Source organism: Zea mays, chromosome 8 (genome assembly GCF_902167145.1).
Source record: "Zea mays cultivar B73 chromosome 8, Zm-B73-REFERENCE-NAM-5.0, whole genome shotgun sequence".
NCBI classification, from domain to species: domain Eukaryota; kingdom Viridiplantae; phylum Streptophyta; class Magnoliopsida; order Poales; family Poaceae; genus Zea; species Zea mays.
The window spans coordinates 66,570,726-66,642,814 of record NC_050103.1 but is presented as its reverse complement, the minus strand read 5'-3'; positions in this window follow the sequence as shown (position 1 = coordinate 66,642,814).

Here is a 72,089-nt window from a genome sequence, read left to right as displayed (position 1 = left end):
AATGTTGATCAACTGAAAATGGTTATGATTCTATTAGTGCATGTGACTAATCCTTATTATTGGAACTAAGTGGAACTAGAGCACGTAATGACTAGTTATGCGTCTACCCGTAATACGCCTCGAGTATAGCTTTAACCCCTGCGAGACCTTCTTTCTTCTCTTTCTAGCCATGGCAAGTGCAATATCGTATGTCATACTCTATGCATATTTAATCTATTTGTTCTCTTGTATGATATACTGTTTGTTACCTAATTCAAATGGATGGATGTATGTATGCTTGCGCTCGCATAGTGAATGATCCGGTTGAGGAGCCTGAAGAACTCGCAGGAGAAGCCCCTGAGCAGTAGTCGGTTGGTGGAGGCAAGTGTCCCTTGACCTATCTTTGTCCTATACATTCTTTAATTCACCTCCCGCATTTCACAGTTATACCTAAGGATTGACTAGCTTTTGTTATCCATGTCATTGTTTACCTATTTGGGTTGGATTATTATTGTTTAGCTTTTTGCTATTGCTCAACTCTAATCAATGAACATGATGAGATTTATTAATGATACGATGTTTTCCCTTCTTTATTATGATGTTATACTTGTGGCATTCAAGGGGGCTCGAGCGGTTTCTCGAGTGCCTCTACGTAAGGACCGATTTGTTGGATGACCGCCCGGGAAAACAGTGCAACCATGAGGGTGGAATGGGATGCCCTTAGCTGAATAATTAGAGGAACTGGGGTATAGTTCGCTTAGCCGTCGTGCCATTAATGGGGCTTGGTGTATGCGGCTCGCTCTGCCAAGCTTGGGTTCGCCCCCTTGGGGAGGAGTGCGGTGCATTTAGGAAACCTAACGGGCGGCTACAGCCCCGGGGAATCTTTGTAAAGGCTACGTAGTGAAGCCCTGCTGGGTCACCTTGGTAGTGATCAATGGAGAGTAATGATCTCCGGGCAGAAAGGGAATCAAGGCTTGTGGATAAAGTGCACAACCTCTGCAGAGTGTTAGAAAACTGATATATCAGCCGTGCTCGCGGTTATGAGCGGCCAAGGGAGCTCCAGTGATTAGTGGTACTTGATCAGAGATGTTCGGTTTACAAGTGGCAATGAGATTGATGGTTCTTGGTTTTGACTCTGGTAATGGTAAGTGGTACTCTTTCCGTTTGGAAAGGAGTATGTTTGGGTTAATAACGTGGGTTAATTCTAAAACTTGGCTTCCTCTACTAGTAATAATAATCTGACCAACTAAAAGCAATTGCTTGACTTACCCCCACATAAAGCTAGTCCACTACATCCAACCAGGATACTTGCTGAGTATGTTGATGTGTACTCACCCTTGCTCTACACACCAACCCCCCCATCCCCAGGTTGTCAGCATTGCAACCACTGCTCAGGAGAAGATGAAGCCGTGGAAGGAGACTTCCAGGAGTTCCAAGACTACGACGAGTTCTAGGCGTGGGTTAGCGGCAACCCCAGTCGGCTGCCTGTGAAGGCCGCGTTTATCTACGTTTCTTTTCCGCACTTTGATTTATTGTAAAGACTATGTGGATGTCTCAGACATATGATGTAATTGACTATTATTTCCCTTTTTAATACTATTTGAGCACTGTGTGATGATGTCCATGTTATGTAACTGTTGTGTACGTGAATTGCTGATCCTGGCACGTACATGGTTCGCATTCGGTTTGCCTTCTAAAACCGGGTGTGACAGCTACAAACCCTGTCTTTCTCAAAATGAACATTTGTTAGTCACACAATGTGTTCTCCCTTTAGAAGCTTGTGAAGATTCTTCATCCCAATGTGGGCTAGTCGGCGATGCCAGAGCCAACCCGTGTTAGTCTTAGCAATTAAGCAAGTGTCGAGTTCAGCTCTATTAAAATCAACTAAGTATAGCTGACCCTCTAACACTCCCTTAAATGCTACTGAATCATCACTTCTTCTAAAGACAATAACACCTAAATCCGTAAAAAGACAGTTGTAACCCATTTTGCATAATTGAGAAATAGAAAGCAAGTTGTAATTTAAAGAATCTACAAGAAAAACATTGGAAATAGAATGGTCAGGAGATATAGCAATTTTACCAAGTCATTTGACCAAACCTTGATTTCCATCCCCGAATGTGATAGCTCTTTGGGGATCATGATTTTTCTCATAGGAGGAGAACATCCTTTTCTCCCCAGTCATGTGGTTTGTGCACCCGCTATCAATTATCCAACTTGAGCCCCCGGATGCATAAACCTACAAAACAAATTTAGGCCTTGTTCTTAGGTACCCAAACGGTCTTGGGTCCTTTCACATTAGAAACAAGCACCTTGGGTACCCAAACACAAGTCTTTGAGCCTTTGTGTTTGGCCCCAACATATTTGGCAACTACTTTGCCTGATTTGTTAGTTAAAACATATGATGCATCAAAAGTCTTAAATGAAATATTAGGTTCATTTGATGCAATAGGAGTTTTCTTCTTAAGCAATTTAACATGAGTGGATTTCCTAGAACTAGATGCCTCACTCTTATACATAAAAGCATGATGAGAGCCAGAGTGAGACTTCCTAGAAAGAATTCTCCTAATTTTGTGTTCGGGGTAACCGGCAGGGTATAAAATGTAACCCTTGTTATCCTGAACCATGGGAGCCTTTCCCTTAACAAAGTTAGATAATTTCTTAGGGGCATTAAGCTTGACATTGTCTCCCTGTTGGAAGCCAATGCCATCCTTAATGTCTAGGTGTCTCCCACTATAGAGCATTGTTGGGGACTTGTTCTCAAATGCTATGAGTTAAGAACAAGGCAACACAGAAAATGTTAAACATTAGAGTCCTTTGTCCTTCGAAGCATTATTTCCCTTGAGAGATAATGATTTTTGGATGAAGGTTATGAAGGACGTACCTTCGTCAATACAACATGTAAATAACGAAGGAGACATATGAAATATAAAAGATAGCGTAAACAGTTATGTATTACCATCAATTTGTTGGGGCGAAGGCAAATACGCCACCCTTCGCTCGAGGCCTTCGCTGCAGTCGTTGGTCCAACGGAGATAAAACGGGCGGGGACACCCTTCGCCCCTTACGACATCAGACGAAGGCCTGCGACGAGGTCATCCCACCGTGCGGCCTCGTCCAGCTCGGAGGCCCACGTGTGATCCGGCCCATTGTAACGGGCCCTGCGTGGCCGCTGCGTGTTACAGGCCTAAGTTGTAAAGGTGTCCCTGTAATTACAGTCTGTAACCCTTCTTTATGGGAATATTCTGGGGATAACCTAGGTGTCTGAGGGCACATGCGTCCTTAACGCGAGACGCTGGACGCTCAGATACCTATAAATACCCCTGCACAGTGCCCGTGAGAGGCTAGATTAACAGAGCTTTTGCCATCTCGTGCGAGAACCCTGTTTACGTCAACTCTCATCCCCGTTGGATCCTCTTGCGCCTGGTAGCAAGTTCCAACATTTGGCGCCCACCGTTCGTGCTACGAGAAAACCACCCGCGATGGCACCCAAGAAAGCTAACCCGAAGGCTGACGAGGCTGCGAAGGCAGCACTACTTGGTGCAAGAAAGGGCAAGGCCCTCACCCTCACCCAATCCACCCACCAAGAGGCCACTGAAGACGACGTTCTCCGCACCTGCGAAGACGACCCCCTCCGTACCTGCGGCCCTGAAGGACAATCGCAGCCACCCCCAGGCTTCGCCCCACTAGAGGGCGCGGACCTCACTGAGGACAGTGAAGTCCTCGGCGTCTCAGCGGAAGAACAGCTATAGCTGCGTGCCCTGCGCCTCAAGAACCGCAATCTCCAGAGGCAGAAAGAGATACTGGAGGCCAAGCGCCAGCGTGTGTCCGCACTAGCCAAAGTGCGACAAATGATACTCGATGAAGAGCAGAAGGCCCAGGACCTTGAGCGGGAGATCGCGCTGATGCAGCACGAAGGCCACCTTGGCCTGCAGCACGGGCCACCCCCGCAGCAGCAACTGGAAGACACGCGCGAAGGCCACCTCGGCCTGCAGCCTGGGCCACCCCTGCAACAGCGCGCACAACCGCAAGACCCGCGTTTCCCCCAGCGCGACCACACTTTCCCGCAAGCCGCGCCATTCCAAGGGGTCAACTACCTAGACGAGCGAAGTCCCCTGGCGCCACACCTGCAAGTGATGCCTTGGCCCGCTAACTTCCGGGCAGGGACCTATCCCAAGTACAACGGCAGCACCGACCCAACACAATACATAATGAGTTATCAGGTCGCCGTTGCATCTTCCGGAGGGGACGACGCCACAATGGCCAAGTCTTTCATCATCGCCCTCGAAGGCCCAGCTCTCACCTGGTTCACCAGGTTGCCTCCGCTGTCCATTGATTCCTGGAGAAGCCTCCGGGACAAGTTCCTGCTCAACTTCCAAGGGTACCGCCCAGACACCGACGCCTTGGCCGAACTCTCGCTCTGCAAGCAGCTTGAAAAGGAGACTCTGCGGGAGTATTACCGCAAATTCTTAACACTCAAGTCACAGCTGCCCTCAGTCGATGACCAGATCGCTATCCACTACGTTATCAGTGGCCTTCGCGCCGGTGTCCTCTATAGCCACTGCATCAGAGATCCGCCCAAGAACCTCCAGGAATTATATCAGCTGTTTGAAAAATACGCCAAATCCGAAGAGCTCCACCAGCGCAAGGTTGAGTCCCAAAGGAAGCCTAAGGATGCTCCATAGTCCAGCCGCACGTGGACGAGGACTCCGCAGCCAGACTCCGGTCGAGACGACCGCAATCAACAGCAAGTGCACAACATCGCCAACCAGCACCCCGCTGCTGAGGCCCCTCGTCGCCAGGAATATCCCCCCCAGGGCCGCGGAAATGGAACTCACGGCAGGGGTCGGGGGCGTGCGCAGCCGCCACGCCGATTCTACTGTCTCTTCCATGACGAAGACTGCGCCCACCAAACCAAAGACTGCCCAGAAACGAAGGCCACCAAAGACAGGATGGCACGGGCGCAGCCAGCCGACAACCCCAGAGTTGTCGCACACACTTACCAGCAACCCCCTCCACCTTATATCCACGCCCCCGCCCAGCATCCACCGCACCACGCTTACCAACACCATCCGGAAGTACAAATCGTACCTCCCCCACCCCCACCACCACACTAGCAACATCAAAACATCCCCCACGCCCCAAAGCAGGAAGACTTCACCGATCAGCCGTATCGCGGAGTCATTCACATGATAACTTGGGGGTCCAGCACTGACTTCGACACAAAGCAGCAGAAGTGGGACCACTACCGCAGCATCAACCATGTCGCCGTCACCGGCCCAGTCGTGCAGACAAAGTGGTCCCACATACCGCTAACCTTCGACGCACGAGACGTCGACCTGCGTAGCGCCCCCCACAGCGACGCCATGGTTATCAATTGCAGCGTGGCAGGCTGGGACCTGCACAAAGTCCTAGTCGACAATGGCAGTCAGGCGGACATCATCTTCCTCCACGCCTTCGATCGCATGGGCATAAGCCACAGCCTGCTCAAGCCTTCGGACAACCCGTTGTATGCCTTTGGCGGCAAGGGCACCTTTCCTGTCGGCAAAATAGAGCTGCCTCTCTCCTTCGGTGTAGCACCCAATGCCCGAAGCGAGCAAGTAACATTTGATATTGTGGATATGGTATATCCATACAATGCCATCATGGGTCAGGGCTCTATCAATAAGTTTGAAGCAGCCATTCACGGACTGTACCTATGTATGAAGATACCAGGTCCGTTAGGCGTTATTACGGTCTACGGCAATCAACAGACTGAGCGCAACATAGAGCGAGACTTCGTGCCCGGTCAGAGAAACGTGCACTGCCTCACGGCCCAGCGCGAGGTCCCCACACCCGCCAGCCCAACCGATAAACAGCACGACAAGGCACAGCTGCAGAGCAACAACGGGACCAAGACTGTCCCCCTCGACCAGGCCACGCCCAAGCAGACAGTCACTATAAGCGAAGACCTCACTTCGCATGAAGAGGAGAAGCTCCTCTGCTGCCTGTCCAAGAACAAAGATGTCTTCGCCTGGTCAGCCCTCGACCTGGTCGGGGTCAGCCGATCCCTAATTGAGCACGGCTTGGGAATCGACCCTTCGGTGAGGCCGAAAAAACAGCGGCTTCGCAAGATGTCCGACGAGAAGACAGACGCCGCCAAGGCAGAAGTGCACCGCCTCCTGGAAGCCAAATTCATCGAGCCGGTGGCTTACCCCACGTGGCTCTCCAATGTTGTGATGGTGCAGAAAAAGAGCGGGAAGTGGCGAATGTGCATCGACTTCACCAGTCTCAATAAGGCCTGCCCAAAGGACAACTTCCCGTTGCCGCGGATCGACCAAATATTCGATAGCGTGGCCGGATGCGAAGTCATGTCACTCCTCGACTGCTTCTCCGGTTACCACCAGATATACATGAAGGAGGAAGACAAGGCTAGCACCAGCTTTATAATGCCCTTCGGCACATATTGCTTCATCAGAATGCTGGAGGGACTCAAGAACGCCGGGTCCACCTTTTCCAGGCTTACCAAGACAGTGCTCGACGGGCAGGTTGGCAGAAATATATTCACATATGTGGACGACATCGTCGTCGCCAGCAAGAGCAAGGCGGACCATCTCATTGACCTCGCCGAGACATTCGCGAACATGCGAGACACACGACTTCGTCTAAACCCGGAAAAGTGCGTCTTCGGCGTTCGCCAAGGCAAAATATTGGGCAACCTGGTATCACACCGCGGCATCGAGGCCAACCTAACCAAGATTCAAGCCATCATAAACATGAGGCCTCCGCAGTCCGCCAGAGACGTCCAACGCTTGACGGGGAGATTGGCCGCCCTCAACAGATTCATCTCCAGATCTGCTGAGCGAAGTCTCCCTTTCCTCAAAACTCTCCGTGGCGCAAAAGACTTCGCTTGGGGACCAGAGCAGGCAGCGGCCTTCGCCTCATTAAAACAGTACATGTCGGAGTTGGTAGTCCTTAGAAGCCCCGACTCTTCACTACCTCTGTTGCTCTATGTTGCGGCTTCGCCGCATGCGGTCAGCGCGGCACTGGTGCAGGAGCAGACAGTTGAGGGCGTGATCAAGCAGTGCCCAATTTATTATGTCTCCGAAGTGCTGATGCCGTCCAAATGTAACATGACAGAGCTAGAGAAGATTGCCTACGCAGTCGTTATGTCTTCGCGCAAATTGCGCCATTACTTTGAAGCATTCAAGGTCCGGGTCACCTCAGACAGGGGACTCGGCGAATTGTTCAGAAACCCGGAAGCATTGGTGAGGATTGCCAAGTGGGCGGCCGAACTCTCCGGATACCACATTAATTTCGAGCCCAGGACAGCCATCAAGTCACAAGTCCTGGCAGACTTCGTCGTCGACTGGACTGGGCCAATGACACAGCCGGACCCATCCGCAGAAAAGGTTTGGACGATCCACTGCGACGGCGCATGGTGCCATGCGGGGGCAGGCGCCGCGGCAGTCATCACCTCGCCAACCGGAGTCAAGCACAGATATGCGGCTCGCCTCAGCTTCGCTCTGGAATCCGACAGATGCACAAATAACATAGCAGAATACAAAGCAGTCATCCTCGGTCTCCGCAAGCTGAGGGCCCTTGGGGTCACCACCTGCATCATCAGAACAGACTCCAAGGTAGTTGCTGGCCAGGTCGAGAAAGACTATGCAGCAAAAGACCCCGCACTCATGCAATATCTCGCGGCCATCTGAAGCCTCGAGAGACAATTCAAGGGATTCACTTTGCAGCATGTGGACCGGGCCAAGAATGAAGAGGCCGACGCATTGGCCAAGGCTGCCGCTAGAGGCGAGCCCCTGCCCTCCGACGTGTTCTACCACGTCATCGGCACACCAGCCGTCCGGAGCCCCGAAGGGCTCCAAATAACCAATGACAGCGAGGGCCACCGAATAGTCAACCTTATCATGACCGAAGACTGGCGGGCACCAATAACTCTGTTCCTACATGGGTATTATCACCCAACCGACATCAACGAGGCCAAGCGCCTCAAACATCGAAGCCGGGACTTCGCACTGATTGAGGGGCAACTCTACAAGAAGGGGGTCAGTCAGCAAATGGTCAAATGCGTCACCGAAACCGAAGGTGTCTAGATCCTACGCGAAGTCCACAGCGGTACCTGCGGCTCTCACGCAGGGCCAAGGGCCCTAGCTGCTAAGGTGATCCGCCAAGGTTTCTACTGGCCCGCAATGATCTGCGCCGCAAATCGGGTCACAAGGTTCTGTGAAGCCTGCCAGAAGTTTTCCCCTCGATCAGGCAGCCCTTCGCAATTTACAAAGCTGATCGCCCACACATGGCCTCTCCAGCGCTGGGCCTAGACATCGTCGGGCCCCTACCCATGGCTCAGGGGAACCTTAAGTTCGCCTTCGTCGCTGTCGAATACTTCACCAAATGGATCGAGGCAAGGACTGTCTCCACAATAACATCAAAGACTGCCCAAAAATTCTTTTGGCAAAACATTGTTTGCCGCTTCGGAGTACCGTCCGAACTAACAGTCGACAACGGCAAGTAGTTTGACAGCCAAGACTTCAAGGATTTTTGCTTCTCCATCGGCACCAGGCTTGCCTTCGCTTCAGTCTATCACCCGCAGTCCAACGGAGTTGTGGAACGCGCCAATGGAAAAATTTTCACAGCCGTCAAAAAGATGCTCCTCGACGAAAAAAGGGCAAGTGGGCCGATTTGTTACCCGAGGCGGTCTGGGCACTAAACACGACTGAGTGCAGGGCGACCGGGTTCACTCCTTTCCTCCTTCTATACGGATCGGAGGCTATGACCCCACAAGAAATAAAACATGGGTCCCCGCGAACAGTTCCTTCAGCCGTCCCCGACGTGGACGAGGCCACTTCAAAGGATCTCATCGATGGAGACCGAGTCTTCGCCCTACAAGCACTAAACAAATACCAAGCCCAGACAAAAGCATGGCGCGACCATGCAGTCATCCCAAGGGAATTCGACGAAGGGGACCTCGTACTCGTCCGAACAGCTCGGACAGAGTCCAGGGGCAAGCTGGAGCCCAGGTGGGAGGGCCCCTTCATAGTCAAGACGAAAGCTTCCCCCAGCGCTTACAGGCTCACAACGCCAAGCGGCAAAGACCTGGAGCACTCCTGGAACATCGACAACCTCCGCAAATTTTTTGTTTGACTCATCAGGGCTGATTCGCCCTTGTAATTCGCAAAAACAATTTTATTCTGGCCCGCACTCTTTTCCTCCCGGGGGGGTGAGGTTTTTAACGAGGCGGAGCCATGTAATATACAAGTGAAAAATCCCCCGCAAAAACATGCGTCGAAAAAAGACCGCGACGACAGTCTTCGACATTCGACCAATACGAAGTCACCGCGAGGCTCAGCGCTAGCCACCCTCGCGTGCGACAACTCCGTGCAGAAGTCGCCTAAGGGTGCAGCCGGATCAGCACAACAAGTACGAAAAATCGAAGTCTACCGCGAAGACTTACCGTGCAGAAGTCGCCTAAGGGTGCAGCCGGATTAGCACAACAAGTGCGAAAAATCGAAGTCTACCACGAAGACTTACCGTGCAGAAGTCGCCTAAGGGTGCAGCCGGATTAGCACAACAAGTGCGAAAAATCGAAGTCTACCGCGAAGACTTACCGTGCAGAAGTCGCCTAAGGGTGCAGCCGGATTAGCACAACAAGTGCGAAAAATTGAAGTCTACCGCGAAGACTTACCATGCAGAAGTCGCCTAAGGGTGCAGCCGGATTAGCACAACAAGTGCGAAAAATCGAAGTCTACCGCGAAGACTTACCGTGCAGAAGTCGCCTAAGGGCGCAGCCGGATTAGCACAACAAGTGCGAAAAATCGAAGTCTACCGCGAAGATTAGCCGCGCAGAAGTCGCCTAAGGGTGCAGCCGGACTAGCACAGCAAGTGCGAAAAACCGAAGTCCACTGCAAAGACCATCCGCGCAGAAGTTGCCCGAGGGCACAGCCGGACGAACGCCTTCGCGAGCATAGCCAAATGTGTGAGGGCACACAACTTCACCATACAAGCCTTTACACATGTACAAGCGAGGGCACCACACTCTACATCGGCTCAACCATCGGAATAATTCCCATCTCCCTATAGTTAAATAACATAATCCTAAGCTCCTCACCCGCAAAAAGACTTCGCAATTCCCCTTCACCTGTACTCGCGGCGGCCGGCAAGGACAACAGTTCCTGCCGGCTAGCCCTACTCACACGAAGCCGACCGCCCTCCGCCCCGCTCACTCTACGCTTCGCAACAGCCCTTAGCCGCCTGCGCCCAGTACTCGGACCAGGCACATCTTCTGTGTCCGCAGTGTGCAGTGAAGCCTCCGCCGCTGCCACATCCAAGGCCGCAAAATAGTCCAAGTCCTCATCCGACGACTCCTCAGTCCACTCAACCGAGCTCCCGGAGTCACCAAAATCAGAAAACTTAGATGTAGACCCATCCGATTTATTAACACCATCCACGGTCGAAGCCGCCAAAAAATTAGTAGTGGCGGTTGCGTGCGCAGGCCCAAAATCTTGAACCTGCGCAGCAACCAAGATTCAGCAACATATCCAAAATTCCCTAACTACCCACACCCATTACGCCACCTGCGAGGACCCAGCCGTTGCGGGAGCCTCCGCCGTCGCCTCCACCGCCACCGTCGCAGGATCTTCAACCCTCGGCACAGCAGTTGGCGACGGGCCTTCGCCGGCTGCAGCGGCTGCGGGGGCATCAGGAACGCTTTCGGCGGTCTCCAGGGGTGGGCCTTCGCCGGCCGCAGCGGCTGCGGGGGCATCAGGAACGCCTTCGGCAGTCTCCGGGGGCGGCTCCAGGGCGGCCTCGGACACGGCCTCCGCCGGGTTCGACTCCGGGTCAGGCAACGCGCTGTTCAACGCCCCGAAATCGTCCACCCTCTCGCCACGCGCCGCCTAAGACACAGCACACAAATTCAGCAAACTCAAACATAGCCCACATCCAGCAAACGTCAAACAAAAGCCAAACGTTACCTGAGCCCTCGCCGTCTCGGCCCGCTCCCTGACCACCTCTCGACCGTGCGGGCCCCACATCCGGTCGTAGATGGCTCCGGCGGACTCCTTCACTATAGGGTCCTGTCACACCCGGATTTTAGGGGTCCAAAACCCGGGCGCGAACATAATCACCAGGTGTGCTGGGACCAAGTCTCACACATATGATGATTCATGGCACAGGATCAAATGTCACATCTTTACTACATAACAAGAGTTCTGTAGAAAATAAATAAATAGTTACATTATAAGGAGACAACGATCCAGCAACCCAAAGTTGACTGGGAGACGACGGCCTAGATCTCTCACGAACTCGTCACAGCATCCTCCATGCGCCTCATCCTGTGGTACCTGTTCTTGACCTGTGGGGGGGGGGTGTGAGACAGCAAGAGTGAGCTCACATACGTTCATCGCTCAACAAGTTGTGGGGAATAATGTGCATGAACTCGCCAAAGGTGGGAGCTCACGTGAAGTGTAAGGCTTACCAAAGAGGATGGTTAGAGCTGAGCATTGCTTTTAAAGTTGGTCAAAATTTTATTAGCAGTTACTAAGTATAAGTAAATACCAACCCAATTAAGTAGAACAAAAGTAACAACCTCACCTGCGATGCAATGCATATGACAAATTGAATTTAGTTCCATAATTTAATCATGTGAGGGTCCGAGCTGCTCATGACCGTGAGCACGGCTAGTATACCATTTTTACACTCTGCAGAGGTTGCGCATCTTTACCCACAAGTCATGTTACCCATCTGCCAAGGGATCGCGACTTCCCATACACCTCTACCGAGGAGGCGAGGCAGAGTAACACTACGAGGCCTTTACAAAGTTCCACTAGCTTCAGAAAACCCGCTATAGTTTATAGGAAGCTCCAATGCAGGGTTCTTGCCTGACCGCCATCGTAGCAAAATCAACCAAGGACCTCCCTACACTAACCACTCCCCTACTGCCCTTGCCCCTTTCAGGTAAGGTAGTCTTCCACTAGCTTTCCTAATTAATCAGCCAAGGGCGTCCCATTAAACCCTTGTGGTAGCACTGTTTTCCCGGGTGGTCGCTCCGTGTTCCAATTAACATAATGATCTTATCATGAACAGTGATAATAAACAGATAATAAAAGTGTGATCATGAATAATTTATCTTCATACCCAAAACCACATAAAGCACTAGCAAGTACTACCCAAAAAGTTCAGTGGTAAACAAGGTATAAAGATAGACAAACTAGGGTAACCTATTGGGTCCCATCAAAATTAACCTATGCAGATCATTATGATTAATTAGAACATGAGTGGGTGGAAAGAAGTGATCAAGGGCACAACTTGCCTGTAACTCGAGATTCCAGGTACCAGGATGATCATCAGGTGACTCGTGACCTCACGCTAGTCGTAGCAATACAAACAAACATGATATAGGCAAAATTAACATTACACCAAACCTAAGAACAAACTACATAATAATAATCTTCGCGTCGCTACAAGATCGTGGGATCGAGAACTACTAAGATCGGAGCCAGGGTTACGAAGTTATGATTTATGTAAGATCTACATGGTTAAATATGGAATAGACTAAGTGCCACATTTTAACCTATATTTCATGACAAAACAAAGTTACCATATGATAATAAATATTATTGTGAGACTAATGCAACTAGAATGGATCAAAACGGAGTTACGGTTATTGAGTTATGAATTTTTGGAGTTATTTAGCACCTAGAATAGATTAATTCAAATGAACAATTTTAATTTAAGTTTCATGGCTAAACAAAGGTACTAGGTGATAGATAATATTAAAACAAAATTATTGCAACTGGAATGAATCAATTTGGAGCTAAAATGAATTAAATATGAATTTTGCAATTTTCTAGATTTATTTTTGTACAAAAATCAATTCATGTGATCCTTTTTCCTATTTTCTATATTTCCTGGATTGCGCGCAATATAACCAGAGACCTCGGGGGCTAACTCGTTAAATTCCCCCGACTCAGCAACCCCTGCACAGGATGGCGGGTTCATATAACAAAAGGGCAGGGGCTCTTTTGCATATTCGCTTGGCTGAAGGGGTAAGCAGAGATCCTGGCCGTTAGATCGAGGATCACCGGCCATGATTACAAGCCCAAGGGGTATGCCACGCCAGTCCTTGGATCGGAGACCAACGGTGGTGATTTTAAAATACGGGAGATCAGTTCCTGATCGTGGATAAACGGATCAACGGCTGCGATCCCCTAGACCGAACCGGTACGCCATACAAACCGTGCGATCACAAATCGACGGTCCCGATTTTATTTTGGCCTGACCTATTATTACCCTTACGATTTGATATTGACGCATAGGATCAACAACCCACACATCTTCAATCCACAGCATTACTCGCATCTAATCTCAGCCGCACATCCACCACCCTACGGCTCCGGTCTCATCCCTATCCTCCAGCTATCGAGCATGGAGGGGCGCCCGCGAGACACGGTGGCGAACAACCGGAGTCGGTCGATCCGACGCCCGATGGGACAACCCGAGCGCAGAGGGGTCAAATTCGCGTATAACGATGAGCCAAATTGGTTGGAATGCTTAACAAGGGTTCCTATGGCGAAGGGTTAGGCGGCCATGGCGCACGGCGGATTCTGCGGTGGCGATGAACTCTGATGTGAGATTCCATGTTGTCCCACCCCTTGTACCGCCCGGAGAGGACCCGGACGCCAACCCAGTGCGGCCACGAATGTCCCCGGTCGATCATCCCGGGCTTCAAAACGGTGGTGAAGGCCAAGGATGGCGGTGGCGACACCATTGTACCCTGATTCTTGCTCTGTAGGGGCTAAGATCTCTTGCCATGTTTCGATGAGATGGGAAAACGACCAGCTTCGGTCGGTACTTATGCACTCGGAGCTAGGGGATTTGCACAGGGAAGCAAAGCTATCGGATCCTGGTTATTCGGTAAAGCTTCGCCGGTTGTTACGGCCGAGTCCGGTGCGAGGGAGACGCTTCTGGCAAGCGGGCCCACGCAACAGCGACACAGCGAGGCGACAAGGACACAGGCCCACATGGCAGCGAGTGCCCGTGGCGCGGCGTGAGTGTGAAGCCGGTGTGGGACCTGTTGGGGACTTGTTCTCAAATGCTATGAATTAAGAACAAGGCAACATAAAATGTTAAATGTTAACGTCCTTCGTCCATGAAACATTATTCCCTTGAGGATAATGAGCCTTGGACGAAGGTTGATGAGAATATAATTACGAAGCTCAAGTCTTCGTAATAAAATTTCAATAGATTGTATAAAATAACATAAAATAAAGGGTATAAAAGGGTAAATAAATCATAGACGAATTATATTATATTTACTTAATGTATTGAATCATTGAACACAATAATACCTCTGCCTTGGCAAAGGTTGGTTCCCGAAAGATGCGATTGTAATTACCAGAATGCGTGAACAGTAAAGGAATACTGTTCACTATTTATAGGCACAGGACACAGCCTGTGAGGAATTACAATTATGCCCCTCATAAAAGTTTACAACATTGACTCAGACCTTTATGGACTAAAAGGTCATTCTATCTTTAAGTCGGTTTGTAATACCGAAGCTTCATGAAGAGGAACCTTCGGCCATCTCATACAAACAGCTTCAGCCGAAAGCCACTTCTTCCTAGAAGACCTTCGGCGACGAAGCATAGATCCAACAGTAGCCCCTTTCGCGGTGCTAGATCGTTTTTCGTAACGAGCTTGATCCGTGAAAAAAGTCTCTTAAGCTTCGGAGCGCCGAAGGTCTAAAAAACACCTTCCCTGAGCTCGTTGTCGAGAAACGATTCAATTTCCCAGCGCGTAGCGGCCCCACCTTGCAGAGTTACTGTTTGGTCTCTACGGTCCACCACGCAGCGAGTGCGAGCGGGTGTCCGCCTGGTGTAAAAATCCTGGTGCTTCGCCTTCTTACCTGCAGTACTATATAAACAGACGAGTAGGTGTGAAGTTACCACAGCATTCATTGCTATTTGCACTGTTTTGCTGCCAAAATTTTTAACCATCGCCGAAGCTTGTCTGTCGGAATCGAACGAAGCTCCAGTTTGAAGCCTGCTTCGTCAGAAGAAAAAACTTCGGAAGAAAAAAGTATTAAATTTCCACAAATTCATAATTAAATGGCCAGAGTGCGTTCTACCGCCAGGGTTGAGCGTGAGGGGGGCGAAACTGAAGCTTCGGAGACTGTTCCCATCTCCGAAGCCATGCAACGATCCGGGTTGGTGACTTCGGAAAAGATCCCTAATGATGATGCAGAACAAGCAGAACAAGCAATCGCTGAAGCAGAAGAAGAAGATATTGAGGAAACTGATCCCGAAGATGATTATCGCATTGCCATGCCAAGCAAGCCCAGCCACTTGGACTTCGGGAAATCTACTGTTTCGAAGGCTGATCTCTCCAAGATGGTAAAGTCGGGCTTTTTTAATGAAAATCAGAAGAAGCTATTACGCTTCGGGGGAGAAGAGACTACCCCAAAGCCGGAGAAGGATGAAATTGTTATTTTCAAAAGCTTTCTAAAGGCTGGATTAAGATTCCCCCTACATGGGATTATTGCAGAGGTACTGAAGAGGTTCGGTATCTATTTTCACCAGCTGACCCCTAACGCTATCGTTAGGCTTAGTGTTTATATCTGGGCACTCCGAAGCCAAGCAGTGGAGCCATTTGCGGACAGCTTTTGCCGGGTTCACGAGCTGCATTATCAGACGAAGGCTAGAAAGGATGGATTGCACGACAATTTTGGTTGCTATAACTTCGCCTATCGGAAAACCACAAAGTTTCCTGTAATCAGCTACCGAAGCAAATGGGCAGCAGGCTGGAAGTCGGAGTGGTTCTATGTCAAGGTTGATGACGACAAGGAGAAGCTTGTGCAAAGTCCACTCGAACTAATCTTCGGAGAAACCCGACCTCGCTGCAACATGACACCCGAAGGTCCAACACAACAAGCAATGAATGAATTCAGAATTATTGCAGAGCATATCAGTACAAGGGACCTGGTTCAGGAGTTTTTGGCTTTCAAAGTTTTTCCCAGTTTGAAAGAATGGGAAATGCCGAAGCTAAAGGGGGAGAAGAAAGAAGGTGAACTTGTACGTTTACCTTACTATTTCAAGTTTAAAAAGTACTTTAAAACACCTTGCCAAGAGTGGCTAGATACAATTGAAGTAATGTGCAATGAAATACTTGGCAATTATTCCAAAAAAGAAGATCAGTTGATGACCGCAGCCTTCGGCACCCGTCCGAAGCGAAGGCTAAATCGAGTGCTGGACGCCTTGGGTTTTGAATACCCTGACTATGAAAATCTGAACAAAGGTGTCGGAGGCCAGAAAAGGAAAAGGATAACTGAAACCTTAAATGAAGACGAAAAAGAACCACCAAAGAAGAAAATTCCGAAGAAGAGGAAAGCATCTTCTCCGAAGCGAAAAATATCCGACGAAGAAGAAACCCCCGCATCACCCTCTGCCACTGATGTGGAAGAAATTTTGAAGGTAATGACTGAATCCCTGCCTGCGAAGCTAAGTCCATTGAGGCCTCAACTGACAAAGTTTTTTCAGAAGGAAAAGGAGCCCGAAAAAATGAAGAAAACAACTAAAGTAAAGAGACAGAGAATCATCGGTGTGACAGAGGTCATTGACAAGACACCGCCAAGAGCTTCAGCTCAGAAGACACCAGCAGCTGAAGAAAGGACAGATATTGAAATCACACCTTCGGAGGTTGCAGCTGCCGAAGCTGCCTCAGTTGAAGATTTGAACCTGGAGAGCACAATTGAACATATTGACAAAATACTGCTAGACATGGCCACAGAAGAAGCCACCACTGCCGCCGAAGAGGCCACGGCCGCAGCGTCGGGGAAAGGAAAGGAAATTGCCAACGAAGCTTCAGAACACGAAGCTTTCATGTTCCAGAATTTAGTTGGAGAAAAACTGTCAAAAGCTGAAATAGAAGAGCTTAGAGAGTATGCCAAATCCTGCGGATACAAACCTGGAGCACTCCTCTTCGGAGGCATTGATGATGAAAAATTAGATTGTATTCGAGATCAAACTGGAGCCAAAGTTATCGGTACTCTGTCAAAGAGTATCGGTTTTCCGAAGCTAGAAACAGACATCAGCCGCTACCGACGACAGCATATCGTTGGTAGTTTATTTTATTCCAATTTTAAGGTGAACTTCTTTTCCCTTAACTTTTATTGTTTTTGATAATGAAAACATGTCTAACGAAGGTTGTTTTCGTACAGAGCGTGCTGTTGAGCAAAGCCTTGAAAATGCAGCAAGATTTTGAAGACAAGAAACACGAAGTTATAATTGAAAATTTAGAAAGCAAAATAAAGGAGCAAACAACTGCTGTTGAGAAGAAGAACTTTGAGCTCCAAGCAACTGAAGGTTTATTGGCGGAGGCCGAAGCTAAAATAACAGAACTGAACACGAAGCTTCTCCGCCAATCTGAGCAGTTTGAGCAAGAAAAGCAAGATCTTAATGTAAAACTTGAAGCCGAAGCTCAACAAAATTCAGACTTGAAAAAACTATTGACGGGCCTTCAAGAAAAATGTTTGGAATTCAGCAACAAATGTATTCAACGATTAAGAAAAATTTTCCACTCAGTTGGAGCCAGCAGTGAAAAATTCACCCCCTCAGCTGAAGATTTACCGAAGACCTTCGAACATATTAGGGGTGAAATTGACGAGCTCGATGAAGTTATAGCTGGGCACGGTGACTTCTGTGCCTGGGTAGCTTCTCGGGGCACTGCTGCAGCTTTCCTAAAAGCTGGCTGCGATCACGGAAAGATTGTCAATAGGCCAAATTTCACTTTATCACCATCAATCTTAGATGACATTCCTGATCTCGCCCGAAGTATCTCCAATAGATTTATAAAAATGATATGGACAAAAGGTGGACGAGAAAAGGCTGGAGACGAAGCTCGGAGTCATCTTGAACCAGTAAGAAATCATACCTTGTGCTTACCTCTTCCTTCAAGCTCGATTTTGACTTACAACAACTTAATTCATGTAGGATGACGAAGCCGAAGTCGATGATTGAAAGAATGACGCCGAAGCTAAAATCCCCCGAAGATTAAGTAGAAGTAGACTGTAGACAGACTTAGGAAACTTTTGAGATAACTTTTTGTGAATGTAATTAAACTTGCCTTTAATGAGTTCTGTTCATACCTTGTATTATGCTCTTACCCTTCCATTAATGCATGTGAAGTGCTTTGTTGTGGACGAAATTATCTTTTTTGAGCCGAAGGCGAAAAAACACCTTCCCTTCTTTTCGTACACAGCGAAGCATAGAAAACAACATTTCCCTTTTTTTCCGAAGCTCTCCTGTTTGTACGCGAAGAAGCTTTTCTATTATGTCGAAGCAACCACTTATGCCATGATGATTATCCTACATATGCCTGGATGAATGTTTATGAATGCAAATGCTATGATGTAATGTAATGTGCGAATGAATGTCCAAACACATATCCGAAACCATACTCTCAGCCATTATTTTCTTAGAGACAATCACACATCAGCTCTGCATTCCCTTAGGAACGTCTTTGGAGCTTTCGCTGTAAGCTCTGCATTCCCTTAGGAACGACTTTGGAGCTTCTTCGCCTTTTACTTTTGGCGGAATCAGCGTTGACTTTTCGCTGTAAGCTCTGCATTCCCTTAGGAACGACTTTGGAGCTTCTTCGCTTTTTACTTTTCGGCACTCGATGGTGCGCTCTCAGCTTTTACATTTACATTCCTTGGGGGATTTTGCTCTTATAGAACTAAAAAAGGAAATTACATGTGATGGCCCCATTAAAAACCTTTCTCCCCCTTTAGAAAGGAAATAGGTGCCATGAAAAAGGAAAAACAAAAATTACATCAAGTTACACATAATACCGCCGAAGCTCATCCGCATTCCAAGATATAGGAATGTCGTTGCCGTCCATATCCTTCAATCTGTATGAACCGGGTCTTGACGAAGATGCTACTAAGAAAGGTCCATCCCATTTCAACTGCAACTTGCCCACTGTTTCTGGGTTGGCCACTCTCCGAAGCACCAAGTGTCCTGGCTCAATATTCTTTAGCCGAACCTTTCTATCTCGCCATTTGATTGTCTCGGCTTGATATTTATTGATATTCTCCACAGCTTGAAGCCTGATCCCTTCTAAAGCATCTTTTTCCACAGAATAAGCATCGTCAGAACCTGATTCTGCCGAAGCTACTACTCTTATTGATCCAGTTTTAGCTTCCTCCGGAGTTATTGCTTCATCACCGAATAATAACTTGAATGGAGTAAAGCCTGTAGACCTTGATGTTGTTGTGTTGTGGCTCCACACCACGTTGGTTAACTGATCTGGCCACTTTCCCCTAGGTTGGTTGAAGATTAACTTCATTATTCCTGTCATTATAATGCCATTGGCTCTTTCAACGAGCCCATTTGACTCCGGATGCCTGACTGATGCAAAATGGATCTTCGTACCAATTTGATCACAGAAATCTCTGAAAGCTTCGGAGTCGAACTGTGTTCCATTATCCACAGTGATGGCCTTTGGTACCCCGAAACGACAAACAATATTCTGCCAGAAAAACTTTTGAATGGTGGCCGAAGTTATTGTGGCTAAAGGCTTTGCCTCAATCCATTTGGAAAAATATTCCACAGCCACTACAACATATCTTAAGTTCCCTTGGGCCGGTGGTAATGGACCCAACAAGTCAAGGCCCCACCTTTGCAATGGCCAGATGGGTTGTATGAGCTGTGTCAAGGACGAAGGTTGTTTTTGATCTCTTGCACATTTCTGACAACCTTCGCACTTTTGAACTAATTCCGCCGCATCCGAAGCTGCCTTCGGCCAATAAAACCCCTGACGGAAAACTTTTCCAAGTAACGGCCTAGATCCAATGTGAGATCCACACAGGCCTGCATGTATTTCTTTCATCAACTCTATGCCTTCGGTTCTAGATAAACACTTGAGTAGCGGAGCACAAACTCCATGCTTGTACAACTCCCCTTCTATCATGACATATGGACGAGCTCTTGCCTCTATCCTCCTGTTATAAGTTTCGTCATCTGAAAGGAATTTACCCTGAAGGTAAGAGATGATCTCAGTTCTCCAATCTTCGCTATAAACAGGAGATATATTGAGGACTGCTCTTTCAGGAAGTTCCACCGAAGGTGCTTTTATTGTCTCGAAGAACACATCCGAAGGTAAGGGCAGCCCCTGTGCTGCTGACTTAGCTAGCAAATCAGCATGCTCATTTTGCCCTCGAGGGATATTTTTGACAGAAAATCCTTTGAAGGAAGCTTCAACTCTTAGAACCATATCCAGATATTTTTCAAGCTTCGGATCTTTAGCCTTGCAACTCTTGTCAATATGACCCGAAACAACCTGGGAATCAGTTTTAAGTATGGCCCTTCTGATTCCCATTGCTTTTAGCTTCCGAAGACCCAGAAGCAGGGCTTCGTACTCGGCAATGTTATTTGTGCAACTAAAATCAAGTTTTGCCGCATAGCAAGTTTTAACTTTGGAAGGTGAAACCAACACAGCAGCCGCTCCCGCTCCGAAGGTTCCCCAAGACCCATCACAAAACACTGTCCATGCTTCGGCGTCTTTATTTGTTTCTTCCTCCTGAGCCCCTGGCGTCCAGTCAGCAATGAAGTCTGCTAACGCCTGGGACTGAATCGAAGATCTACGAACATATTCAATACAAAATTCGTTGAGCTCTGCAGCCCATTTTCCAATCCTTCCAGTTGCTTCTCGGTTCCTCATAATATTCTTCAGAGGTTGTGAAGAAGGAACAATTATGTTGTAAGCTTGAAAATAGTGCCGAAGCTTCCTGGATGCCATCAAAACAGCATATAACACCTTCTCTAATTCTGTGTAGTTTTTCTTTGATATACTAAGAACTTCAGATACAAAATACACTGGGACCTGCTTCCTGACTTGGCCATCAAGCTTCTCCTGGACAAGTGCTGCACTTACCACTGAGTGCGAAGCTGCCACATATAATAACAAAGGAGCCCCTGGCGTAGGTGGAGTTAGTGTTGTTAGATCTATCAAATACTGTTTCAGCTCTTCAAAGGCCTTCTGCTGGATTGGTCCCCATTGAAAGACTTCGGCTGACTTCAGCACTTCGAAGAATGGTAAGTTTCTCTCTGCTGATCTGGATATGAATCTATTGAGAGATGCCAACCTTCCTGTCAATCTTTGAGCCCCCTTTTTGTAGTTGGTGGCTCCATCCGAAGTATAGCTTCAATTTTACTTGGATTAGCTTCAATTCCCTTTGTTGAAACCAAGCATCCAAGAAATTTCCCCTTCTTTACTTCGAAGACGCATTTTTCTGGATTCAACTTTAAGCCAGCTTGCCTGAAACTGGCGAAGGTCTCCTGCAAATCAGCAATATGATTCTCCTGTTTCGTGCTTTTTACAATGATGTCATCAACATAAGTTAGCACATTTCTGCCTATCTGAGACTGGAGAACCTTCGCAGTCATTCTGCTGAAACTTCCTCCAGCGTTTTTGAGCCCCTCAGGCATCCGAAGATAGCAATATGTGCCACTTGGAGTTATGAAGCTGGTCTTCGGCTCATCTTCCTTCTTCATCCAGATTTGGTGGTAGCCTGAATAACAGTCTAACAGACTCATGAGCTCTGAAGAAGCTGCTGCATCAACTAAAGAGTCTATCCTTGGCAATGGGAATTCATCCTTCGGACAAGCCTTGTTAAGATCTGTAAAATCGATACACATTCGCCACTTGCCATTGGCCTTTTTTACCATAACAGTGTTAGCTAGCCATTCTGGGTACTTTACTTCTCTGATAACTCCTGCACTGAGGAGTCTTTTGACTTCGTTACGAGCACCTTCGGCCTTATCATCTGACATTTTCCGAAGCCTCTGCTTTCTGGGTCTGAAGGATGGATCAACATTGAGCGAGTGCTCAATAACATCCCTATTAACTCCGCAGAGATCATTGGCTGACCATGCAAAAACATCTTTGTTGTTGAACAAAAACCTTATCAAGGTTTTCTCTTGCTCTTCGGATAATTGAGAGCCCAACAGCACCTTCTGCTCTGCTATGTCCTCACATAAGAGCATGGGCTTCGGCTGATCTGCTGAAGCTGCTTTCTCCCTTCTGAATTTGTATTGTTCACAAGCTTCAGCTCCATCGATGTTATGGATTGCTTTTGAGTCAGTCCAGTTTCCTTCGGCCCTTCTGGCAGCTTCCTGACTTCCATGAATAGCGATGGGTCCTTGATCCGAAGGTATCTTCATGCAGAGATAAGCAGGATGAAGAATTGCTTCGAAAGCATTGAGGGTGCCACGACCAATAATTGCATTGTAAGGGTATTCCATGTCAACAATGTCAAACACAACTTGCTCAGTTCTAGTGTTGTTGATGAACCCGAAGGTCACTGACATGGTGATCTTGCCCAGTGCTACAATCTGTCTTCCTCCGAAGCCACAGAGAGGATGTGTGGCATCATGAATCTTATCTTCTGGCTCTTGCATTTGTCTGAAGGCCTTAGCAAATATGATATCAGCTGCACTACCTGTGTCAACCAAGACATTGTGGACCAGAAATCCTTTGATAACACAAGAGATAACCATGGCATCGTTGTGTGGGTAATCCTTGAGTTTAAGGTCCTCTTGGGAGAAGGTAATAGGAATGTGAGACCATCTTGACTTGATGAAGGGTCCTTGCACCCCAACATGCTGTACCCTTCTCTGTGCTTCTTTCTTCTGTTTCTTGTTGGCTGGCTCTGAGGACGAACCACCTGTAATCGGGAGCACCAGCTTCGGGTCCGAAGCAGCTCCAGCTTGATCATTGAACGAAGCCATCAGCTCAAAAAGTGGAAGTGAGTTCACCGGAGGTGGGCGCCAATGTTGGGGACTTGTTCTCAAATGCTATGAATTAAGAACAAGGCAACATAAAATGTTAAATGTTAACATCCTTCGTCCATGAAACATTATTCCCTTGAGGATAATGAGCCTTGGACGAAGGTTGATGAGAATATAATTACGAAGCTCAATTCTTCGTAATAAAATTTCAATAGATTGTATAAAATAACATAAAATAAAGGGTATAAAAGGGTAAATAAATCATAGACGAATTATATTATATTTACTTAATGTATTGAATCATTGAACACAATAATACCTCTGCCTTGGCAAAGGTTGGTTCCCGAAAGATGCGATTGTAATTACCAGAATGCGTGAACAGTAAAGGAATACTGTTCACTATTTATAGGCACAGGACACAGCCTGTGAGGAATTACAATTATGCCCCTCATAAAAGTTTACAACATTGACTCAGACCTTTATGGACTAAAAGGTCATTCTATCTTTAAGTCGGTTTGTAATACTGAAGCTTCATGAAGAGGAACCTTCGGCCATCTCATACAAACAGCTTCAGCCGAAAGCCGCTTCTTCCTAGAAGACCTTCGGCGACGAAGCATAGATCCAACAGGACCCACACGCCAGGGAGCCACCCATGGGTGGTGTACGCGCGATGAAGCCGTTCAGGTGGAGATGGGCCACGGTAGATTCGGCCCAAATAGGTCTTGTTCCCCTTTTTTTATTTGTTTTTCTGTTTTCTTTCCTATTCTTTATTCTTTTGAATTTGAACTTCAAATAAATTCAATTCTGAGTAAAAAAACAAAATAATCCCAGCATGATGTGATGATATTTTATTATTTATTTTATTATTTGAATAATATCGATGCCTAATTCATGAGAGAGACAAAAGAATAATTCACTTATCCGAGATTAGGATTCTTTACGTTTATTAAAAGATTTTTCAACTTTGACTTTTGGTTTTGAGAGTCAAATCTATCTTTGATAAAATAAAAATATATAATATTGCCACTTATTTCTTTCCAAGAAATATTTACTAAGCTAATAAAATTCTTATTCATTTGTTTTCTTGTTTTAAGTTGAATCCCAGATCCAAACTTTAACTCAAATATTTTGGACAAACTTTTATGAAATTCCCAAGTTAGGATTTTGGGATGTTACAGGTCCTCAACCTTGTAGATATCTCGTTCAAAATCCTCATCGGCTTGGTTGAAGACCTCAAAGTGCCGGCACCCTTCGCGAGAGAGTGCGTTCATCACCCCCTCGCACGTGACCAGGGAGGCATACGACATAAACCCCTCCACGATAGTGGGGAGTGCCTGCAACTCCTCCTGTATCCACTCCAGGCAGCGAAGTCCGGGCTCTCGGTCTGGCACTTCGAAGTCACCGGTCCGCGCGCCCAGCTCATGGTATGAATCCATAAGCTGTTTGCGCGTCCGCTCAGCCTCCGCGCGCGTCGCGGCCTCGGTCCTCTCCACGCGGCTCTGCAGGGCGTTGAGCCGCTCCTCCAACTGCGCGGCGCGCTCCCTGGCAAGACTGCCCTCCGCCCGCGCCAAATTGGCCTCCGCCAGCGTAGCCTGCGCCTTGGCGAGGGCCTCAGGCCTCCCTCCTCTCCACCACCAATTGGCGCCGGAGGTCAGTCTTCTCCCCCTCCAGCGCGGCCAGCTTGTCCGCCAGCTTGCGGCACTTACTGTCGGCGGCCGATTTTTCCCGGACGGCGTCAGCATGATGCGTCCGAAGTCTCTGGACTTCGGCAGACACAACTACCGTGAGGGCCCTCGACGCCGCGCGGTTTGCGAAGTCAGCCGCCTGCAAAACACACGTAAGACCGTGGCCCCAACAAAGCCGAAAAAAACCGAAGTCTAGCTCAACGTACCTGACTTAGTGCCTTCTCCATCTCCTTCAGCCGGCGGGACACAGCGCCCGCCTCGTCCCTGACTGCAGCGAGTGCCGACAGCTCGCCTCCGGCACTAAGGGCACCGCCCTTCGCCTTCGGCACTACGGCAGCCGCCGTGGTCGCCGCGGCAGGCGCAACAATAACAAGTTGGCCTTCGTCCGACCCTGCGACGCATCAACGAATTTAAAAAAAAACAAAACAAAAAATCGAGCCAACGGCTTACCACCAAGATAGTCGTCCACACTAATATCGGTGGCGAAGTCGGCGACGCGTTTGCCTGGCGGCGGCAACCCTCGGGCCGCCTTCGCAGCCTCCAGCACCCTGCTGGACGGCGGCACAGTCTTCGCAGACTTGGAACCACCGGCGCCAGCCGCAGCCTCCGCCGCCTTGCTAGATGCAGGGACGGCCAACTTCGCCGCCGGCGGCGGCTTGCCTCCGCCGGGGGCAGCAGCTTTCGCAGCCCCTCGCTGCCTCTTTGGCCTGGCTTCATGAAGCCTGACAACCGCCTGGCGCTTCTGTGCAGCTCCCTGGCGGTCCTTGTCCATCACTGCCGACACAACACCAGCAATATTCCGCCCGTAAGGAAACACTTTCCATTCACGAACCATGCGAGATGTAAAAAAGTCTTCGCCGGCCGCGCGGGGGATAGGAACATTCCTAGGCCACCAACCCCCGGTAACCCTCAGCATCCGCGCCGAAGACTCTCGGAGCTCGGGCGAAGACATCCTTCCCCCTGGGGCCGCGCATGTCTTCATCAATTCTCTAGCAAAACCATCGGAAACCCCAAGTCCTCCCATAGCAGTACCTAGTTTCCTCTTCTTAGAGGATGGGGCGACCGCCGGCGCAGGGTCGTCTCCAGACTCTACCACCGGCTTCTTCCCGCGGCGGTCCACATCGTCTTGGCCGGGATAGCCGTTATACGGCAGTCGATTCAATTCAAAAACCCTGTTCAAACGGTCATTCGACCCGCGGATATCCCAGCTACGCTGGCCCTCTGTCCTCGGCATGTACCGACCAACGATCCGCACCGCCCCATCCTCCGCCTCACGCACAAAGGCGGCCGGATCGCGGCTTTGCAGATCCAGCGCGAAGGCAGGACTTCGCACCAGCTTCCCACCATGGGAAGGCATCTGGCGAGGGCACACTTCGCCCAGCGCCCAGCCATGCGCCAAGGGCCATACCCCGTACGCCACAAATTCTTCAACCAAATCGCGCCCACTGCTCACGCCGGCGGCGCACCGAAGGGCCCCTTCATCCGCATCCTCCTCCGCCACCTCAAAGGGCGGGTATGCTGAGTAAAAATGCGAACACATCTCAGACACGGGGAGCCCCTCATGGTCTTCGACGGTACCCTCCACGACGTAAAACCAAAACTCATTCCAATTGCCCCACTTGTTGCGGGCGCAATGGACTAACTCGACTACCTCCATCGTGGTCTTGCCGGTCTTTGGCGTAAACGTACAGGACCCAAACTGAGCAACTTCATCTCCAATCATCCTCTTCTGCCAGTGCAGGCAATAGTACTTCGCAAAGACTTCGACTGATGGCTGCCCGGCGTACGAAGTCGTCGCCCAGACATACTTCGACAGAGCCACCACGGCATTCGGAGTCAGCTGATGTATCTGAACATTAAATCTGCGCAGGACTTCTCCAACAAATCGGTGCGCAGGCAGACGGAGACCGACGGCGAAGAACGCCTCGAACACAACCAACTCGCCCTCCGGCTCGGGGACTTCCTCCGTCCCCGGGACACGAGCAACTCCGCCGCCAAAGTAACCCAACCGCTGCATATCTTGCACGCGGACCGACGACATCCTCGACACACCAAAATCCACCGTATCGCCGGCGCGCAACTCCTCCGCCACCAAAGTACTCAGCGTCTCCTCAGACGAGGCGTCGGCCGGCGGCGAGGCGTCGGCTGGCGGCGTAGCGGCAGCAGAAGAAGAGGAGGTCGGCATCGCTACGTACCGTCGGCGGCGGCGGGCGGTCTGCTTCACTCGAGCCAGATCTCCGACGAATAAGAGCAAGGAGGGCAGACGAGCAGCAAGACGGTGGAAAAGGCGGCTAGGGTTTTCACGGAGTGCGGAAAGTGAAGTTCGAAAAGCGCCGACCCCCGCCCCCTTTTATACACAGGGCGCGACGCTTCGGGAAACCCGCAGTCCAACAGTACGGTGTCAATCAACGGTCATGTCAAAAGCCCCCGCGGAACCACTTCGAGCGAGGGCAGCGTCTCCGCCATCTAGCGACGTCTTCGGCACCTGATGACTTTGTCGAACTGGTCCCTCGGAGGGCAAATGTTGGGGCGAAGGCAAATACGCCACCCTTCGCTCGAGGCCTTCGCTGCAGTCGTAGGTCCAACGGAGATAAAACGGGCGGGGACACCCTTCGCCCCTTACGACATCAGACGAAGGCCTGCGACGAGGTTATCCCACCGTGCGGCCTCGTCCAGCTCGGAGGCCCACGTGTGATCCGGCCCATTGTAACGGGCCCTGCGTGGCCGCTGCGTGTTACGGGCCTAAGTTGTAAAGGTGTCCCTATAATTACAGTCTGTAACCCTGCTTTATGGGAATATTCTGGGGATAACCTAGGTGTCTGAGGGCACATGCGTCCTTAACGCGAGACGCTGGGCGCTCAGATACCTATAAATACCCCCGCACAGTGCCCGTGAGAGGCTAGATTAACAGAGCTTTTGCCATCTCGTGCGAGAACCCTGTTTACGTCAACTCTCATCCCCGTTGGATCCTCTTGCGCCTGGTAGCAAGTTCCAACACAATTCATTTCTATTTTTTTGTTATGGAAAAATAGAAATGATAATAAGTCACAAATGTACCTTCGGCTTGAAAGAAGGTAAAAGTACAAGCGTGACGCAAAAGCAAAAATGCCCAGTCAGCGTGAACAGTATGGGAGCAATGTTCATCTATTTATAGGCACGGGACGCAGCCCATAAAAAATTACACCCATGCCCTTTACATTTGCTAATAACTATATAGTAATCCATCGGGGTCTAAATAGCATTTTCCTCTTTAGGTCTGTTTCCTTTTCTGCTATCATGTCGAAGCTCCCCTACGCATAGCTTCGACTATGCACCATCCTTCGTATTCTTTATGCTTCTTCCCACTGTGGTTTTGACCTAAGTCCGAAGGTACCAGTTCATGTATCATACTCCAGAAACATTGTTAAATCATGTTTTTTGAGGACCTTCGGATGCCGAAGGCCCCCAACAGTAGCCCCTCGCAATATTAATTTGTTAGAATGGTAAATTCAGATTGCGACATGGACGAAGGCCTTAAGCCAAAGGTCCAAAAAAACACCTTCCCTTTGCTAGAATAGCAACAGTCAATGACAAGCGGGGCCCTCCCACTTGCAACGCACTAGGCGTATAAATAAGAGCACACCGCGAGCACATTTGGCACGCTTTCTTGCCATCTGCTCTTGCTTTCCCAATTTTTAGCTCTTGCATACCAACGCTTGCCTGGCTTTTTAGATTTTTTAGCTCCGGCCTTAAGAGCACATTTTCAACATTTCCGAAGATGACTCAAGATAAAAAAGTTGTTGCCGAAACGAAGCTGAGCCTTTCTGAGGAGAAGAATCTTGGGTTTCTTGAATCGATAGCAAATACGAATACAGAGAAGATCACTAGGGAGATTTTAGAAGGTTTATCTGAAGACACCGGTGAAAGTGACAGTTATGATGTGGAAAGTGGAGGCAAAGACTCCGAAGATCGACCGTGGCGACCAAGTCACACAGTCTTCGGAAAATCAACTATTAAGCAGAGTCGTCTTGACAATATGAGGGGAAGATAATTTCGAGATATGTCTACTGTGAGGGCAGATGATGGAGAGAAGACTATGCCTACTCCCGAAGAGAATGAAGTCGTGATCTTTCGAAGCTTTTTCAAAGCTGGGCTTCGGTTCCCCTTAAACAGATTCGTGTTTGAGGTTTTAAAGATCTATCAGGTCTACCTTCATCAGATTACTCCCGAAGCGATCATAAGAATGGGAATCTTCGTCTGGGCCGTTAGGAGCCAGGGCTTGGAGCCAAATGCAAAAAGTTTCTGCAGTATGCATGAACTGCTATATGAGATGAAGCCCTAGGGTAAAGAACAGTATCATAACAATTTTGGCTGCTATAGCTTCGTTGCCCGCTCTAGCTCAAGCTCCCAGTGCCGACTTTTCGGAAGAGATGGCCTGGAGACTGGATGAAAGAATGGTTTTATGTGAAAAATGATTTAAAGGCATGAGAAGACATTAAAGAGATAATCATGTGCCCTATCTGGCAGCGCTTCGGCCTTCGGAAGCCGAAGGTAGAGATTGATGAGGCAGCTGAAGGATGCCGAAGAGCCTTCGGCACAGTTTGTTCTTTCATCGGGACAAGGGATCTAATCCAGGAGCATATAGCTTTTAGAGTATGGCCACTTGTGGAAAAGTGGGAAATGCCGAAGGAGACTGTCACTAAGACTGGCGAAGGAGAGCTAGTTCGATTAAAGTACACTTTCAGATATGAAGGTAAGTTTGTTGAGCCGAATGATTACTGGTTGAAATATATCGAAGCTACAAGTGATGAATTGCTTGGGCCGTACTCCAGAGCGGAAGATAACGCATTATCTACGGCCTTCGGGAACCGGAAAAAGAAGAGACTAAACAGAGTTTTTGATGCTATTGGGTTCATGTACCCTTACTACCGTTACCAGTCACGAGGGTAAAAGAGAAAAGGTAGAACATTCGGGAAGGATGATGCTTCAGCTGCTCCAAGCGAGCCCACGCCGAAGAGAAAAAAGGTGAAGGTCCTTACTCACCGACCGCGCTGCATTGAACCGGCCACAGTGCCTGAATATGGCGGTGAGACCTCTTCGGCTGCTGAAGCCAAAGAAACTGCACCTATGTAGAAGACTGAAGAGCCGGTTGCAACGCCGAAGACACCATTGGCCAAATTGGGCGAGCTGAAGGTTGATAATGTTAAAGAAACAAAGGTCGAGAGAACAAAAATATTAGAAGTTACAAGTCCTTCGGCAGAAGTGACAGTGTCGAAGGCACAAAAAGATCTTACAGTTACCCCCAAGAGGAAAAGGATGATCCATGTACTAGATGTACTAGAGGAAATAAAGACTTCAAGCTCTACTCCAGGGAAAACAGCTGAAGCTTCAAAAACATGAATTGAAACAAAACAAACTGGAGCCGAAGCTGCAAAGAGTCATGCCAAGACCGAAGCTAGGCCTTCAGAGCCCGTCAAAGAGAAATCCCCGGAAGTTGGAGGAGAAGAAGTGGAAAAAGAAGCTGTGAAACAAATTCTGCTTGAAAGAACTGTCTCTTCAACTCCCGAAGCATCTTCCGAAGTACCTGACTATATTGTACGACATGCTTCGAGAAAAAGGTTATCTGAAGAGGAAAAGCGTGAAGCTCAATATTATGCCCAGAAATTGAAATATCCAAAGGGGGCACTAATATTCAACGGCAGCGGAGAAGAAGATTTCTTGTATTGTCTCCCAGACAGCAAGGAAATTTCTGTCTGCCGGGAAATGGGAAAAAGCTTTGGATTCCCAACGCTAGAAGATGGGCTTTCGGTGCTGTCGAAAGATGAACTGGCGGACAACTTAGCATATAATAGCTTAAAGGTATGAAAGTGAATTTTTTGTATTAAAAATCTAGGATTTGTTTTATTTGCTTATACTTAATACCACACTTCTTTTTGCAGGGCCTGATTCTTAGTAATGCCCTCAGGGCTCAGAAAAATGCCGAAGACGAAGGATGTACTATAGCTTTGAACAACCTTCGTTCCGAAGTAATTGAACTAAGGAACGAAGGTCTTGAAAAAGATAAGATTTTAAACTCATTGTTGAACAAAATAAAAGAAGACGAAGCTACTTCCAAAGCCCAGGTTGAAGCCCAGAGAAGCGAAATTGAGGATCTTCGGAAACAGCTCGCAGAGGCAAAATTAAAATGCGTTATTGCCGAAGCTGACCGAGACGCCAGTGACTACTGGAAAAATTACTGGGAAAAACAGTTGTAGAGCTTCGCTCTTCAAAAGAAAGATGCTATGGAAAATCTGTAGCATGTGTACAAAAGATAAAAACTAGCTTCGTCAATATTGGCGCATATTCAAATGAAGACAACTTCGTACTGGGCGATCCCGAAGGTCCAATTGAATGGATCGGCGGCGAAGCCGAAGCTTTTGAAGAAGTTTTGAGTGGCCGTGGGGACGTCTGCGCCTTTTCTGGTGCAAGAGGAGTCGCATCCATTTTGGAGAAAGCAGGATGCGAACATGTGAAGATTCTGGCCCAAGCCGAAGCTGCTTTCTCTATTGATGACACGAAGGATCCCTCGGCCGAAGCAAGCTTAGTTGGCGGAAAATTCTTTACTGACGTTTGGGAAAATGGCGGCCGAGGGATGGCCCATGATATAATAAAAAAGAGCGAAAAAGATACTCACGATACAAGACAAGCAGCGAAGGTAGCTGAGAAACCTACGGAACTCGAGAGACGGATAGGTATTGCCTAATTGTTTTTAACTTTATGTTTTATTTTTGTGACTTCGAACTTATTTATGTTTTGTATTGCAGCTGAACTATCTCCTCCTCCGGAGCCCTTCGAGTCATTGGCCGACCCTGAAGCAAAAAAGGAAGATGAAATTACTAAGATGGCTGAAGCTATTATGGACGAAGCTGTGACTCAACTACTAAACGAAGCTGCTGAAGCAACTTTAAAAGAAGAATAGCTATTGTTGTAAAAACATTCGGAATATTGATGTAATATTTGCTGAACAAAGTGTGTAATATTTTATAGTTTTGAATGTAATATATAAGATGTTTGTAATTCAGTTCTTTACGATGCATGAAACTTTACGTACATACCGTTTTTGAGCCTTCGGCGAAAAAACACATTCCCTTCTTTTCATGCTTCGTGAAGAATATCCATATTCTGTGAAAGTATTATGCTTCGTAAGCAATAGATCTCCTTTGATCTTAAATTTGATAAAGCTATACTTCTTCAAAACTTATTTTGTGCCTTGGCACAACTTCTTCGAAATAATTTCCGAAGATCAACATTGTATCCCCTTCTTGTGCCATTGATGCAATATGATGTATGATGCCATGTTATGCGAATGATGTAATGATGTTATGGTATGCGAATGATGTTTGTGCCGAAGATACACACACATTCCCACAGTAGAACACACAATCTCTTTGCCGTTTATTTTTCGGCTTCACCGCTTATTTTTCGGTGTATCAGCGCTGACTTTTCGCTGTAAGCCTCCCTTAGGAGCTTCTTTGCCTTCTATTTCAACGGTATTCGCGTTGACTTTTCACGCTTCGCCTTATACTTCGGCGGAATCAGCGTTTATTTTTCGCTGTAAGCTCTGCATTCCCTTTGGAACGACTTTTGAGCAGAAAACTTACGCTGCGCTCCCTTAGGAACGACTTTTTGTTTGTTTCGACAAACTTACACCGCGTTCCTTAGAACGACTTTTTGTTGCTTCGGCAAAACTTACACTGCGTTCCTTAGAATGACTTTTTGTTGCTTCGGCAAAACTTGCACTGCGTTCCTTAGAACCACTTTTTGTTGCTTCGGCAAAACTTGTAATATAATTGTGAACCCCGCATTCTCTTGAGAACAACTTTCATGTTTTACTGACTTTTGGAACTTCATGAGTCTGTGAAGAAGGTATATTATATCATGACAATGACGAAGCTAATACAAGAAATTGAAAACAACAAAAGAACTAGGCTTTCACTGATTGCTCTTTATTGGAAAGGAAAATGATGACGAATGTAAAAACTGTTTTAGAGGTAGGATATCTCTTAGTAGATGTGCTTCGATTCTGGCACAGTACTATTGACTGTGCGAGCTTCGGACTGCTCCCTGAAGTCTCGCTGCTGGTGAGTGTGCTGGCTCCCTTCTAGCTGCTGGCCTTGGGGATATGCGGGTTGCATTGGTGGTGGGGATGGAGGCTGTTGCCAAGATGCCTGAGGTTGGCTTGCCGAAGCAACAGAAACTGCAGGATGGTTACTGTTGGGGACTTGTTCTCAAATGCTTCGAATTAAGAACAAGGCAACATAAAATGTTAAATATTAATGCCCTTCGTCTGCGGAAGCATTATCTCCCCAAGGATTTAATGAGCTTCGGACGAAGGCCATAAACAAAATATCACGAAGGTCATACCTTCGTGATCAGATTTGAAAAACAATATGAAGTAAAATGTAAAATATAAGGCATTATAGAAAGACATGCCGAAAATGAATAACAATATTGACATATATTTTATTACGTGAACCTAAATATTGAAACATAATATTTAGGCATATTTATACCTTCGTTTTAGCAGAAAGCAATAATTCCAGCGTAATGTGCCAGTGATTACAAGATTGCGTGAACAGTACAGGGGTACTGTTCACCTATTTATAGGCACAGAGCGCAGCCTGTGAGGAATTACAATTATGCCCCTCATAGGGGATTACAACGGTGACTCAAACATTTATGGACTAAAAGGTCATTCTACTTTTATGTCGGTTTGTAAATTCTGAAGCTTCATGAAGAGGAACCTTCGGTCATCTCATACGAACAGCTTCAGCCGAAAACTGCTTCTTCCTACAAAACCTTCGGCGACGAAGCATAGTCCCAACAGTAGCCCCTTTCACGGCGCTAGATCGTTTTTCATAACGAGCTTGATCCGTGAAAAAAGTCTTCTAAGCTTCAGGAAGCCGAAGGTCCAAAAAACACCTTCCCTGAGCTCGTTGTCGAGAAACGATTCAGTTTCCCAGCGCATAGCGGTCCCACCTTACAGAGTTACTGTTTGGTCTCTGCGGTCCACCGTACAGCGAGTGCAAGCGGCTGTCCGCCTGGTGTAAAAATCCTGGCGCTTCGCCTTCTTACCTGCAGTACTATATAAACAGACGAGTAGGTGTGAAGTTACCACAGCATTCATTGCTATTTGCACTGTTTTGCTGCCAAAATTTTTAACCATAGCCATAGCTTGACTCTCGGAATCGAACGAAGCTCCAGCTTGAAGCCTGCTTCGTCAGAAGAAAAAACTTCGGAGGAAAAAATATTTAATTCCCACAAATTTAGAATTAAATGGCCAGAGTGCGTTCTACCGCTAGGGTTGAGCGTGAGGGAGGCGAAGCTGAAGGTTCGGAGACTATTCCCATCTCCGAAGCGATGCAACGATCCGGGCTGGTAACTTCGGAAAAAATCCCCAGTGCTGATGCAGAACAAGCAGAACAAACAACTGCCGAAGCAGAAGAAGAAAACATTGAGGAAACTGATCCCGAAGATGATTATCGTATTGCCATGCCAAGTAAACCCAGCCACTTGGACTTCGGAAAGTCTACTGTTTCAAAGGCTGATCTCTCCAAGATGGTAAAGTCGGGTTATTTCAGTGAAAGTCAGAAGAAGCTACTACGCTTCGGGGGGGGAAGAAACTACCCCAAAGCCGAAGAAGGATGAAATAGTCATTTTCAAGAGCTTTCTAAAGGCTGGATTAAGATTCCCCCTACATGGGATTATTGCAGAGGTACTGAAGAGGTTTGGTATCTACTTTCATCAGTTGACTCCTAACGCTATCGTTAGGCTTAGTGTTTATATCTGGGCCCTCCGAAGCCAAGCGGTGGAGCCGTTTGCGGACAGATTTTGTCGAGTTCACGAGCTGCACTATCAGACGAAGGCTAGAAAAGATGGATTGCATGACAATTTTGGTTGCTATAATTTTGCTTATCGGAAAACCACAAAGTTTCCTGTAATCCGCTACCGAAGCAAATGGGCAGCAGGCTGGAAGTCGGAGTGGTTCTATGTCAAGGTTGATGACGACAAGGAGAAGCTTGTGCAAAGTCCACTTGAACTAATCTTCGGAGAAACCCGACCTCGTTGCAACATGACACCAGAAGGTCCAACCCAACAAGCGTTGGATGAATTCAGAATTATTGCATAACATATCAGTACAAGAGACCTGGTTCAGGAGTTTTTGGCTTTCAGAGTTTTTCCTAGTTTAAAAGAATGGGAAATGCCGAAGCTAGAGGGGGAGAAGAAAGAAGGAGAACTTGTGCGGTTACCTTACTATTACAAGTTTAAAAAATACTTCAAAACACCTTGCCAAGAGTGGTTGGAAACAATTGAAATAATGTGCAATGAAATACTTGGCAATTACTCCAAAAAAGAAGATCAGTTGATGACTGCGGCCTTCGGCACCCGTCCGAAGCGAAGACTGAATCGAGTGCTGGACGCCTTGGGTTTTGAATACCCTGACTATGAAAATCTGAATAAAGGTGTCGGAGGCCGGAAAAGGAAAAGGATAACCGAAGCCTTGAATGAAGATGAGAAAGAACCATCAAAGAAGAAAATTCCGAAGAAGAGGAAAGTGTCTTCTCCGAAGCAAAAAGTATCCGACGAAGAAGAAACTCCCGCATCACACTCTGCCACTGACGTGGAGGAAATTTTGAAGGTAATGACTGAATCCCTGCCTGCGAAGCTAAGTCCATTGGGGCCTCAACTGACAAAGTTTTTTTAGAAGGAAAAGGAGCCCGAAAAAACGAAGAAAACGACTAAAGCAAAGAGACAAAGAATCATCGCAGTGACAGAGGTCATTGACAAGACACCACCGAGAGCTTCAGCTCAGAAGATACCAGCGACTGAGGAAATGACAAATATTGAAATCACACCTTCGGAGGTCGCGGCTGCCGAAGCCACCTCAATTGAAGATTTGAACTTGGAAAGCACAATCGAACACATCGACAAAATGCTGCTAGACTTGGCCACAGAAGAAGCTACTACTGCCGCCGAAGAGGCCATGGCCGCAGTGTCGGGGAAAGAAAAGGAAATTGCTGACGAAGCTTCAGAGGACGAGGCCTTCATGTTTCAAAATTTAGTTGGAGAAAAATTGTCAAAAACCGAAATAGAAGAGCTTAAAGAGTATGCCAAATCTTGCGGATATAAACCAGGAGCACTCCTCTTCGGAGGTATTGATGATGAAAAATTAGACTGTATCCGGGATCAGACTGGAGCTAAGGTTATCGGTACTCTGTCAAAGAGTATCGGTTTTCCGAAGCTAGAAACGGACATTAGCCGCTACCGACGACAACATATCGTTGGTAGTTTATTTTATTCCAATTTCAAGGTGAACTACTTTTCCCTTGACTTTTATTGTTTTTAATAATGAAGACCTGTCTAACGAAGGTTGTTTTCGTGCAGAGTATGTTGTTGAGCAAAGCTTTGAAAATGCAGCAAGATCTGGAAGACAAGAAACACGAGGTTATAATTGAAAATTTAGAAGGCAAAATAAAAGAGCAATCAGCTACTATTGAAAAGAAGAACTTCGAGCTTCAAGCAACTGAAGGCTTATTGGCGGAAGCCGAAGCTAAAATAACAGAACTGAACACGAAGCTTCTCTGCCAATCTGAACAGTTTGAACAAGAAAAGCAAGAACTCAACGCAAAACTTGAAGCCGAAGTCCAACAAAATTCAGATTTGAAAAAACTATTGGCGGGCCTTCAAGACAAATGTTTGGAATTTAGCAACAAATGTATTCAACGACTGAGAAAAATTTTCCACTCAGTTGGAGCTAGCAGTGAGAAATTCACCCCGTCAGCTGAAGATTTACCAAAGACCTTCGAACATATTGAGGGTGAAATTGATGAGCTTGACGAAGTTATAGCCGGGCACGGTGACTTCTGCGCCTGGGTAGCTTCTCGGGGCACTGCTGCAGCTTTCCTAAAAGCTGGCTGTGATCATGGAAAAATTGTCAATAGGCTCAATTTCACTTTATCACCATCAATTCTAGATGACATTCCTGATCTCGCCCGAAGCATTTCTAATAGATTTGTAAAGATGATATGGACAAAAGGCGGGCGAGAAAAGGCTGGAGACGAAGCTCGGAGTCATCTTGAGCCAGTAAGAAATCATACCTTGTGCCTACCTCTTCCTTCAAGCTCGATTTTGATTTACAACAACTTAATTCATGTAGGATGATGAAGCGAGGCCGATGGTTAAAGAGAATGACGCCGAAGCTGAGGTCCCTTGAAGATTAAAATAGGAGTAGACTGTAGACAGACTCAAGAAACTTTTGAGATGACTTTTGTAAATGTGACTAAACTTGTCTTTAATGAATTCTGTTCATACCTTGTAATATACTCTTACCCTTCCATTAATGTATGAGAGGTGCTTTGATGTGGACGAAATTATCTTTTTGAGCCGAAAGCGAAAAAAACACCTTCCCTTCTTTTCGTACACAGCGAGGTACAAAAAACAACATTTCCCTTTCTTCCGAAGCTCTTCTTTTCGTACACGAAGAAGTACAAAAGACAGTTTTTTCTTTTTGCCGAAGCAACCACTTATGCTATGATGATGGTTATCCTACATATGCCTGTATGAATGCTTATGAATGCAAATGCTATGATGTAATGTGATGTGCAAATGAATGTCCAAACACATATCCGAAGCCATAATCACAGCCGTTATTTCCTTAGAAACAATCACATATCAGCGCTGACTTTTCGCTGTATGCTCTGCATTCCCTTAGGAACGACTTTGGAGCTTCTTCGCCTTTTACTTTCGGCGGAATCAGCGTTGACTTTTCGCTGTAAGCTCTGCATTCCCTTAGGAACGACTTTGGAGCTTCTTCGCCTTTTACTTTCGGCGGAATCAGCGTTGACTTTTCGCTGTAAGCTCTGCATTCCCTTAGGAACGACTTTGGAGCTTCTTCGCCTTTTACTTTCGGCCGAATCAGCGTTGACTTTTTGCTGTAAGCTCTGCATTCCCTTAGGAACGACTTTGGAACTTCTTCGCCTTTTACTTTTCGGCACTCGATGGTGCGTTCTCAGCTTTTACATTTACATCCTTGGGGGATTTTGCTCTTATAGAACTAAAAAAGGAAATTACATATGATGGCCCCATTAAAAACCTTTCTCCCCCTTCAGAAAGGAAAAGGGTGCCATGAAAGAAAAAATATAAAAAATTACATCAAGTTACACATAATATCGCCGAAGCTCATCCGCATTCCAAGATCTAGGAATGTCGTTGTCGTCCATATCCTTCAATCTGTATGAACCGGGTCTTGACGAAGATACTACCAAAAAAGGTCCTTCCCATTTCAACTGCAACTTGCCCACTGTATCTGGGTTAGCCACTCTCCGAAGCACCAAATGCTCTGGCTCAATATTCTTTAGCCGAACCTTTCTATCACGCCATTTGACTATTTCGGCTTGATATTTATTGATGTTCTCCACAGCTTGAAGCCTGATCCCTTCTAAAGCATCTTTTTCCACAGAATAAGCAGCTTCAGAATCTGACTCTGCCGAAGCTACTACTCTTATTGATCCAGTTTTAGCTTCCTCCGGAGTTATTGCTTCGTCACCGAACAATAATTTGAATGGAGTAAAGCCTGTTGACCTTGATGTTGTTGTGTTGTGGCTCCACACCACTTTGATTAATTGATCTGGCCACTTTCCTCTGGGTTGATTGAAGATTAACTTCATTATTCCTGTCATTATAATGTCATTGGCTCTTTCAACGAGTCCGTTTGACTCCGGATGCCTGACTGATGCAAAATGGATCTTCGTACCAATTTGATCGCAGAATTCTCTGAAGGCTTCGGAGTCGAACTATGTTCCATTATCTACAGTGATGGCCTTTGGTACCCCAAAATGACAAATAATATTCTGCCAGAAAAACTTTTGAATGGTGGCCAAAGTTATTGTGGCTAAAGGCTTTGCCTCAATCCATTTAGAAAAATATTCCACAGCCACTACAACATATCTTAAGTTCCCTTGGGCCGGTGGTAACGGACCTAACAAGTCAAGGCCCCACCTTTGCAATGGCCAGATGGGTTGTATGAGCTGAGTTAAGGACGAAGGTTGTTTTTGATCTCTTGCACATTTCTGACAACCTTCGCACTTTTGAACTAATTCCGCTGCATCGGATGCCGCCTTCGGCCAATAAAACCCTTGACGGAAAACCTTTCCAAGTAACGGCCTAGATCCAATGTGAGATCCACACAGACCTTCATGTATTTCTTTCATCAATTCTATTCCTTCGGCTCTAGATAAACACTTGAGTAATGGAGCACAAACTCCACGCTTGTACAACTCCCCTTCTATCATGACATATGGACGAGCTCTTGCTTCTATCCTCCTGTTATAAGTTTCGTCATCTGAAAGGAATTTACCCTGAAGACAAGAGATGATCTCAGTTCTCCAGTCTTCACTATAAACAGGAGATATATTGAGGACTGCTCTTTCAAGAAGTTCCACTGAAGGTGCTTTTATTGTTTCGAAGAACACATCCGACGGTAAGGGCAGCCCCTGTGCTGCTGACTTAGCTAGCAAATCAGCATGCTCATTTTGTCCTCGAGGGATATTTCTGACAGAAAATCCTTCGAAGGAAGCTTCGACTCTTCGGACCGTGTCTAGATATTTTTCAAGCTTCGGATCTTTAGCCTTGCAACTCTTGTCGATATGACCCGAAACAATCTGGGAATCAGTTTTAAGAATGGCCCTTCTGATTCCCATTGCTTTTAACTTCCGAAGGCCCAAAAGCAGGGCTTCGTACTCAGTAATATTGTTTGTATAACTAAAATCAAGTCTTGCCGCATAACAAGTTTTAACTTTAGATGGTGAGATCAACACAGCGGCTGCTCCTGCTCCGAAGGTTCCCCAAGACCCATCACAAAACACCGTCCATACTTCGGCATCTTTATTTGTTTCTTCATCCTGAGCCCCTGGCGTCCAATCGGCGATGAAATCTGCCAACGCTTGAGACTGGATCGAAGATCTATGCACATAATCAATGCAAAATTCATTGAGCTCTGCAGCCCATTTTCCAATCCGCCCAGTAGCTTCTCTATTTCTCATAATATCCTTCAACGGCTGCGAAGAAGGAACAACAATATTGTATGCTTGAAAGTAATGCCGAAGCTTCCTGGATGCCATCAAAACAGCATATAACACCTTCTCCAATTCTGTATAGTTTTTCTTTGATACACTAAGAACTTCAGATACAAAATATACTGGGACCTGCTTCTTGACTTGGCCATCAAGCTTCTCCTGGACAAGTGCTGCACTTACCGCTGAGTGCGAAGCTGCCACATATAATAACAAAGGAGCCCCTGGCGTTGGTGGAGTTAATGTTGTTAAATCTATCAAATATTGCTTCAGTTCCTCGAAGGCTTTTTGTTGGCTTGGTCCCCATTGAAAGACTTCGGCTGATTTCAGCACTTCGAAGAATGGTAAATTTCTTTCTGCTGATCTGGATATGAATCTATTGAGAGATGCCAGCCTCCCTGTCAATCTTTGGGCCCCCTTTTTTGTAGTTGGTGGCTCCATTCGAAGTATAGCTTCAATTTTACTTGGATTAGCTTCAATTCCCTTTGTTGAAACCAAGCATCCAAGAAATTTCCCCTTCTTTACTCCGAAGACACATTTTTCTGGATTCAACTTTAGACCAGCTTGTCTAAAACTGGCAAAGGTCTCCTGCAAATCAGCAATGTGATTTTCCTGTTTCGTGCTTTTTACAATGATATCATCAACATAAGTTAGCACATTTCTGCCTATCTGAGACTGGAGAACCTTCGCAGTCATTCTGCTGAAACTTCCTCCAGCATTCTTGAGCCCCTCAGGCATCCGAAGGTAACAATATGTTCCACTAGGGGTTATGAAACTGGTCTTTGGCTCATCCTCCTTCTTCATCCAAATTTGATGATAGCCTGAATAACAATCGAGAAGACTCATAAGTTCTGACGAAGCTGCTGCATCAACTAAGGAGTCTATCCTTGGCAATGGGAATTCGTCCTTCGGACAGGCCTTGTTGAGATCTGTAAAATCGATACACATTCGCCATTTGCCATTGGCCTTTTTTACCATAACAGTGTTAGCTAGCCATTCTGGGTACTTTACTTCTCTGATAACTCCTGCACTGAGGAGTCTTTTGACTTCATTACGAGCACCTTCGGCCTTGTCATCAGACATTTTCCGAAGCCTCTGCTTTCTGGGTCTGAAGGATGGGTCAACATTGAGCGAGTGTTTAATAACATCCCTGTTAACTCCGCAAAGATCATTGGCTAACCATGCAAAAACATCTTTGTTGTTGAACAAAAACCTTATCAAGGTTTTCTCCTGTTCTTCGGATAATTGAGAGCCCAACAGTACCTTCTGCTCTGCTATGTCCTCACATAAGAGCATGGGCTTCGGCTGATCTGCTGAAGCTGCTTTCTCCCTTCTGAATTTGTACTGTTCACAAGCTTCAGCTCCATCTATGTTATGGATTGCTTTTGAGTCAGTCCAGTTTCCCTCGGCCCTTCTGGCAGCTTCCTGACTTCCATGAATAGCAATGGGTCCTTGATCCGAAGGTATCTTCATGCAAAGGTAAGCAGGATGAAGAATTGCTTCGAAAGCATTGAGGGTGCCACGACCAATAATTGCATTGTAAGGGTTTTCCATGTCAACAATGTCAAACACAACTTGCTCAGTTCTGGTGTTGTTGATGAATCCGAAGGTCACTGGCATGGTGATCTTGCCCAGTGCTACAATCTGTCTTCCTCCGAAGCCACAAAGAGGGTGTGTAGCATCATGAATCTTATCTTCTGGCTCTTGCATTTGTCTGAAGGCCTTAGCAAATATGATATCAGCTGCACTGCCTGTGTCAACCAAGACATTGTGGACCAGAAACCCTTTGATAACGCAAGAAATAACCATAGCATTGTTATGAGGAAAATCCTTGAGCTGAAGGTCCTCCTGGGAGAAGGTGATTGGAATGTGGGACCACCTTGACTTGATAAAGGGTCCCTGCACTCCAACATGTTGTACCCTTCTCTGCGCCTCTTTCTTCTGCTTTTTGTTGGCTGGCTCTGAGCACGAACCACCTGTTATCGGGAACATCAGCTTCGGTGCCGAAGCAGCTCCAGCTTGATCGTTGAACGAAGCCATCAGCTCAAAAAAGTGGAAGTGAGTTCACCGGAGGTGGGCGCCAATGTTGGGGACTTGTTCTCAAATGCTTCGAATTAAGAACAAGGCAACATAAAATGTTAAATATTAATGCCCTTCGTCCGCGGAAGCATTATCTCCCCAAGGATTTAATGAGCTTCGGACGAAGGCCATAAACAAAATATCACGAAGGTCATACCTTCGTGATCAGATTTGAAAAACAATATGAAGTAAAATGTAAAATATAAGGCATTATAGAAAGACATGCCGAAAATGAATAACAATATTGACATATATTTTATTACGTGAACCTAAATATTGAAACATAATATTTAGGCATATTTATACCTTCGTTTTAGCAGAAAGCAATAATTCCAGCGTAATGTGCCAGTGATTACAAGATTGCGTGAACAGTACAGGGGTACTGTTCACCTATTTATTGGCATAGAGCGCAGCCTGTGAGGAATTACAATTATGCCCCTCATAGGGGATTACAACGGTGACTCAAACATTTATGGACTAAAAGGTCATTCTACTTTTATGTCGGTTTGTAAATTCCGAAGCTTCATGAAGAGGAACCTTCGGTCATCTCATACGAACAGCTTCAGCCGAAAACTGCTTCTTCCTACAAAACCTTCGGCGACGAAGCATAGTCCCAACAGTTACCCACATACTCTGGTATGTACGGTGAATGATACGAAGCAGTATGCATAACTTGCTTCGGCTGGTTCTGTTGGGCTGCAGCTTCTGCTATCTCCTTCTGTTTCTGGATGGTGACATGGCACATCCTTGTAGTATGGCCCTTGTCCTCACCGCAGAATAGGCAATAAATTTTCCTAGGCTGGTCCCCAAACCTTCCACCGAAGCCCCTGGCGCCTCTGCCCCTTGGAGCTGGAGGCCGAGGATAGCTTTGTTGTTGCCCCGAAGCCTGGGAGGAATATTGCGGCCTCTGCTGCTGACCTCCTCTGTCATCATTCTGATTAGAGTGGATTGATCTGACGTGCCTTGGGTGAATCCTGCCTCCGAAGCCACTGGTCATCTCGGAGAATCTGTAAGCTTCCTCCCTTCTTTGACGAAAGTCATTATCAGCGCGGATGTATTCATCCATCTTCTGAAGCAATTTCTCCAAGGTCTGAGGGGGTTTCCTGGCGAAGTATTGGGTCGAAGGTCCTGGCCGAAGCCCCTTGATCATGGCCTCAATGACAATTTCATTGGGCACTGTTGGCGCTTGTGCCCTCAGACGCAAGAACCTTCGGACATACGCCTGAAGGTATTCCTCATGATCCTGCGTGCACTGGAACAAAGCTTGAGCAGTAACCAACTTCGTCTGAAACCCTTGGAAACTGGTGATCAGCATGTCCTTCAGCTTCTGCCATGATGTGATTGTTCCTGGCCGAAGAGAGGAGTACCAGGTTTGTGCAACATTCTTGACTGCCATGACAAAAGATTTCGCCATGACTGCAGTATTGCCTCCATATGAAGATATGGTAGCTTCGTAGCTCATCAGAAACTGCTTCGGGTCTGAGTGCCCGTCGTACATGGGAAGTTGAGGTGGTTTGTAAGATGGAGGCCAAGGTGTAGCCTGCAGTTCTGTTGACAGAGGAGAAGCATCATCAAAAGCAAAATTTCCATGATGGGAATCATCATACCATCCATCATCATCAAATAATCCTTCTTGATGAAGCTCCCTGTGATGGGGCCTTCGTTCTTGCTCATCTTAAGCAAGATGGCGTACTTCTTTAGTGGCTTCGTCAATCTGCCTTTGCAGGTCAGCTAGCCGAGCCATTTTTTCCTTCTTCTTTTGCACTTGCTGATGAAGCATCTCCATATTCCTGATCTCTTGGTCCAACTCATCCTCCTGGGGCATTGGACTGGTGGCCTTACTCTTCTGGCTCCGGGCCTCTCGAAGAGAAAGGGTCTCCTGGTTCGAATCCAGCGGCAGCCCCTATCGCCGAAGCTTTCTTCGGTGGCATGACGAAGGTCAATGCTTTCCGAAGGTGGTCGATAAGAGTTCACCGAAGGTGGGCACCAGTGTTGGGGACTTGTTCTCAAATGCTATGAGTTAAGAACAAGGCAACATAGAAAATGTTAAACATTAGAGTCCTTCGTCCTTCGAAGCATTATTTCCCTTGAGAGATAATGATTTTTGGACGAAGGTTATGAAGGACGTACCTTCATCAATACAACATGTAAATAACGAAGGAGACATATGAAATGTAAAAGATAGCGTAAACAGTTATGTATTACCATCAATTCATTTCTATTTTATTATTATGGAAAATAGAAATGATAATAAGTCACAAATGTACCTTCAGCTTGAAAGAAGGTAAAAGTACAAGCGTGACGCAAAAGCAAAAATGCCCAGTCAGCGTGAACAGTACGGGAGCACTGTTCATCTATTTATAGGCACGGGACGTAGCCCATGAAAAATTACACCCATGCCCTTTACATTTGCTAATAACTCTATAGTAATCCATCGGGGTCTAAATAGCCTTTTCCTCTTTAGGTCGGTTCCTTTTCTGCTATCATGCCGAAGCTCCCCTGCGCATAGCTTCGGCTATGCACCATCCTTCGTATTCTTTATGCTTCTTCACACTGTGGTTTTTACCTAAGTCCGAAGGTACCTATTCATGTATCATACTCCAGAAACATTGTTAAATCATGTTTTTTGAGGACCTTCGAAAGCCGAAGGCCCCCAACAAGCATGCTTCTAGCAAATTTAAATTTTTCATTTTCTAAGTCATGCTCATTAATTTTGGCACTAAGTTGAGCTATGTGATCATTTTGTTGTTTAATTAAAGCTAGGTGATCATGAATAGCATCAACATTAATATCTCTACATCTAGTGCAAATATTAACGTGCTCAACGGTAGATGTAGAGGGTTTGCAAGTATTTAATTCAACAATCTTAGCATGTAAAATAGCATTCTCATCTCTAAGATTGGAAATAGAAACATTGCAAACATTTAAATCTTTAGCCTTAGCAATTAATTTTTCATTCTCAATTTTAAGGCTAGAGAGAGATGCATTCAATTTGTTAATCTTAGCAATCAAATTAACATTATCATTTCCAAGGTTGACAAGAGAATCATCACTAACATTTAATTTCTCAACCTTAGCAATCAATTTATCATTTTCAAATCTAAGGTTGGAAATAGTGTCATGGCAAGTGCTTAGCTCACTAGTTAATTTTTCACATTTTTCTACTTCCTGAGCATAAGCATTTTTAACCTTAACATGCTTTTTGTTTTCCTTAATAAGGATGTCCTCTTGGCTATCCAAGAGTTCATCCTTCTCATGAATGGCTCCTATCAATTCATTTAATTTCTCTTTTTGTTGCATGTTTAGGTTGGCAAAAAGGGCAAGTAAATTATCCTCATCATCACTAGAGTTCTTCTCATCACTAGATGTTGCATATTTAGTGGAGGCTTTAGATTTTACCTTCTTTTTGCCGTCCCTTGCCATGAGGCACTTGTGGCCGACGTTGGGGAAGAGAAGGCCCTTGTTGACGGCGATGTTTGCGGCGTCCTCGTCGGAGGAGGGGTCGGTGGAGTTCTCATCGGAGTCCCACTCTCGACAAACATGGGCATCGCCGCCCTTCTTCTTGTAATACTTCTTCTTCTCCTTCCTTCTTCCCTTCTTATCGTCGCCCCTGTCACTATCACTTGATAATGGACATTTAGCAATGAAATGACCGGGCTTACCACACTTGTAGCAAACCTTCTTGGAACAGGGCTTGTAATCTTTCCCCTTCCTTTGCTTGAGGATTTGGCGAAATCTTTTTATGATTAAAGCCATCTCCTCATTGTCGAGCTTGGAGGCGTCGATGGGAAGCCTACTTGATGTAGACTCTTCCTTCTTCTCCTCCGTCGCTTTGAAGGCGACGGGTTGTACCTCGGGCGTGGAGGTTGCGCCTCGCTCGATGATTTGTTTGGAGCCTTTGATCATCAATTCAAAGCTCACAAACTTTCCTATCACTTCCTCGGGAGACATTAGTTTATATCTAGGATCACCACGAATTAATTGAACTTGAGTAGGGTTAAGAAAAACGAGTGATCTAAGAATAACCTTGACCATTTCATGGTCATCCCATTTGGTGCTCCCGAGGTTGCGCACTTGGTTCACCAAGGTCTTGAGCCGGTTGTACATGGCTTGCGGCTCCTCCCCTTGATGAAGCATGAAGCGACCGAGCTCCCCGTCGATCGTTTTCCGCTTGGTGATCTTGGTCACCTCATCTCTTTCGTGCGCGGTCTTGAGTACGTCCCAAATTTCTTTGGCACTCTTCAACCCTTGCACCTTATTATACTCCTCTCGACTTAGAGAGGCGAGGAGTATAGTAGTGGCTTGGGAGTTGAAGTGCCGGATTTGGGCTACCTCGTCCGAGTCATAGCCTTCGTCTCCCACGGATGGTTCCTGTGCACTAAACTCAACAATGTCCCAAATGCTAGCGTGGAGTGAGGTTAGATGGTGCCTCATTTTATCACTCCACATACAATAATCTTCACCGCCAAAAACCGGTGGTTTTCCTAGTGGGACGGAAAGTAAAGGGGTGTGTTTGGGAATGCGAGGGTAGCGTAAGGGGATCTTACTAAACTTCTTGCGCTCATGGCGCTTAGAAGTGACGGACGGCGTGTCGGAGCTGGAGGTGGAAGGCGATGAAGAATCGGTCTCGTAGTAGACCACTTTCTTCATTTTCTTCTTCTTGTCGCCACTCCAGTGCGACTTCACGTGGGGAGGTGATTCCTCCCTTTTCTTGTTGTCGGACTCTCCCGGTGGAGCTTTCCCGTGGCTTGTGGCGGGCTTCTCGCCGGTCACCATCACCTTCTTGGTGTGAGCTCCCGACATCACTTCGAGCGGTTAGGCTCTTAATGAAGTACCAGGCTCTGATACCAATTGAAAGTCGCCTAGAGGGGGGTGAATAGGCAAATCTAAAATTTATAAAGTTTAAGCACAACTACAAGCCGGGGTTAGCGTTAGAAATATAATCGAGTCCGAATAGAGAGGGCGAAAACAAATCACAAGCAAATAAGAGCGGATGGCACAGTGATTTGTTTTACCAAGGTTCGGTTCTTGCAAACCTACTCCCCGTTGAGGTGGTCACAAAGACCGGGTCTCTTTCAACCCTTTCCCCCTCTCAAACGGTCACTTAGACCGAGTGAGCTTCTCTTCTCAATCAATTGGGACACTTAGTCCCTGCAAGGACCACCACACAATTGGTGTCTCTTGCTTTGATTACAAAGAACTTGGAAGCAAGATTAGAGGAAGAAGAAAAGTGATCCAAGCGCAAGAGCTCAAAAGAACACAACAAAACTCTCTCTTCTAGTCACTATTGCTTTGAGTGGAATTGGGACTTGGAGAGATTTTGATTCACTCTATTTGTGTCTTGCATTGAATGCACTAGCTCTTGTATTGAATGTGTTGGCTGAAAACTTGGATGCCTTGAAGTGTTGGTGGTTGGGGGGTATTTATAGCCCAAACCACCAAAGTGGCCGTTGGGGAAGGCTACTGTCGAAGGGCGCACCGAACAGTCCGTGCGCCACCGGACACTGTCCAGTGCGCCAGCCATGTCACCCAACCGTTAGGGTTCGACCGTTGGAGCTTCTGACATGTGGGCCACCGAACAGTCTGGTGGTGCACCGGACAGGTCCTGTTCACTGCCCGGTGCGCCATCTGGCGCCTGCTCTGACTCTGCGCGTGCAGTCGGCACTGTTCACTATTCACTATTCATGTAACACCCCAAGTGTTACCATGGCTATGGCACATCTATGCACTCATGAATGTGATCACATGTGGAAGAAACTTAAGGAGAAGAGTATAAGAACCTTGGAGACTATGTTTTAACCAAGAAATGTGAATGACCAAAAGCATTACCCAAGCTTGTGTGCACTTATCACCTTGGACAAGAAGGGAGTAAACCCTAGACCTCTCTTGAACCCCTATCTCCTAAACACCTTGGTTGAAGGGGGAGAGATTAAGCAAAGGTGCAAATCATGACCAAACCTTTGGCATAAAGTTAAGTAACTTATTAATCTACAAATATAGAGAGGAAACATTGAAAAAGACCCCTTAAGAAACCCCAAATCCATTCCTTAAGTAGAGAAAGAGCTAGAGCTCTCTAATTCTCTCTAAGTCAAAATCTACACCTAATCTAAAGATCCACCGTGTTCACCTTGAAGATGGCACCAAAACCACCTAAGTTCTATACCAAAAATGTGGCATACCACCTAAGGCACCCCCTGGAAAAAGTTGAGACCGAGCCCTTGACATTTGACATGTCTTGGCATCACTTTTGTCGCGCAGCGGGCAGGGGGACAAGCCAGATTTGACGTCTGCATATCTTCTGACCTAGGGCTTATCTTCCCTTGGAACTCACATACAAGAGATAGCCATAGGTGCTAGGAAGAGGTCTGCGCCGGAGTTTTGCCAAGATTCGCACGTTTGCGATCTCAGCAAGCTTTTGAACACGGGCAGATGAACACCTCCACGTGTTCGACGCGTTCTACGCACGCCAGAGCACGCCCGCGCCCGACCTCGCGTGCCCCGCGTCGCGCCAAAGCCCAGCCGGCGCCGTTGCCCGCGCTCGCGCCTATAAAGCCCCCAGGGACTTCGACTGTACTCCTCCGCGCACGCTCGACCTCACCGGAGCCCGAAACCACCGGCGTTTGCCCCGTGCACGGCGTGCCCGCGGCCACCCGAGCCCCTGCCACCGTAGACCGGCCAGCAGAGCCTCTCCCAACCCCGTCCAACCCTCGGAGAAGACTGTGCACGCCTCGGTGAAGCTCCCCGAGCAAGGAATCTGAGTTTGCTTCGCCGGAGGAGCCAGTCCATGGTTGCTGGACTTCGCCCGACCGCCGGTGAACGTAGACCGGGTAATCCTCTGCTCCATTCTTCGATTTCTTGTGCACATAGCCTCTACGCCACCCCCACTACTAGAGATATGCTTATTTAAGACGCACATTTTAAGACAGATATCAATGTATTTTATAGAAGCGCCTTTTATCATATGGTGATGAGTAAGATAAGACGGTTTATTGGAGATCCGTCTTTAATAAAGAAGTGTTTTGAGACAGTTACATCGTAAGAAATGTCTCGTATTGATTTAAGACGGATTGTTATTGAAAACCGTCTCAAATGAATATACTTTTGAGCCATTAAGATTGCAAGAATTGTCTTATATTTTGGTTAGCTTATTAGACACTTGTGTATATGAAACCATCTTAAATAAAGATATTATTAGTCGTCTAGACTATATGGATTATTTTAAATGTTAGTGAGTATATTAGATACTTCTAAATATAAAACCATCTTCGTACCATATTTCAAAAAGACGTATTGTGAAAAAATGTACTAAATAGTAAATTCAGCTTAGTTTCATGATATATATAAAATGTAAAACTTATCTTTGTAACTTGATACAGATGGTAAAATAGACCCACATGTGATTCGATCATTAATGTCACACAACATATATTTTGCTTTAATTCCTATCATTCACGCATCAAGGGCTTTAGTAAGCTATACCTATCCTATGTTGAATATATCAGTACATTTACATTTATATTGTCAAACTTTAAAAACTCGGTGGCTTCAAACTGTCTCCCACGAGTAGAGTAAAATAGGGATGCGTGACTATTGATAATATTATTTGATACTATTTGTAGAGTGAAGTTTGAAATAGAGGATGTGATAGGAGATCGGCTGAAGATAGCCTTAGATATTTGGACTCAACAAAGGAAATTCAACATCTAAATTGCAGTCCTCACCTGAACCCTAACCCTTGCCACCTCCGCCTCCTTCTGTTCCGCCACCGCTACCGCAACGACGATGGCGACAAGCACGGCCCTCTCCATCGCCTCAGCCTCCCAGTCCCCCAACCCAAACCCTTGCCACCTCCGCCTCCTTCTGTTCCGCCACCGCTACCGCAACGACGATGGCGACAAGCACGGCCCCCTCCATCGCCTCTGCCTCGCTGCGTGCAGCCTCTACACTGCCCCGTTGTCGTCCCCTCAATCCTCCCCCTCGCCCCCTGACGCGCCACTGTTGCGGCAGGCTCGGCCTCCTCTAGAAGCTCCCCTCCACCCGTACGTGCGCCGTCCTGCTCGACACCGATGGACACGGCCCTGCCTCCAGAGCCCCATCTCTCTCGCGCCATGTCGCAACCGCCCCCACCCGCACTGTCCAGGAGGCAGGTACGGCGTGCATCTGCGTTGAGCATCTGAAAACCGGCTCGAGGCAGAGATCTACGCCGCACTGCGCGAGTGTGGCATGGCCCCCGACGAGATGGTCCGCCATCTCCTCTCCCAAGGTTCTGGTATGGATTGCGTTGTCCTCTCCCCAGTCCCCCACTCCCACGATTATGTATGTGCATGTGTTAGCTGTTCATTGTAGCGCGCGTTGCTAGAGTTTAGATGGGTCTTTGTCTCTTAGACCAGCGTACTCTCGTCTTGTAAAAGAAGGATTGGTGGAAGAGGTAGACGATATGTTTTCATCCGAGAAATTTGTGATTTTGCCACTCTCAATTTTGGTTGTCTGTTATTATGCCATCCCGTGTCTATGACTAGTGGGACCATCTGTGTCTATGATTTGTGGGCCCGATGGCATACTGGCGAAGCCCACAAATGATAATGGCAATATTGCCAATGGCTCGTTTTCATCCATGGAGAATGCTGGTTGTGAGCTTGATTCTCGATTGTTGAATCGTGCGGTTAGGGAATTACTAGAGAAAAATGAAATGGTTAGGGATATAGAACTTACATGTCCAAAATTGATGAGAGGAATTTTTCACTTGAACATTTAGCTACAACAGTGCTGATCAATCTCTCCTCGAGCAAAGGGACTTGTAGGGAACACATAAAATTTCTCCCTGCAAAAGTATCATTTTCTTGCAGGGTCAGTCCAGGTTCAATTTAGAGCACCAAGTTAATTATATTACTGATTTTGGTTTGATTATGAAGATTTTGATGTTCGTGCTACAGCAGTGTCGGCGTTTCGAACTCGGGGGGTCCCTGGACCGACGAGTAAATTATTGCCGCGTGCCCTAGCCCAGATGGGTCAGCGCGAGACGGAGCGCGAAGGGGGGAAGAAGCCGGAGGGAGACGGGCGTGAAAGGTGGAATCCCGCGGCCTTCGTGTTTGTCTCGCGCCCAGGTCGGGTGCGCTTGCAGTAGGGGGTTACAAGCGTCCACGCGGGGGGGAGCGAGCGGCCTCATGCGAGCGCCGTCCCGTCCTTCTCCGCGCGGCCAACCCTCGTAAGAGGGCCCTGGTCCTTCCTTTTATAGGCGCAAGGAAAGGATCCAGGTGTACAATGGGGGGGTGTAGCAGTGTGCTAACGTGTCTAGCGGAGGAGAGCTAGCGCCCTAAGTACATGCCATCGTGGCAGCCGGAGAGGTTTTGGCACCCGGTTCGTGTGGTGTCGTGGCCGTCGGAGGAGCGCTGGAGCCTGACGGAAGGACAGCTGTCGGGGCTGTCGAGTCCTTGCTGACGTCCTCTTGCTTCCGTAAGGGGGCTGAGAGCCGCCGTCGTCATAGAGCGTGCGGGGCGCCATCATTGCTCGTATAGTGGAGCGAGCCAGATGGGACGCCAGTCTTGTTCCCCGTAGCCTGAGTTAGCTTGGGGCAGGGTAATGATGGCGCCTCCTGTTGACGTGGTCGGTCCGTGCCCTGGGTTGGGCGAGGTGGAGGCTCCTCCGAGGTCGAGGTCGAGTCTGTCTTCCGAGGCCGAGGTCGAGTCCGAGCCCCTGGGTCGGGCGAGGCGGAGACCGTCGGCTGAGGCCAGGGCTGAGTCCGAGCCCTGGGGTCAGGCGAAGCGGAGTTCGTCGTCCTTCGGGGCTGAGCCCGAGTCCGAGCCCTGGGGTCGGGCGAAGCGGAGACCGTCGGCTGAGGCCAGGGCTGAGTCCGAGCCCTGGGGTCGGGCGAAGCGGAGTTCGTCGTCCTTCGGGGCTGAGCTCGAGTCCGAGCCCTGGGGTCAGGCGAAGCGGAGTTCGTCGTCTTCCGGGGCTGAGCCCGAGTCCGAGCCCTGGGGTCGGGTGAAGCGGAGTTCGTCGTCTTCCGTTGCTGAGCCCGAGTCCGAGCCCTGGGGTCGGGCGAAGCGGAGTTCGTCGTCTTCCGGGGCTGAGCCCGAGTCCGAGCCCTGGGGTCGGGCGAAGCGGAGTTCGTCGTCTTCCGGGGCTGAGCCCGAGTCCAAGCCCTGGGGTCGGGCGAAGCGGAGTTCGTCGTCTTCCGGGGCTGAGCCCGAGTCCGAGCCCTGGGGTCGGGCGAAGCGGAGTTCGTCGTCTTCCGGGGCTGAGCCCGAGTCCGAGCCCTGGGGTCGGGCGAAGCGGAGTTCGTCGTCTTCCGGGGCTGAGCCCGAGTCCGAGCCCTGGGGTCGGGCGAAGCGGAGTTCGTCGTCTTCCGGGGCTGAGCCCGAGTCCGAGCCCTATGGTCGGGTGGAGCGGAGTTTCCCATAGCGCCTGGGGCCGGGCTTGGCTGCCGTCAGCCTCACTCTGTCGTGTGGCACAGCAGTCGAAGCGGCGCAGGCGGCGCTGTCCTCTTGTCAGACGGGTCAGTGGAGCGGCAAAGTGACTACGGTCACTTCGGCTCTGTCAACTGGAGGGCGCGCGTCAGGATAAAGGTGTCAGGCCACCTTTGCATTAAATGCCCCTGCGATTTGGTCGGTTGGCGTGGCGATTTGGCCAAGGTTGCTTCTTGGTGAAGACTGGGCCTCGGGCGAGCCGAAGGTGTGTCCGTTGCTGGAGGGGATCCTCGGGTGAGACGTAGATCCTCCGGGGTCGGCTGCCCTTGCCCGAGGTTGGGCTCGGGCGAGGCGTGATCGCGTCCCTCGAATGGACCGATCCTTGACTTAATCGCACCCATCAGGCCTTTGCAGCTTTGTGCTGATGGGGGTTACCAGCTGAGATTTAGGAGCCTTGAGGGTACCCCTAATTATGGTCCCCGACAGTAGCCCCCGAGCCTCGAAGGGACTGTTAATACTCGCTTGGAGGCTTTTGTCGCACTTTTTTGCAAGGGGACCAGCCTTTCTCGGTTGCGTTTTGTTCCGGTGGGTGCGCGCGAGCGCACCCGCCGGGTGTAGCCCCCGAGGCCTCGGAGGAGTGGTTTGACTCCTCCGAGGTCTTAATGCCTCGCGCAATGCTTCGGCTGGTCTGGTTGTTCCCTCATGCGAGCTGGCCGTAGCCCGGGTGCACGGTCGGGTCCCAAGTTCTCGGGCTGGTATGTTGACGCTGTCAACGGTTTGGCCGGAGCCAGGTTTGCGAGAGCAGCCCCCGAGCCTCTGCACAGGGCGAGAGGACGGTCAAGGATAGACTCGACTTTTTACATACGCCCCTACGTCGCCTTTCCGCAAGGAGGAGGGGGGAAAAGCACCATGTTGCTCTTGGAGGGCGCCGAACATGGTGTCTCCAGTGAGCTGCTGACGGGTAATCCGAGTGGACGCCCGTGCCCCATTTGTTAGGGGTCGGCTAGAGGGCCGGAGGCGCGCTCCAAAAGTACCTGCGGGTGATCTGCCGGACCCGGTCCCCTTTCGACGGGGTCCGAGGGCTCGATGCCTTCCTCTGATGGGATTTCGTTACAAGATCGTTCCCGCTGGTCTCGGAAATGTCCTAGGGTACCTCGGGAGTGTAGCCCGAGCCTTGGTTATGTATCGAACATACCCAGGGTCATCCCTCGTTCTGTGTCTGAGGCGGTTGTGAACCCTTCGAGGGCCAGCCTACGAACCCCTGATCAGTAGTGGGCGCGGAGCCCGAGTGGCCTGAGGCGGCCGTTGAACCCTTCCGAGGGACCGGCCTTCGAACCTCTGACCAGTAGTGGGCGTGGAGCCCAAGCGCTCTGAGGCGGCTGTTGAACCCCTCCGAGGCGGCTGTTGAACCCCTGATCAGTAGGGGGCTCGGGGCCCGTTTCCTTCGCGGAGAAGGATCCCTTTTCGGGGTATCCCCCTTTCCCGGTCCCTGTTGTAAGAGAGAGAAATAGGAAAGAAAGGGAAAGAATACGAAATCGAATGATGTGGCGTACCTTTCTTTTGACGCGGTCATTATGGCGAAGGCGAAGCGTTGCTCGCTTCTCCTGCCAGAGGCGCCGCCTGTCCCGCCGCGGAGTTAATGCGACGGGGCGGGTGGTTCGCGGGGCAGCCGTTGCGCGTGCGCGAGCCGTTCGAGGAACGGAACACGGGCGCGTCGTCTTCGCGCTGTGAGAGAGGGTTCTCTCGCTGCCCCACGAGGTGACGTGAGCTTGGCCGACGACGTGACCGCTGCTTCCGCCCGCCTGCCACCGCCATTACTGCCGGCCCATTTTTGGCCGCATCGTCCGTCGCGCCTCCTCTCGCGGCCGACTGGCCCGTGACTGATGCGCCTGGCTGGCACTGTTGGGTCATACGCAGGGTTGCCTCGAGTCGCGGTACTGGTTCCGCAGTCGAGGAGGCGTGACAGTGGCGTGAGCGGCGGTGCAGTTGCTCGAACGTAGCAACCGGCGCGCTGGTTGCGTGACGTGTGGGCCTGGGCCTCCATGCTGGGCGCGTTGGAGTCGAAGGGGCGCGCCCACCTGGCGCGGTTGCACGCCGACTGCGTGGCTGTCCGCCCTTTCACCCGCTGGTCTGGGCGAAAGTGGAGGAATGCTTGTAACCGCTGGGCAGTTGCGTGCACCGCGCGCGGCGGTTTGGCTTCTTCTGCCCTAGGCCAGCTTGCATGACGTGTGGGACCCAGCCCCCGTGCCGTAGGGGGAGGATCTTGGAGCGTGTTGGAGAAGACTCGGCCCGTGATGGCTGGGGACGCAAGTAGGGAGAGTCACCTTTAAAAGGGGGGTGACCCCCTTGAAAGGCGACCATGTCTTCGCGCTCCCTTATGCATCGTGTCTTTCCACCTTCCGAGCCCCCGAATGGGGAACACCCTCAATCCTTCCGCCTTGTCGTTGGAGGAACGCAACTTCGTGGAAGTTGGTACCTTTCAGCCATCGTTCGGCTTCAAGGATTTTCATCATGCAGCCCGGCTGCACCCCCTCGCCGGTGGTCACCCAAGACGGTGACCTCCAGTTCGATGGCGAGGAAAAGCAAGCCGGGCTGCGGCCTCTGCCCCTCCCTCAGCTTCAAGGATTTTCATCATCAGTGCTAGGGAGGGGAGTGCGCCGAGTTGGGGTCGGTCCCTGCGTGGGCGGCGGCCCGCTCCTTCCCTCTGTGATCGGGGGGAAGGGCGTTCGCCGTTCGTGGCGCTGGCAGCTGCCACGTGCCTGGCTCTCTGACCCGAGTGGCTTCGGAGCCACTCCCGGCGCCGCCTTCCGCCACGGCAGCTCGAAGAGGTTCCTCCGCCGACGAGATAGCCGGTGCCGCCCACGGACTGACCTCCAACTCTACGGCCTTCTGCCCGTCCCTGCCTCTCGAGTGAGGGCATGGGCGAGGGCCTCATGGCAGCAGCATCCGCCCTGAGGTCATCGCTGCTGCTGTTCGGCCCCCCGGAGCAGAAGTCGTCGTTGTCGCTGCTGTTGGAGCGGGCGACGGTGAGCCATCCGTCGGGCTTCTGTTGCTCCGCAGGCCCCCCAATCGTGTGGGGTTGTTCGTACCTGCGGAGACGGAACCAGAGTTCCGTTTGTAATGGCACCTTGAGTGCCGGTGTCTAGTTCATTGTGGCTGTCGGGGCCTGAACATGTATGTATCTTTGGCGCAGAGCCGTGTTTTTTCCTCATTTCGAGCACTAAGACTCTCCTGTCGGCTATCTGAACCACTTCAGCAAGCGTGAGTTGCCTCGTGCAAAGGTGACGAGTGAGGTATCCGTATCCCGGAGGCGTGGGAGTCCCTTGGCTCGGTCGGCCTTGCTGTCTGAGGCTTCTCTCGCTTAGTCAAATGAACCCTCGGCTGCTCTTCGATGAGCCGAAGCCGAAGGTAGCGGCGTCAGCACGGACAGAGGCAGAGTTGGCTTCGAAAAGAAGATTTGGTCGGCCAGAGCCTGGCCGGGTCGTCCACTAGCAGGACCGACGCCGGATTTGAGTTGCCGAGGCCACAAACCGAGCTGATGTCCTCGGGGGACAGCTGGCTGAGGCTTTGAGGTGACCGGCCGAGCCGGATTCCTGGAGAAGACCCTGGCGGCGATGGCCCGGGCGTGGTGCCGATGTCGTCCTTCGGGGTGGAGATCCTCCGACCGCGTCACCGTCCGAGGCTAGGTCGGACCTCGCCGAAGGTGTAGTTGACGCCGAGGGTGCTGCTGCTCCCTTCAATTGTCAAGATCCGAGCCTGCAGGATCGGATTATCTTGTAGTGTGTGTTTTCTGCGGCCGCCGAGGCCCAAACACACCATCGTCGTGTTGTAAAGCTGCGTTTCTTTTCCCCTTGTTTCGAGTATCTGGACTTGTTTGTCGGTAATAGAATTGTTTATGCGAGCGAGAGTTGCTTTTCACGGAAGGTGATGAGTGAGGTATCCGTATCCCGGAGGCGTAGGAATCCCTCGGCTCGGTCGGCCTTGCCGCTTACGCGCACTCTTACTCGTCCATAGGGTTCTATCACCGACGCAGTCGAGAAGGCCCGAAGAATCGTTTCGGCAGAGGAGCTTTCGAGCGTGAAGACTTGTTCGGTCCGCGGAATCACCTATCCGAGCGCGAGTTACTTATCGCAGAAGGTGATGAGTAAGGTATCCGTATCCCGAAGGCGTAGGAATCCCTCGGCTCGGTCAGCCTTGGCTGCTTACATGTACTCCGTCGTTTTCAGGATCCACTTTCGAAGTAGTCGGAAAGCACGAAAGACATTCTGGCAGAAAAGATCTTTGAAAGGGAATTAGGCTTACACCTAGTTCCTATATAATTTTGGTGGTTGAATTGCCCAACACAAATCTTTGGACTAACTAGTTTGCTCTAGTGTATAAGTTATACAGGTGCCAAAGGTTGACACTTAGCCAATAAAAAGACCAAGCGTTGGGTTCAACAAAAGAGCAAAGGAGCAACCGAAGGCTCCTCTGGTCGGGCACACCGGACTGTCCGGTGTGCCACCGGACAGTGTCCGGTGCACCAGAGGACTCCAACTCCAACTCGTCACCTTCGGGAAATTCCAGAGTCAGCGCGCTATAATTCACCGGACTGTCCGGTGTACACCGGACAGTGTCCGGTGCTCCAACGGGACGCGGCTCTGGAACTCGCTAGCCTCGGGATCTCACAAAGGCTGCTCTGCTATAATTCACCGGACATGTCCGGTGTGCACCGGACTGTCCGGTGCATCCTCGGAGCAACGGCTACTTCGCGCCAACGGCTACCTGCAACGCATTAAATGCGCGCGCAGCGCGCGCAGAAGGCAGGCGTGCCCATACCGGCGCACCAGACACTGAACAGTTCATGTCCGGTGCGCCACCGGACATCGAGGCGGGCCCAGAACTCAGAACTCCAATGGTCATATTCCAACGGCACTGGTGACGTGGCTGGGGCACCGGACATGTCCGGTGCGCCATCAAACAGACAGCCCCACCAACGGTCATGTTTGGTGGTTGGGGCTATAAATACCCCAACAACCCCACCATTCATTGTATCCAAGTTTTCCACTTCTCAACCACTTACAAGAGCTAGGCATTCAATTCTAGACACACCCAAAGAGATCAAATCCTCTCCAATTCCACACAAAGCATTAGTGACTAGTGAGAGTGATTTGCCATGTTCATTTGAGTTCTTGCGCTTGGATCGCTTCTTTTCTTTCGTATTCTTTCTTGTGATCAAACACTCACTTGTAATTGAGGCAAGAGGCACCAATCGTGTGGTGGCCCTTGCGGGAAGCTTGATTCCCAAGTGATTTGAGAAGAGAAGCTCACTCGGTCCAAGGGACCGTTTGAGAGAGGGAAGGGTTGAAAGAGACCCGGCCTTTGTGGCCTCCTCAACGGGGAGTAGGTTTGAGAGAACCGAACCTCGGTAAAACAAATCCGCGTGTCTCACTTTATTATTCGCTTGCGATTTGTTTTGCGCCCTCTCTCGCGGACTCTATTATATTTCTAACGCTAACCCGACTTGTAGTTGTGATTATTTTGAGAATTTCAGTTTCGCCCTATTCACCCCCCTCTAGGCGACTTTCAATTGGTATCGGAGCCCGGTGCTTCATTAGAGCCTAACCGCTCGAAGTGATGTCGGGAGATCACGCCAAGAAGGAGATGGAGACCGGCGAAAAGCCCACTACAAGCCACGGGAGCACTTCATCGAAAGAGTCCCGCACCAAGAGGAAGGAGAAGAAGAAGAGCTCCTCCAACAAAGGGAAGGAGAAGAAATCTTCTTCTCACCACAAAGAGATGAAGGAGAGATCTTCCTCTCACAAGCCGCATCGGAGTGGGGACAAGAAGAAAAGGATGAGGAAGGTGGTCTACTACGAGACCGATTCTTCATCGGCATCCACCTCCGGCTCCGACGCGGCATCCGTCACTTCTAAGCGCCAAGAGCGCAAGAAGTATAGTAAGATCCCCCTACACTACCCTCGCATTTCCAAACATACACCTTTGCTTTCCGTCCCATTAGGCAAACCACCAACTTTTGATGGTGAAGATTATGCTAGGTGGAGTGATTTAATGCGATTTCATCTAACCTCACTCCACAAAAGTATATGGGATGTTGTTGAGTTTGGTGCACAGGTACCATCCATAGGGGATAAAGATTATGATAAGGATGAGGTGGCCCAAATCGAGCACTTCAACTCTCAAGCGACAACAATACTCCTAGCCTCTTTAAGTAGAGAGGAGTATAACAAAGTGCAAGGGTTGAAGAGCGCCAAGGAGGTTTGGGATGTGCTCAAAACCGCTCACGAAGGAGATGAGCTTACAAAGATCACCAAGCGGGAGATGATCGAGGGGGAGCTTGGTCGGTTCCGACTTCGCAAAGGGGAGGAGCCACAAAACATGTACAACCGGCTCAAGACCTTGGTGAATCAAGTGCGCAACCTCGGGAGCAAAAAGTGGGATGACCACGAGGTGGTTAAGGTTATTCTAAGATCTCTTATTTTCCTTAACCCTACTCAAGTTCAATTAATCTGTGGCAACCCAAGATATACACAAATGACCCCCGAGGAAGTAATCGGGAATTTTGTAAGTTTTGAGTGCATGATCGAAGGCTCAAGGAAGATCAACGAGCTTGATGATCCCTCCACATCCGAAGCTCAACCCGTAGCATTCAAGGCGACGGAGGAAAAGAAGGAGGAGTCTACAGCAAGTCGACAACCAATCGACGCCTCCAAGCTCGACAATGAGGAAATGGCGCTCGTCATCAAGAGCTTCCGCCAAATCCTCAAACAAAGGAGGGGGAAAGACTACAAGTCCCGCTCCAAGAAGGTTTGCTACAAGTGTGGTAAGCCCGGCCACTTTATAGCTAAATGTCCATTATCAAGTGATAGTGACAGGGGCGACGACAAGAAGGGGAGAAGAAAGGAGAAGAAGAGGTACTACAAGAAGAAGGGCGGCGATGCCCATGTTTGTCGGGAGTGGGACTCCCACGAAAGCTCAAGCGACTCCTCCGACGACGAGGACGCCGCCAACATCGCCGTCACCAAAGGACTTCTCTTCCCCAACGTCGGCCACAAGTGCCTCATGGCAAAGGACGGCAAAAGGAAGAAGGTAAAATCAAGATCCTCCACTAAATATGAAACCTCTAGTGATGAGGATGATGCTAGCAATGAGGAGGATAACTTGCGCGTCCTTTTTGCCAACCTTAACATGGAACAAAAGGAAAAACTAAATGAGCTAATTAGTGCCATCCATGAAAAGGATGACCTCTTGGACTCCCAAGAGGACTTCCTAATCAAGGAAAATAAAAAGCATGTTAAGGTTAAAAATGCTTATGCTCTAGAGGTAGAAAAATATGAAAAATTATCTAGTGAGCTAAGCACTTGCCATGAGACAATAGACAACATTAGAAATGAAAATGCTAATTTGTTAGCTAAGGTTGATTCCCATGTTTGTAATGCTTCAATTCCCAATCTTAGAAATAATAATGATGATTTGCTTGCTAAGATTAAGGAATTAAATGATTCTCTTGCTAGCCTTAGAGTAGAAAATGAAAATTTGATTGCTAAGGCTAAAGATTTTGATGTTTGCAATACCACTATTTCCGACCTTAGAACTAAGAATGACATATTGCATGCTAAGGTTGTAGAATTAAAATCTTGCAAGCCCTCTACATCTATTGTTGAGCATGTATCTATTTGTACTAGATGTAGAGATGTTGATATTAATGCTATTCATGATCACATGTCTTTAATTAAACAACAAAATGATCATATAGCAAAATTAGATGCTAAAATTGCCGAGCATAACTTAGAAAATGAAAAATTTAAATTTGCTAGAAGTATGCTCTATAGTGGGAGACGCCCTGGCATCAAGGATGGCATTGGCTTCCAAAGGGGAGACAATGTCAAACTTAATGCCCCTCCTAAAAGATTGTCTAACTTTGTTAAGGGCAAGGCTCCCATGCCTCAGGATAACGAGGGTTACATATTATACCCTGCCGGTTATCCCGAGGACAAAATTAGGAGAATTCATTCTAGGAAGTCTCACTCTGGCCCTAACCATGCTTTTATATATAAGGGTGAGACATCTAGCTCTAGGCAACAAACCCGTGCTAAGTTGCCTAGTAAGAAAACTCCTAATGCATCAAATGATCATGTTATTTCATTTAAAACTTTTGATGCTTCTTATGTGCTTACTAACAAATCCGGCAAGGTAGTTGCCAAGTTTGTTGGGGGCAAACACAAGGGCTCCAAGACTTGTGTTTGGGTACCCAAAGTTCTTGTTTCTAATGCCAAAGGACCCAAAACCGTTTGGGTACCTAAAGTCAAGAACTAAAATTGTTTTGTAGGTTTATGCATCCGGGGGCTCAAGTTGGATACTCGACAGCGGGTGCACAAACCACATGACAGGGGAGAAGAAGATGTTCTCCTCATATGAGAAAAACCAAGATCCCCAACGAGCTATCACATTCGGGGATGGAAATCAAGGTTTGGTCAAAGGATTGGGTAAAATTGCTATATCTCCTGACCATTCTATTTCCAATGTTTTTCTTGTAGATTCTTTAGATTACAATTTGCTTTCCGTATCCCAATTATGTCAAATGGGCTACAACTGTCTATTTACTGATGTAGGTGTTATTATCTTTAGAAGAAGTGATGATTCAATAGCATTTAAGGGAGTGTTAGAGGGTCAGCTATACTTGGTAGATTTTGATAGAGCTGAACTCGTCACTTGCTTGGTTGCTAAGACTAACTTGGGTTGGCTCTGGCACCGCCGACTAGCCCATGTTGGAATGAAGAATCTTCATAAGCTTCTAAAGGGGGAACACATTTTAGGACTAACCAATGTTCATTTTGAGAAAGACAGGATTTGTAGCGCATGTCAGGCAGGAAAGCAAGTTGGAGCCCATCATCCACACAAGAACATCATGACGACCAACAGGCCGCTTGAGCTACTCCACATGGATCTATTCGGCCCGATTGCTTACATAAGCATCGGCGGGAGTAAGTATTGTCTTGTAATAGTGGATGATTATTCACGCTTCACTTGGGTATTCTTTTTACAGGAAAAATCTCAAACCCAAGAGACCTTAAAGGGATTCTTGAGACGGGCTCAAAATGAGTTCGGCTTAAGGATCAAGAAAGTTAGAAGCGACAACGGGACGAAGTTCAAGAACTCTCAAATCGAAGGCTTTCTTGAGGAGGAGGGCATCAAGCATGAGTTCTCTTCTCCCTACACCCCACAACAAAATGGTGTAGTGGAGAGGAAGAATCGAACTCTATTGGACATGGCAAGGACCATGCTTGATGAGTACAAGACTTCAGATCGGTTTTGGGCCGAGGCAGTCAACACCGCCTGCTACGCCATCAACCGGTTATATCTTCACCGAATCCTTAAGAAGACATCCTATGAACTCCTAACCGGTAAAAAGCCCAATATTTCATATTTTAGAGTTTTTGGTAGCAAATGCTTTATTCTTGTTAAGAGAGGTAGAAAATCTAAATTTGCTCCTAAAACTGTAGAAGGCTTTTTACTAGGATATGACTCAAACACAAGGGCATATAGAGTCTTTAACAAGTCCTCAGGACTTGTTAAAGTTTCTTGTGACGTTGTGTTTGATGAGACTAACGGCTCTCAAGTAGAGCAAGTTGATCTTGATGAGATAGGTGAAGAACAGGCTCCATGCATAGCGTTAAGGAACATGTCCATTGGGGATGTGTGCCCTAAGGAATCCGAAGAGCCTCCACATGCACAAGATCAACCATCCTCCTCCACACAAGCATCTCCACCAACTCAAAATGAGGACGAAGCCCAAATTGATGAGGGACAAGATCAAAGTGATGAGCCACCTCAAAATGACGGCAATGATCAAGGGGGAGATGCAAATGATGAAGACAAGGAGGATGAACAACCAAGGCCGCCACACCCAAGAGTCCATCAAGCAATACAACGAGATCACCCTGTCGACACCATCCTCGGCGACATTCATAAGGGGGTAACCACTCGATCTCGTGTTGCACATTTTTGTGAACATTACTCTTTTGTTTCCTCTATTGAGCCACACAGGGTAGAGGAAGCACTTCAAGATTCGGATTGGATGGTGGCGATGCAAGAGGAGCTCAACAACTTCACTAGAAATGAGGTATGGCATTTAGTTCCACGTCCTAACCAAAATGTTGTAGGAACCAAGTGGGTCTTCCGCAACAAGCAAGACGAGCATGGTGTGGTGACAAGGAACAAAGCTCGACTCGTGGCCAAGGGTTATTCACAAGTCGAAGGTTTGGATTTTGGTGAAACCTATGCACCCGTAGCTAGGCTTGAATCAATTCGCATATTATTAGCCTATGCTACTTACCATGGCTTCAAGCTTTATCAAATGGACGTGAAGAGTGCCTTCCTCAATGGACCAATCAAGGAAGAGGTCTATGTTGAGCAACCTCCCGGCTTTGAAGATAGTGAGTACCCTAACCATGTCTATAGGCTCTCTAAGGCGCTTTATGGGCTCAAGCAAGCCCCAAGAGCATGGTATGAATGCCTTAGAGATTTCCTTATTGCTAATGGCTTCAAAGTCGGCAAGGCCGATCCTACTTTATTCACTAAAACTCTTGACAATGATTTGTTTGTATGCCAAATTTATGTTGATGATATCATATTTGGGTCTACTAACGAATCTACTTGTGTAGAATTTAGTAGGATCATGACACAAAAATTCGAGATGTCTATGATGGGGGAGTTGAAGTATTTTCTAGGATTTCAAGTCAAGCAACTCCAAGAGGGCACCTTCATTTGTCAAACGAAGTACACTCAAGACATTCTCACCAAGTTTGGAATGAAGGATGCCAAGCCCATCAAGACTCCCATGGGAACAAATGGGCATCTCGACCTCAACACGGGAGGTAAGTCCGTGGATCAAAAGGTATACCGGTCGATGATTGGTTCATTGCTTTATTTATGTGCATCTCGACCGGACATTATGCTTTCCGTTTGCATGTGTGCAAGATTCCAATCCGACCCTAAGGAATCCCACCTTACGACCGTAAAACGAATCTTGAGATATTTGGCTTATACTCCTAAGTTTGGGCTTTGGTACCCTCGTGGATCCACTTTTGATTTAATTGGTTATTCGGATGCCGATTGGGCGGGGTGTAAGATTAATAGAAAGAGCACATCGGGGACTTGCCAGTTCTTGGGAAGATCCTTGGTGTCTTGGGCTTCAAAGAAGCAAAAATCGGTCGCTCTTTCAACCGCCGAAGCCGAGTACATTGCCGCAGGCCATTGTTGCGCGCAATTGCTTTGGATGAGGCAAACCCTGCGGGACTACGGTTACAAATTAACCAAAGTCCCTTTGCTATGTGATAATGAGAGTGCAATCAAGATGGCGGATAATCCCGTCGAGCATAGCCGCACTAAGCACATAGCCATTCGGTATCATTTTCTTAGGGATCACCAACAAAAGGGAGATATCAAGATTGCATACATTAATACTAAAGATCAATTAGCCGATATCTTTACCAAGCCACTTGATGAACAATCTTTTACCAAACTTAGGCATGAGCTCAATATTCTTGATTCTAGCAACTTCTTTTGCTAACTTGCACACATAGCTCATGAATATACCTTTGATCATGTCTCTTTCATATGATATGACTAATGTGTTTTCAAGTCTATTTCAAACCAAGTCATAGGTGTATTGAAAGGGAATTGGAGTCTTCGGCGAAGACAAAGGCTTCCACTCCACTCCACAACTCATCCTTCGCCGTCACTCCGAGCATCTCTCCATCTTTGGTATAATCTTCACTCATTCATTTATGACCAAAGGGGGAGAAAGTATTGTAGGGCTCTAATGACTCCGTTTTTGGCGATTCATGCCAAAGGGGGAGAAAGTATGAGCCCAAAGCAAAAGGACCGCACCATCACCAATTTCAAAAACTTAGTGTTTTCAAAGAGTATTTTTTCAATTGGTATCCTATTGTGTTCAAAAGGGGGAGAAAGTAGTATTTCAAAATTGATACATCAAAACCCTCTTGAACACTAAGGGGAGGATTTCATTTAGGGGGAGTTTTGTTTAGTCAAAGGAAAAGCATTTGAAATAGGGGGAGAAAATTTCAAAACTTGAAAATGCTTTGCAAACTCTTATTCTTTTACCTTTGACTATTTGCAAAAGAACTTTGAAAAGATTTACAAAAGATTTTGCAAAAACAAAACATGTGGTGCAAGCGTGGTCCAAAATGTTAAAAATGAAGAAACAATCCATGCATATCTTGTAAGTATTTATATTGGCTCAATTCCAAGCAACCTTTGCACTTACATTATGCAAACTAGTTCAATTATGCACTTCTATGTTTGCTTTGGTTTGTGTTGGCATCAATCACCAAAAAGGGGGAGATTGAAAGGGAATTAGGCTTACACCTAGTTCCTATATAATTTTGGTGGTTGAATTGCCCAACACAAATCTTTGGACTAACTAGTTTGCTCTAGTGTATAAGTTATACAGGTGCCAAAGGTTGACACTTAGCCAATAAAAAGACCAAGTGTTGGGTTCAACAAAAGAGCAAAGGAGCAACCGAAGGCTCCTCTGGTCGGGCACACCGGACTGTCCGGTGTGCCACCGGACAGTGTCCGGTGCACCACCGGACAGTGTCCGGTGCACCAGAGGACTCCAACTCCAACTCGTCACCTTCGGGAAATTCCAGAGTCAGCGCGCTATAATTCACCGGACTGTCCGGTGTACACCGGACAGTGTCCGGTGCTCCAACGGGACGCGGCTCTGGAACTCGCTAGCCTCGGGATCTCACGAAGGCTGCTCCGCTATAATTCACCGGACATGTCCGGTGTGCACCGGACTGTCCGGTGCATCCTCGGAGCAACGGCTACTTCGCGCCAACGGCTACCTACAACGCATTAAATGCGCGCGCAGCGCGCGCAGAAGGCAGGCGCGCCCATACCGGCGCACCAGACACTGAACAGTTCATGTCCGGTGCGCCACCGGACATCGAGGCGGGCCCAGAACTTAGAACTCCAACGGTCAGATTCCAACGGCACTGGTGACGTGGCTGGGGCACCGGACATGTCCGGTGTGCACCGGACTGTCCGGTGCGCCATCAAACAGACAGCCCCACCAACGGTCATGTTTGGTGGTTGGGGCTATAAATACCCCAACAACCCCACCATTCATTGTATCCAAGTTTTCCACTTCTCAACCACTTACAAGAGCTAGGCATTCAATTCTAGACACACCCAAAGAGATCAAATCCTCTCCAATTCCACACAAAGCATTAGTGACTAGTGAGAGTGATTTGTCGTGTTCATTTGAGTTCTTGCGCTTGGATCGCTTCTTTTCTTTCGTATTCTTTCTTGTGATCAAACACTCACTTGTAATTGAGGCAAGAGGCACCAATCGTGTGGTGGCCCTTGCGGGAAGCTTGATTCCCAAGTGATTTGAGAAGAGAAGCTCACTCGGTCCAAGGGACCGTTTGAGAGAGGGAAGGGTTGAAAGAGACCCGGCCTTTGCGGCCTCCTCAACGGGGAGTAGCTTTGAGAGAACCGAACCTCGGTAAAACAAATCCGCGTGTCTCACTTTATTATTCGCTTGCGATTTGTTTTGCGCCCTCTCTCGCGGACTCTATTATATTTCTAACGCTAACCCGACTTGTAGTTGTGATTATTTTGAGAATTTCAGTTTCGCCCTATTCACCCCCCTCTAGGCGACTTTCAATCTTTTTCCGAGGAAAATTTTGACGCAGACGGGGTTCCCCCCTTTTAGCCCCCGAGGGAGGGTCGGGCTTTACCGAGGCAAGGCTGACCCTTCCTTGATGACTAAACTTTGCGTGTAAACGAGGCGTATGAACGACTTGAAAGCATCTTAAGGGTAGAAGCGACGTAGCTGTTGGATGTTCCAAGCGTTGTTGTAGACCTCACCTTGACTGTTGGCCAGCTTGTACATTCCGGGCTTCAGAACCTTAGCGACGACGAACGGCCCTTCCCAGGGAGGCGTGACCTTGTGCCGCCCTCGGGCGTCTTGTTGCAGCCGAAGCACCAGGTCGCCCGCCTAGAGGTCTCGGGACCGAACCCCTCGGGCGTGGTAGCGTCACAGGGACTGCTGGTACCGTGTCGAGTGTAGTAAGGCCATGTCCCGAGCCTCTTCCAGCTGGTCCAGTGAGTCTTCTCGATTAGCTTGATTGCTTTGGTCGACGTAGGCCCTCGTCCTCGGGGAACCGTATTCTAAGTCTGTGGGCAAGACGGCCTCGGCCCCATAGACTAGAAAGAACGGTGTGAAGCCCGTGGCTCGGCTCGGCGTTGTCCTCAGACTCCAGGCCACCGAGGGGAGTTCCTTCATCCATCGCTTGCCGAACTTGTTGAGGTCGTTGTAGATCCAAGGCTTGAGTCCTTGCAGAATCATGCCGTTGGCACGTTCTACCTACCCATTCGTCATGGGGTGAGCCATGGCGGCCCAGTCCACCCGGATGTGGTGATCCTCGCAGAAGTCCAGGAACTTTCTGCCGGTGAACTGGGTGCCGTTGTCGGTGATGATGGAGTTCGGGACCCCAAAGCGATGGATGATGTTGGTGAAGAATGCCACCGTCTGTTCGGACCTGATGTTGTTTAGGGGTCGGACCTCGATCCACTTGGAGAATTTGTCGATGGCGACCAACAGGTGCGTGTAGCCCCCGGGTGCCTTCTGCAAGGGGCCGACTAGGTCCAAACCCCACACAGCAAACGGCCAGGTGATGGGTATGGTCTGCAGGGCCTGAGCGGGCAGGTGGGTCTGCCTTGCGTAGAACTGACACCCTTCGCAGGTGCGGACAATTCTAGTGGCGCCGGCCACCGCCGTCGGCCAGTAGAAACCTTGTCGGAAGGCATTTCCAACAAGGGCTCTAGGTGCTGCGTGATGGCCGCAAGCCGCCGAGTGTATCTCTTGTAGGAGCTCCTGGCCTTCGGCGATGGAAATGCATCGCTGGAGGATGCCTGAGGGGCTGCGGTGGTAGAGCTCCTTCCCGTCTCCCAGCAAGACAAACGACTTGGCGCGCCGCGCCAACCGCCGAGCTTCGGCTCGGTCGAGGGGTAGCTCTCCTCGGCGGAGATATTGCAGGTACGGGGTCTACCAGTTTCGATCAGGCGTGACCCCGCTCCGCTCCTCCTCGATGCGCAGTGCCTCACCCTCGGAGGCCGAGGGTACCTCGGGCCAAACCGAGGGTGCCTCGGGCCGAACCGAAGGTGCTTCAGGCCGAGCCGAGGGTGCCTCGGGCCGAGTCGAGGGTACCTCGGGCTGAGCCGAGGGTGCCTCGGGCCGAGCCGAGGGTGCCTCGGGCCAAGCCGAGGGTACCTCGGACTGAGCCGAGGGTGCCTCGGGCTGGGCCGAGGCCTTCTCGAGCTCGGGCGTGTCGTCGGTCTTGACGGAGGGTTGATGTAGGTCTCGGGAGAAGACGTCCGGGGGAACCGTTGTTTTCCCCGAGGCTATTTTAGCCAGCTCGTCCGCAGTCTCGTTGTAGAGTTGGGCGATGTGGTTGAGCTCGAGCCCGTAGAACTTGTCTTCCAGGCGCCGAACCTCATCGCAGTAGGCTTCCATCTTCGGGTCGCGGCAGTGGGAGTTCTTCATGACTTGGTCAATGACGAGCTACGAGTCACCGTGAGCGTCGAGGCGTCGGACCCCTAGCTCGATGGCGATGCGCAACCCGTTGACCAGAGTCTCGTACTCAGCCACATTGTTGGACACCGGGAAATGGAGGCATAGCACGTAGCGTATGTGCTTCCCGAGGGGTGAGATGAAGAGCAGGCCTGTGCCTGCTCCTGTCTTCATCAGTGACCCGACGAAGAACATGGTCCAGAGTTCCGGTTGGATCGGAGCTGTTGGGAGCTGGGTGTCGATCCATTCAGCCATGAAGTCTGCCAATACCTGGGACTTGATGGCCTTCCGAGGGGCGAACGAGATCGTTTCGCCCATGATCTCCACCGCCCACTTTGCAATTCTACCCGAGGCCTCTCGGCACTGGATGATCTCCCCCAGGGGGAAGGATGACACCACAGTTACCGGATGAGACTCGAAGTAGTGTCGCAACTTCCGCCGCGTCAGGATCACCGTGTACAGCAGCTTCTGAATTTGTGGGTAGCGGATCTTGGTCTCGGACAGTACCTCGCTGATGAAGTAGACTGGCCTTTGGACGGGCAATGCATGCCCCTCTTCTCGTCTCTCTACCACAATCGCGGCGCTAACCACCTGAGTGGTCACGGCGACGTAGATCAAGAGGGCTTCTCCGGCAGCGGGGGGCACCAAGATGGGTGCGTTCGTGAGGAGCGCCTTCAGGTTCCCGAGGGCTTCCTCGGCCTCAGGGGTCCAAGTGAAGCACTCGGCTTTCCTTAAGAGGCGGTACAGAGGCAGGCCTCTTTCGCCGAGGCGCGAGATGAAACGGCTCAGAGCCGCAAGGCATCCCGTGACCCTCTGTACGCCTTTCAAGTCCTTGATGGGCCCCATGCTGGTGACGGCCGCGATCTTCTCCGGGTTGGCCTTGATGCCCCGCTCGGAGACGATGAACCCCAAGAGCATGCCTCGAGGGACCCCGAAGACACACTTCTCGGGATTAAGCTTCACGCCTTTCGCCTTGAGACATCGGAATGTCACTTCAAGGTCGGAAAGGAGGTCGGAGGCTTTCCTCGTCTTGACTACGATGTCATCGACGTAGGCCTCGACCGTTCGGCCAATGTGTTCGCCGAACACATGGTTCATGCACCGTTGGTACGTTGCACCCGCATTCCTCAAACCAAACGGCATGGTGACATAGCAGTACATGCCGAAGGGTGTGATGAAAGAAGTCGCGAGCTGGTCGGACTCTTTCATCCTAATTTGGTGATACCCTAAGTAGGCATCGATGAAAGACAGGGTTTCGCACCCAGCAGTGGAATCCACGATTTCATCGATGCGAGGCAGAGGGTAGGGAACTTTCGGACATGCTTTGTTTAGACCAGTGTAGTCTACACACATCCGCCATTTCCCTCCTTTCTATCTCATAAGCACAGGGTTGGCAAGCCATTCGGGATGGAATACCTCTTTGATGAACCCTGCGGCCATTAGCTTGTGGATCTCCTCGCCTATGGCTCTGCACTTCTCTTCGTCGAATCGGCGCAGAGGCTGCTTCATGGTCGGGCTCCAGCTCGGATATCCAGCGAGTGCTCGGCGACATCCCTCGGTATGTCGGGCATGTCCGAGGGACTCCACGCGAAAACGTTGGCATTCGCACGGAGAAAGTCGACGAGCACTGCTTCCTATTTGGGATCGAGCTCGGAGCCGATCCGAATTTGCTTGGAGGTGTCGCTGCTGGGGTCGAGGGGGACGGATTTAACCGTCTCCGCTGGCTCGAAGTTGCCGGTGTGGCGCTTCACGTCTGGTGCCTCCTTAGAGAGGCTCTCCAGGTCGGCGATGAGGGCCTCAGATTTGGCGAGGGCCTCGGCGTACTCCACGCACTCCACGTCGCATTCGTACGCGTGTCGGTACGTGGGGCCAACGGTGATGACCCCGTTGGGGCCCGGCATCTTGAGCTTGAGGTAGGTGTAGTTGGGGACGGCCATGAACTTAGCGTAGCATGGCCTCCCCAGTACTGCGTGGTAGGTTCCTCGGAACTCGACCACCTCGAACGTGAGGGTCTCCCTTCGGAAGTTGGAGGGTGTCCCCAAGCAAACGGGTAGATCGAGCCGTCCGAGGGGCTGGACGCGCTTCCCGGGGATGATCCCGTGGAAAGGCGCAGCGCCTGCCCGGACCGAGGATAGATCGACACGCAGGAGCCCGAGAGTCTCGGCGTAGATGATGTTGAGGCTGCTGCCTTCGTCCATGAGGACCTTGGTGAGCCTGACGTCGCCGATGACGGGGTCGACAACGAGCGGGTATTTTCCCGGGCTCGGCACGCGGTCGGGGTGGTCGGCTTGGTCGAAGGTGATGGGCTTGTCGGACCAGTCTAGGTAGACTGGTGCCGCCACCTTTACCGAACAGACCTCCCGACGCTCTTGCTTGCGGTGCCGAGCCGAGTCGTTCGCCACTTGCCCACCGTAGATCATGGAGCAGTCGCGGACCTCGGGGAACTCTCCTGCCTGGTGATCTTCCTTCTTATCGTTGTCGCGAGCCCTGCCACCCTCCGCGGGTGGCCCGGCCTTGTGAAAGTGGCGCCGAAGCATGGCGCACTCCTCAAGGGTGTGCTTGACGGGCCCCTGATGATAGGGGCACGGCTCCTTGAGCATCTTGTCGAAGAGGTTGGCACCTCCAGGAGGTTTCCGAGGGTTCTTGTACTCGGCGGCGGCGACAAGGTCCGCGTCGGCGGCGTCGCGTTTCGCTTGCGACTTCTTCTTGCCTTTCTTCTTGGCGCTGCGCTGACTTGACGCCTCGGGGACATCTTCCGGTGGGCGGCCCTGGGGCTGCATGTCCTTCCGAAAGATAGCCTCAACCGCCTCCTGGCCAGAGGCGAACTTGGTGGCGATGTCCATCAGCTCGCTCGCCCTGGTGGGGGTCTTTCGACCCAGCTTGCTCACCAGGTCGCGGCAGGTGGTGCCGGCAAGGAACGCGCCGATGACATCCGAATCGGTGATGTTGGGCAGCTAGGTGCGCTGCTTCGAGAATCATCGGATGTAGTCCCGGAGAGACTCTCCCGGCTGCTGGCGGCAGCTTCGGAGATCCCAGGAGTTTCCAGGGCGCACATACGTGCCCTGGAAATTGCCGGCGAAGGCCTGGACTAGGTCGTCCCAGTTGGAGATCTGCCCCGGAGGCAGGTGCTCCAGCCAGGCCCGAGCGGTATCGGAGAGGAACAGGGGGAGGTTGCGGATGATGAGGTTGTCGTCTTCCGTTCCACCCAGTTGGCAGGCCAGCCGGTAGTCCGCGAGCCATAGTTCCGGTCTCGTCTCCCCCGAGTACTTTGTGATAGTAGTCGGGGTTCGGAACCGGGTCGGGAACGGCGCCCGTCGTATGGCGCGACTGAAAGCCTGCGGACCGGGTGGTTCGGGCGAGGGGCTCCGATCCTCCCCACTGTCGTAGCGTCCCCCACGCCTGGGGTGGTAGCCTCGGCGCTCCCTCTCGTCGAGGTGGGCTCGACGGTTGCGGTGATGGTGCTCGTGGCCGAGGCGACCCGGGGCCGCAGGCGCTGTGTTGCGCGTGCGCCCGGTGTGGACCGAGGCTTCCCACATGAATCGGGAAGTCACAGCGCGATGTTCCGAGGGGTACCCCTGCCTTCGGGAGGCGGAGCTTTCGGCCCGTCGGACCGCGGCGTGCTCCAGGAGATTCTTGAGCTCTCCCTGGATACGCCGCCCCTCGGTGGTTGATGGCTCCGGCATCGCGCGGAGAAGCATTGCCGCTGCAATCAGGTTCTGGCCGACTCCACTGGAAGTGGGTGGCGGCCTTACCCTGACATCGTCGGCGATGCGGTGCTGGATACCCTGGGGTAGACGACGCACTTCTCCGGCCGGAGGTTGGCCTACCCACCCCTGCCCGATGTCCCGGCGGATCGGCTCAAGTGTTCCTGCTCCCTCGTCGAGCCTGGCCTGCATCTCGCGGATTTGCTCGAGCTATGGGTCATGACTCCCCGCCGGGACAGGGACCACAGCTAGCTCCCGAAGGATGTCAACGCGAGGCACAAGCCTAGGGAGATCGCCGTTCTCCGGCATACCAAGATGGTTGCCTTCGTCGGGACCCCCTAGATCGACGTGGAAACATTCACGACTTGGGCCGCAGTCCTTGTCGCCGAGGCTACGGTTACCGTCGGAACAGTCGGAGAGGCAGTAGTCACACGCGGTCATAAAGTCCTGCATAGCGCTGGGGTTACCAAGTCCGGAGAAATCCCAACAGAAGTCGGGCTTGTCATCTTCCTCGGGCCCCGGGGGCCTGTAAGTCGAGACGGCCGTCAGCCGGTCCCAGGGTGACCGCATACGATACCCCAGAGGGTTTGGACTTGCCTCTACTAGAGCGTGCACCAAAGCGAAGTCGCTTGGCGGGGTCGAGGCTGAGTCCAAAAGGCGTGAGATGGAAATCGGTTGGTACCTCTTGGTCGACGGGCGGTGACGAAGTCACGTCAGGGACTGACTGCACCGTCGTCTCAGGTACGAGGGTGAAGCCTAGCA